This window comes from Adiantum capillus-veneris, chromosome 9 (genome assembly GCF_014529385.1).
Source record: "Adiantum capillus-veneris isolate H3 chromosome 9, ASM1452938v2, whole genome shotgun sequence".
Lineage (NCBI taxonomy): Eukaryota > Viridiplantae > Streptophyta > Polypodiopsida > Polypodiales > Pteridaceae > Adiantum > Adiantum capillus-veneris.
Window position 1 is genome coordinate 83,232,870 of NC_140939.1, and position 72,089 is coordinate 83,304,958.

Sequence of the window (72,089 nt, forward strand, 5' to 3'; positions counted from 1 at the left end):
TGTTTGGGAGGCACCCGCTGCTCAAATTAAGCGAGCTTATGCAATATGCCTAGCTAATATAGCTATGCAGGAGTCCCTTCCTCGCTCTAGTACTACCTCATGAATGCAATATTTCTTTAAGAATTAAAGAAGGAAACTTTAATTAATTTGCAAGTAACTTACAAGCATGTCCATGTAGCTGCCAAAGGAAGCCTCGTAGTCGAGTGCCTGGTTGCACTGGTAGCCCAAGAAGGTGGACTTTTGAGTGGCATGGTAGGCCTTGGCGATGGAAATGGCACGCCGCCGCCGATAAGCGGGGAGGCCACCTCGGTGGAGGTCGAAAATGTTGTAGGCGTTGGGCAGGCCAGGGACATCCGGATAAGGAGAGTCCTTACAGGGTTCAGGGATGGTGTGGGAGAGGGCCTTGTGATACTTGCGCACATATTCGTCCACGATGCGCTTGAGCTCAGCTTTGGGAATGATAGTATATTTGGAGGAGGCCTCGGCTAGCTCCAGCTCCTCCTCCTCCTCCTCCTCCTCCTCGACCTCCAGCTCCCTTCTTCTCTTGGAGGGGAGGCGGCGCAGTGCATTATTGTACTGGGTGGTGGCCGGCGGTGGTGCCATTATTATATATATTGTGCAGGGCTTGATGCAATTCTAGGGTGTTGGATTAATAATTAGCAATTAGGGTGGCAATAAATTGCAAGATTTGTGCTGCATGCAAATGAGGAGAGGTGTAGCCCCTTTTAAATATGCACAGGTCGGGTCGATATTGCACCTTTTCTCTCTCTCTCTCTCTCTCTCTCTCTCTCTCTCTCTCTCTCTCACACACACACACACACACACACACACACACACACACACACACACAAGGGCAGCTTGCTCTTTCAACAACATGAGATCAATCAGTGGCTGCAGGACCACAAGGATTTTGGAGGTCGGCATCAATCCACAGCTTGCTTACATTGCACCCTAAACCTCAAATTTACTTCATTCCCAATAATATGCGAGGCATAAGAGCAAACGGGCAAACCATAAGAGCAAGCGAAAGGGACTTAAAAGTAACTTCCAAAATCCGTTTGTTGGAGGTTTGTAGTAAATTTTTATATCATCAAAATATTGTAGCTCTAGATTGCCTTGATTCATTCTTGCAAGGATTAATATCATGGTATATAGTAAGCCTTATTACAAGTTATACAGATTTTCCTCTTTCTTACTTCCTATATAAAGGGAGATAGCGATTCTTGTGTACTACACTGCTTGCAAAAATGGTAAGGGATCTCTTCTCTTTCCCGACTAATTATACCACGCCTCGCCACGCCACCCCACAGGTGTTGCTGTTGTTGCGCAACTTTTCAATCATCGATCAATCATGTGTCCGAAAGAGCAACTTCGAGGCTACTTCAATCAATCGTATTATTGGGATGTAGAGAGGCCGTTGCTTTCGAAAAAGTTATTCAATATTGAAAAAGTATACTAGGCTAACCGTAAATTGTAGAGATCCCTCTTTCACGAAAGGCCGTCGAGATGAAAGGGAGATTTGTGTATATATTGCTTGCAAAAATGACCTAATTAATTTCTCAAACTTTGTTGGTGATGCAAACCAATCGTGTGTGTGTGTGTGTGTGTGTGTGTGTACGAAAAACGGTTGACGTCGACACTCTGTCTCTTCTCTTACATTGCTCGCGCTTTTAGAAACCCCAAAAATGCACGTGCGGTTGAGAGCCTGCAAGCGAGAATTGACTGAAAGACTCCATTTTTGAAACTGGAAGAAGGCCTCATAAAAAAATCATAACTATAAAGCCCGGACATTCCTCTTTCGTTTAAGGGAAAGTGGAAATAACTTTTGTCTTCACTTTTATTCAAAATTAACTACTTAAATAAGTGTAAATTGATAAAAACTATAACATGCATTGTAGAGATTAAAGGGAGGATTGGAATTGTGTATGCCCCATGGTCATGGAATGGTTCCCTAGGCTCTTGTGCACTCACGACTTCCATCCAGGCTCAACAGCAGTTTGAAACCGTGAACCAAGCCTCATTGAAGCTTTCGTCATTTTATCTTTCTGGTGGACAAATATTGCTAGAGTGATCAATTCTAGGAATATTTGTCCCTGTTAAAGCTAAGCATTTCATCGAGATACAATTTTGATGACATTTCCTCCGTCTTAAAATCATAGTTGTCCTCAACTATGTGTCTATAAATGTCATCAAAATTGTATTTTGATGAAATACTTAGCTTTATAGGAACCAAATATTCCTGGGATTGATTGCTCTAGTCATATTTGGTCACAAGAAAGCTAAAAAGACGGAAGCATCAATGAGGCTTGATTCACGGTTTCAAGGTGCTGTTGAGCCAGGATGGAAGCCGAGAAGTCTACAAGAGCCTAGGAAATTACTCAGGGACCTAGGGGCAATTTACGAAATCTCAATCGGAGTTTATATGAATCCGTAATGGCTAGACTAAGGTCAAAAAGCACCAAAAAGAAACCAAGGTGCAAGTCTGTCGAGCGCTCTATAGAGGCTGATTCATCCATCTACATACATCTAGAAACATCCAAAATCATCCCTGAAGGTTGACGACGTCCCCTCAGCCGAGGTCCTCTTCAAAACAGTCAAAGCCTTCTTTTCAGCGAGTAAACTGTTTTATTTTATTTATCATTGAGGGTGCATGCTTGCATAAGCATCAAGTATCTAGTTGTACATTCATTGTTTATGCAATCTATATCTTGATGGTTGCTGTATTATGTATATACATTAGACTTTAGAACTAGAATTGTCTCTATATAGAATAATGCAAAACTAGGATATGGTATAAGGTTGAACTTTTATATATATCGGGGTTTTTCCTACTATATGTTTTAAAATGAATATTACGCACGTAAAAATTTCTAGTGCACAAATACACAAACAACACGTACTGAATACTTGCATATGGTACGTACTAAACCACCTTGGTGAATTCTCAATCACTAACCATTTTTATCTTGTTTTGACAGGTTGAGTTGTATAAAAGATTTTTGCAGCAATATCCAAACCTCAAGATTTCCTTGAGGTCCTACGAAATGATGAAGCCGTTCTTTGTTCGTAAATTGAAGGATAGGTATACATATTGCTGCATCGAACATGTGTAGATTCTTTTCTTCAAAGATGCATTAAATCAAATGAGGCAGAGTAAATCTAGCATGCACCTATCCTGTAATTGCAGATGTGGTATTTGTCTCCTCTAACCATGTCATGCTCATTGTGTTGCTAGCCATGCTTCATACAGTAGTGTTTCAGAGATATGGGAGTCCTTCTTATGTAAGAAGGAAGAGTCATCAATGTTCCATGACTTATCATGTTTGTTGGGAGGGTGTATCACCTATATGTCAAGAGGAGCACGTACATGTGCAAACGAGATTTCTGACAACAATGTGATCCTCTTTGTGAAGCTTTTTGATGTAGAAACTGGCTATATTGATGATGCAGGTGGCAAGCAGAAAAGGAAGGATGTGATCATCAAGCATCTCCATTCCAAGCAATTCTACCCATGTTCTAGCAACGTGTTTGAAGATTCATAAAGCACAACTTTATTGCACGGTGGCAAGCTCTACAGTTCAAGGAATGCTTGACAAAGTTTCCATCTGATGTGGTGGTTTCAGTAATAGACTTTGCTGAAAACTATTCGTTTAAGGAGCATAATGAGATTCAATCAATGCATTGATATTCAGCACAAGTCACAATACTAGTTCAGATTACATACATGCGAACACCAACACAAGATATACTGAACGTGATACACTTTTACATATCGGATGACAAAATGCATGATACACTTTTCGTGCAGCATTGCATGCAACTTCACTACAAATGGATTAAGGAGAACTCACTTAGTGAATCAAAGAGACATTGGGTTTGGTCTGACGGTTGTGCTGCTCAGTTCAAATCGAAAAGGTCTTTTTATTTCATCGACAGGTAATTTGCATCATTTGAACTTTCACTGTCCTTGAGTCATCTAGCAATTTAGTTGAACTGCCTAATGTGCTAGCTTTGACAGTTTTCAGAACCACTTAATGCTGCATAACAACTTTTTTTATTTACAGGGTATGGTCACCTAACTGATCTTCAAATGACATGGAACTTCTTTGCATCTGGGCATGGAAAGGGTGAGCACAATGGGGTTGGAGCTATAATCAAAAGGACCCTGACACACGAGCAGCTGAAACTTGATGTGTGGCCAATGAAGTGTGCTTCTGATGTGGTTTCATTCTTGAAACAGAGGTTCGAGGGAGCATTATTTAGGACAGGTAGGAGTGAATAGAGTATTTTGGGAGATCAAAACTGATGAGGTACAATGAGGAACTCAGTGTAATTGCAAACAAGTGCCTGGTTCAAGGTCTCTACATTGTGTGAATGCGTATTCTTCCTTTTCAAAAGATGAACTTAGGGTGAAAGCACTTTCATGCTATTGTGAAGTCTTCATGCATGAGCAATGGAGGAGATTTAACAATGCAGGTCATGTACAGGACTCACAGTACATAACTTTAGATCCTATTGTAGATAATGAAGCAGGGCGTGATGAGCCAGATGAAGAGGATGAAGTAGACATGCCTCTATATGCCGGGCACCATGATGCCTTGAGTGATGCGCTATGCGTTGGCGACAACTTTTCCACCAATGCTTCTGAAATGGAGTATGATTTTTACATACTGAGATGCCACAAACCCAAGTACTTAGCAACAAAAGCAATGAATGATTCTTGGGGAAATTGTATAATTGCTAATACATATGTCGTTGAGGGTCACTACTCACGTCTACTACATTCCTCACAATCATCCCAAGGTGCTTCGGCCTTCCCATCTTGTACGATCTATAAAGTTCCCCATGCCTCCATTGCCTACAAACAGAAACAAGTAGTACATATTGTCGTCCGAAATTTATGAGTTGGTTTATAACAGTATGCCACTGAATATGTAATAGTATTCCAAATTGACCGGGCGACTGAGTAGCATAAACCATTTTGGCCTTTTGATGACGTTAATATATCATTTCATTTCACTTCATATCTAACAAGTTCCAACATGTCTCCAATGCATCAGCTAGTCCTATGCATACCTCAAACAGAGCTCCAATAAAGAAACACACTCTCTTCAAAATACACAAATGAAATAGACACAAGTCCAGAGCAATACTTGGGTGTTCAAAAATTTCACTTTAATATATTTGTGATTATGATTACATCTCCAATACAAACAGCTACAACAATTGAAATTTGACAAGTACATGTAGCATAATGAGCAGCAGCAGTGGCTGTGTATCGAAAAAGCCATTCTTTATATTTACCGTTTTGCACATGCTATAAACTGCAGATCAAGAATGTACATTAGACAAACATACAATGTCGCAATAGACTTTAGTGGGGAGACCGTTGCCTCCTTTGCCATGTATTGTATTTCATCCTCCATCCACCTTCCGTGTTTTTTGTGACAAAAGAGTCGTCCTGATTTCAGCTTGGCTCTTCCCAAGACATCACAAATCTAGGTCGGTCCTCAGCAGCCACCCATTGTTCCAGCCACAGAAGCAATCTGTCTACCATATGATCAGCCTTCTTCTCTTTTGGCAATATGACATATGTACTTGTCCTATTGTGCATATGCTTGTACCAAGAATCATCAATGGCCAAAGTATTGCCTTCATGATATTGACCCCTATATCTTTCAAAAAACACAGGTAATGCCTTGAAAAAAACTGGCTTCCCTCCAGGAAATTTAAAGCTTGCAAACTCACAACATTCTTGGCCAAGTCAACCACTAAGACATTTAATTGCAACATGAAAACAACTCTTTAACTTCTCTTCCAGGTTGCAAAGCTTCATCGAACTCCAAATATAGACATTAGCTATTTGGCTAGCCCAAGCAAGGAATCTTGCTGCATCCTTACGCACATAGTTTGTTCTGTATTACTCTTGTACTACGTAGTGGTCATTTGAGTCCAGATCAGGGGGTTTCTCTTTCAAATGAGGGCGAAAAGTGTGCATAAGCACATCATTCAAATCAACTAGTAATGCAGGCCTGCTTGGAGTCTAGTTTGTTTGAACCGTGCTTGGAAGCACTTTGGGTAATTCCCTGATTATAACTTCTTCTAGATGTGCACATGGTTTTCTTTTATCTAGACAAAGACACAAGGGAAAACAATCATGGAAAATCATTGACCATACCTTGTAAAACCAGTGACAACTCATACAAATGAAACCGTATAAACTTAATTAGCATAACTTTAAAATGGTTACTCCAATAAGGCAAAAAGGCAAAAATATTAAAATCTTATTTCTAGAGGCTAATTTGACAATAATTAGGGAAACGGTCAAGTATTGCAAGCACATGGATGTTTACAAAAGGAATGATGTAAACCAAGGGCAGAAATACAAGCACACATCCAAGAAGTTACAACTTCTTGCAAGCACGTGGTTTTGGATGGGCATCGTTCGAGTCAAATGAAGGCACAATACAACTGTCAGTTTGTAGATAAATACCAGCATCATTTTGTGTAGCAGATCTTGTTTTCTTTGATGGGCCTGCATTTTCATTGCAAACGAGTTGAATTTAGATGACTCACAAGTTTCCAATAATGCCAAATTAGCTAATTGGTAACATATCTTACCTTCTCTAGGTGCAGTAGTTGTCGTTGTGCGCTTGTTTGTTTTGAAACTCTTCAAAAACTCCACCAAAAACACAGACTCTGCATCCATGTCGCCACCCAATACGGCTTCTACGCCCACCTCAAATGTTGCACCAAGTGCGATTGATTTAGGGGGGACAATATCATGCTCATCATTCTTTATTGCTTTGCAATCACTCCATGACTTCTCTGCTCCACCTGAGCTAGCTATTCCAAGATCAGAAACATTCCCTTCTTCAACACCAACAGCATTCTCATTGTAACCACGACTAGTTTCAAAGCTCATATGATGTGTAGCCTCTACATCATACCATCCTGCAAAATGGTGAAAAGCATAGCTCACAACAGTCAACACATAACATAAACTTGAAGAAAGATTTAACTATCCCAAGCCTCAGTCCCAAGACCTCAAACACCTGCGAAGGTGGAGAGAGCTAGCAGGGAATGACGGTAGGGAAGAGGAAGAAGAAACATTTCGTAGGAGGAAGAATTAGTTCCTCACTTATCATAACTCTTGTTGCTAGCATACATAATAGCATAGTAATGAAGAAGAAGGAGATGGCAAGCTTAACACTAGGTTGGTAATGGGACACTTTTATGTCCTGTTAAGTGACCATTTTCCTTGAATTATGTCAAGCGTTTCAAAATGGATTTTGAGGTGCTATCTGTCTAGAAAGTTGTCTCATGAGCTGAAAAACACTTGACATTTTTTTGGAATATCAATTCCATCTTTAACCTTGTCCTTGCACAACATTTCACAACCTAAACTGTGTGAAAAAACGGGTCCTGTTTTTGGCTTTTTTCAACTTTTTGCAACTATACCACTCTAGAATGCATGTTTGTGAGGTCTATAATGCTAGATAACTATCTTTAGTAGTCCTCAACATGTCCTGATGCTTCTAGGGAGAAATAAATATTAAAGTTGTAAGTTATGACCAAATTACAAAAAATGTCAAATCCTGTTTTTTAGCCAATTTTAGCTCTTCTATGATTTTTTTGGTGGCTTTCATGGTATCCAAATGCAGTTTTGATTTTCTATGTCGCATATTGTAACATAAGCTATTATTCCTTGAGTTTTGGGGCACCTAATACCCTATTTTTCATAGTAGACAATGATGGTTGATTTTTTCTATTATAGAAGAAAACGAAACATTCTAGTATATCAAGTATAGCTTTTTCAATATTGTTAGTTTCTTGTGACAACTACATGCATTTTGTAGGTAGTAACCATATCTAGTCATAAGGATCAAATTTGGCTAGATATTGAATACTTTATATGGAAGTCTACAACTCATAATGTTGAACCCAATTTTTTCATGTTTGCTGTATTTAGCACTTCATCTTTGTCCCCAAGATTCCCCTTGGTAAGAGATGTATTATTCTTTTGGCGTGCTCCATGGCTCCTTATGAACCTAAAGGAAAATAGGGAACTAAGAAAACATGCATATATTATTTGTATTGAGCATGGCTATAGAAACTTTGATGATAGGTTTGCAGAATAGTAAAAATTCAACTTTTTTGTACCTATTTCTTTTGGCAAAACAAACAATAGTGAGTGAGAAGCAATCATATGTTCTGATCACCAATCCATTGAAGTTAACTAGGGAATTTATCTCAAGTCCTACAAAAATCCCTAATCTTATTTTTATGCAACAAAACGTAAGAAATGACTGTTTTGATGAAAATGTACTGGTCCATCAACTTTGGAGGCTTGGTGTGACCAAAAGATGATAAATTTTACAAGTTTCTTATTTTTTCCATGTGTAGTAGGCCTTGAACTATAACCTCAAGAAAGGATTTTACAAAATGAGTGGATCTACTATGGTTTTGGAGGTTTTTTTCAAAACCCTGAAAGGACACTTTTATGTCCTGTTAGGTTACCAACCTAGTGTTAAGCATTGAAGCATGGCTCTTGGTTGGATTTGCACTCCATATCCAAGAGTGTTGGTGTAGGCTCTCAACCTCTACTTGCTTGGAGAAGGAGAGGGAGCTCTTGCACTTTGCATAGCACACAATGAGAGTGTTTGTGAGTGTGTGTGGGTGAGTATACCCCCTAAGCAACCCCCTAGCTTTCTTGGGTCGACCCCCCCTTGTAGCTCATGCTTGAAGCTCATTGGACTCCTCCAGGCATAGCCAGTCACAAGCAAGAGGCATTACAAGCAGCAAGGGTAGGCCTTGAGACAAGTGTCCCCCTTTCCCCTTTGAGAGAGAGGGCTAGATAAATGCTAAATCAATAAATTAAATATCCTAAATTATTATTGGACCCCTTGGGTGTCCAACCAATAGGCTTCAGGTACACCATGAGGGCAACATGAGGAGGAACTTGACAAGTGTCCCTTTTGCTTTCTTTGTACCATGCATGCCTTGTGTGAGTGTGTGTGTGTGTTCTCTCTCATCCCCCCTCATGTAGGGCTCGCCCCCTCCTTGTAGGGATTGAATCTTTGACTTTTTGACACCTCAAGCCCCTCATGCATAGGCCCAATTCCCACCACAATCTTGGCTCATAAGCACTTGAAGCTTGGGATGGGTTCTCACCTCAAGTGCAACCCTAGCATCTCAAGCACCTCAAGTATCTCAATAATTAAGCACCTCAAGCACCTTAGTCATCAAGCATGACAAGTAGGACAAGCACCTCGAGCTGGGTCAGGTTCCCACGCCTCAAGCTCAGCCCTAGCTTACCTAAGGTCAAAGGCCTTTTACACACATTATTGGAGGTCTTCAATGAAGCTAACCCTAAGGTCTTATGCTCCATTTGTTACACTTGCTCTTTGATAGACCATCTCTCATTTGGGCCCCTTTACCATTGGCCCCGTGTTGAGATAGATCTATAAGCACATGTCTATATCTTAACACTTGTTCCCGTTTATTCTCCCACATTAAGTGATCAATTTAATATGAGAAAATCATTTTGGTTGGTTAGATATTAAATATTAGATGTTATGACACTTAACAGTCTCAATAATTCTTTCATTGCAACCCAGCTGCACACAAACTTTCTTAGAAACTAGTGTGGTATTTATGGCCACATGGCAACATGTACACAAAGCGGTTCACCACAGGCAACACAGTTTGAATAAAAATCTTCCCTATTTGTATGACCCTCCTCAAGGGCATAGAAGGCAGGACTCAAAAGCAAAGTACAACCATTGGCCTTCATCATATTCTCAAAGAATGACATATAATGCAAGGAACATGATAATTTTCTTTCCAAGAGGTTGACGTCTCTCTGCAAGACCACAAGATTTAGTCAGATATGAGGTAAACTACAACACATAGTAATAACTTCAGAAAACAATTTATGAGCTCACCATAAGAAAATTTACCTGATCATGGGAAAAGTTTAACCAAATAGATGAAAGTTCACCAAACAGGTCAAATTCTACTTATAGGTGGAATTTCACTTTATAGGTGAAGTTTGACCTAATAGGTGAAATTTAACATATTAGGTAAAGCCACACATGATAGGTTGAACTATAGAATGGTGAGTATTTCACCTAGTCTTAAATAAAAGCACCAAATAGGTGAAATTTCATTAGGTGGTACACCTAGACTTTTATAAAAGCACGTAAATTGTTACCCTTGAATAGTTTCTCAATAGCACCTAGAATAGTTTATAACAACACCTAGAATAGCTTTTAACAACTAGAGAACACCTACAGATTATGTTATAGGTAAAAATTCCACCTATTAGGTAGTTTTCAAAACTATGGTAGGCTCTTACAAAGCACCTAGTGTTAGATGCCTTTCTAGGTGAAATTTCTTCTTTTAGGTGGTACTATAGAATATTTAGTATTTCACCTATAACTTTATGAAAGCACCTACTAGGTGAAATTTCACCTATTCGGTTGGTGAGAATTTCACCTAGTCTTTTATTAAAACACCTAGAACTATTTTTCAATAGTACCTAGAACAATTTATTGCACCACCTAGATATATTTAGAACACCTAGAGATTATATTTTAGGTATAAACTGTACTTATCAGGTAGCTATTTTTAAAACCTTGGTAGGCTCTTAGAGAGAACCTAGTGTTTGTGGCCTTGGTAAAATATCACCTATTAGGGGTTACTATAGATTGGTGAGTGTTTCACCTAGAGCTTTATAAAAGAACCTATAAGTTGAAATTCCATCTATTAGGTGGTACTATAGAATGGTAGATATTTCATGTAGACCTTTATAAAATCACCTAATAGGTGAATTTTGGCCTATTTGGCGGTACTATCAATTGGTTAGTATTTCTTTTATAATAGCATCTATATTGTTAACCTGGAACAATATTTAAAGAGCACCTAGAACAATTTATAACAGCACCTTGAATAGTTTATAACAAGAGCACTTACCTCTATGCTTTCCACAACAATCTTCATGTCAGCTATTTGTCAACTCCTTCTATTAGCTTTACCGCATTGGAAATGGTAGTAATTTGCACTTCCACAGCTGCAAGTTGATCAGCAGAGGCATTAGCACCTTTTAGAGTCCCATATCTAGTTTGCAGGGACGTAATTTTTGTTTGGATCGTGGAGACAACAGATGCTGTGGCCTCCCTACGAATCAACCCATCCCTCTTGTTGAGAAATTTAGCCTTTTTCTCCTTCAGCTCATTCTTCAAAACTTTGGCTTTATTGTTTGATTGGATATCCAAAATCTTGGCGCGAAACTTTTCGATCACAAATGACTTAAAGCACGGCTCTAGCCTTCCCTTTACAGGCTTGCATAGAGGGTCCACGCATGGAATCATCTGTGGTAATAACATTGATGGGCCCATGCATGTCTCTAAAGGATTCTACCTTCCTCTTCCATGCAACAGGGTTACAACTTCAAGCTTAGTATTACATTCTCTGCAATATAAGGCCCATGCAATATTATGGGCCTTCGGATCAGCTTTAGCAGCAGAGCACCTCTCGTAAGCGAAGCATGTGGCAAACTTCAAGTAAATTTCATTATTTCTGGGAGGCTCTTGGTTAACCCTATAGAACAGTAGCCTACATTCATCAGCAAATTGAGGCTTCACTATATTGAGAAAAATCTTTGAGCCTTTATATTTTGGGGTATCAAACACAGTCAGCCACTCTGATTCTGGCAAGTCACCAGCTGGCAAGTGATTCCACAACTTCCCACTCTGGATCAAACCCTAAACCTTTGCAAACTCCTTTTCCTGGCATAATCTTGCCAGTTTTGGGTACTCAAACCTCGACAAATTCCCTACATGTAGCAAAAGAAAAAAGATATACAACAAACAATTACTTTTGCATCATGGCATTGATGGTTATGGCACTTGTATGAGTTTGAATACCATGCACAATAATCATGAACATAAACATGCATTAATGACCAACACTCTTTTGCATTTGAAAGTAAAACAAACTAACCTTTGCTGAGATTTCCAGCAACTGGCTGCTCATTTTTTTTAGCAGTGGCGGTAGTAGAAGACTGAGTGTCCATAGGAGAAGCCTTTCAATTGCACTAGTGGTCAGGCATTTTCATTTTGCTTGAAAGCAAGAGAATCAACACTGGACTTCCCAAAAAGTCACGTAAGAGGACAATGTGCACTATCTGCGAGTGTAGATCATGCAAAAGGACACGACATGAAGGTCTGCTTCAATCGAAGAGCACCGGATGAGCTACACCAGTGCAACACACTTCTCCCGGGCCTGAAATAGTTTACGTACGTTACTTAAGAAAAATACAGAAGTATGTGGACCTTTCCTGCTTGTGGTTGTAAATGCCGTGCATCTGCAATTGCCCTCCCTTGTCCCCTGACTCCGCCTTTTAATTTACAATCTAAGAACATGCACTCACCATACGGATCTTCACTCGATTCTCTCTAAGAATGAATAAAACCCAGCCATACGTACCTTTCCACTTGCACTAGTGAAATAATTTTATGACTCGAATGCTCAAAAATTGGGCTCACACAAGCAAAAGGCTTCGATAAGGGATCCTCACACACTTGAAAGTTGAATCTACCTAAAGATTTGGAGCCAAAATTTTACCTAAATAGGGGTTAAAAGTGTATCACCTAATCATGCTTTCACCCCGTTATGATCACAGCCATAGTACAGTTTGTAAAGCCTGCAAAAAATAGTGCCATGATTATTTATGATAGCCATGCATGGCATCAGTTTGTTTGGAAATCTTGGCAAGTACAAGGCCAATATCAACAAAGCAAAGCTGAAGCTCGATCCAAAACCTAGATTTGCCACATTGGACAGGCAATTGTTCTTCGAGTTTGGAATACCGATCGGCTCGAGGATCAAGGGATATGCATATATCCATGGATGTTGACGCCCATGACTAGGGTCCATCAAGAGGTGAAATTCTTCGTCTAATTCTAGCATGGTTAATGGAAAGGACCATGAGGAGTATCTACATCTATAGAGACGTGAACAGCATGTCATGCAAGGCATGTAAGGTTGCCAACAAGTTCAAGGATGCTCGAAAACACAGGCAATGTGGCCGACATGACAAATTTATCGAGGGCATTTAGCAGGTAAACAATAGGAGGTAAACAATAGATTTCAATACCGTTTTGCTTTCCTCAAGAACATGTTGCATCAAGACACCAGAAAGAATTGTGTGAATTGTGTTGTTATCAAATTGGCTTGCACTCATGGCTTATCTAACACATAAAAACCCCGCACGTTTGGATCATGCCGAGGGTTTTGTTTAGCAAAATTTGGTTCTCCAAAGACCAATGATTGGTTTGACGACCAAAATCAAGCAACGCTTGAGTGAGAAATGGTTTCGTTTAAAAGCAAGGCTTCTTTCCATGCCTAGCCAAGGTCAAGACATGGTAGTGTTTGAAAATCTCATAGAGATCAGCACGACCTATTGCTAGCCATGATGAAGGCATCACAGGTACTCTGTATGGACAACCATTAACTACAATTTCAAGTAGCTGTTTCGCAAGCCAAGATGTGTGCAGGCTTTTACATCCCATGAGGGTGTATTTGATACGTACGCTAGCTTCACTCAAGTATTAATATGGCTATACACTAGATTCGAGGAATTGTCAAAAACTTGGCCACAAGTGGACGACAAGGTTAGTCAATTTCAAGTTATGTTTGTTTTTGTCTATGTTTTACTTTTCCTTTTGAACAAGATCTCTCTGATGTGCCAAGTACAGTGCTTGGGTAGACTCCATACAAAGCAAAGTGCTTTGCCTGTCTTCATGTGAAGCATGGATTCTCTTATGTGCCATAGTATTATTGACTTACTTCGGATCAATGATAATGGCACACATCTTTGACACTATGTGGATATAAGCTCATAGTTTTTGCAACGACGCACTGTGATGTATCCATGCCAGTGTAATCGTGCAAGGCATGTATACTAGCGTCTCACATGGTTGAGACTGTCATTGCAAGGAAGGGCTTATCTCTCCATTTTTTTATATGTATGTATGGCATACTAGTATGATGGACGTACACCACCCATCATTGCATACGATTCCGCTATAGCACTAGCTACTCTGTCAAGGAAGAGCTCAGTTGTTTTTGTTTTTAGATATTTTATTTTTATATTTATTCATAGGCAACATGCCATACATATGCACCCTGATACAATCACGCTCACATACACGGTAAGTGGGACAATATGTGACTTTTGATACCTCTCTCTACGAGGGCATGGTACAATTACACTGATGTACGCTTATAGGTTAAGCTATGACACAGGCACAGTCTGCACTCAAGCATTGAAAAGGGCATACAACACATTGGATAAGGGAATTTCCTCAGCCCAGCATTCTCGCTTTCTCTCTCTTTCCAGCTTCTATGCGGGAAAGGTGAAACTAGACATGATTTTATTAAACTCTTTCTATGATAATAGGGTAACAGGAAGGGCTATGAGCCAACAAGAAGGGATAACAGCCATCACCTACCACCTCTTTCGGCATGGCTAAGAGCCATCTCTTTGTAAATGGACAAGCAAGAGTCTTGCCATTAGTGATTTTTTGGACATTATTCTGGCACTCCACACTTTAAGTGTGCAAGTCAAGTTGAGTTTTTGCACGTCTTAAACTCGTTCGGGCTTATCTCTACCAAGGTGAAAGGATGAAGCCAACATTTTAGATCGTACGACTGCTCACAAAAACCCCACATTATGGATTCTTGGGTGTGACAAAGATCTAGTTGTGCATACGACTCCAATTTCAGTGGAACTCCTATTAGCACTAAGAGTGCTTATATGAGTACAATTTGGGGTGAGACCCATCACGTGATTACTAAATCACTTAGTAAGGGTTGATAGTCCATTCGTGGAACCCTCACACTTGCAGTTTCAAGGAAAGAAGTCCCCAAAATGCCAAAGGGTAGTGGAAATCTTTCAAGTTCAAAAGTAATAAAATGCCAGGGGCAAACCAAGGACAAGGGCCAGCTGCTCGTTGAGCAGTTTTCATGCCACATTTCACCACGGGGTTTGACAATGTTGCTCTAACCAAGGGGTTTGGATTGCAAAGGCAACACCCAAGGCTACATGTGCAATCATATGCAATACTACTTACACTTTCCTAATTTTAAATTAGTGTTCCTAGGCCTTTGCAAGCGCGAAATTTGGACAGATACCTACAAATAAGTGAACACTATGTTCACCCTCCAAGTACGCATCTGATTTGGTTTTATGTTTTCTGGTTTCCTTTTTCTACGTAGGATGCCTAAACTATGTTGTCATTCATTTTTTCTCTTCAGAGAGATGACAAGGTCATGTAAGAGCCAAGATTTTGGGGCCGTAGAGTCCAAAATAAGTTTTTGCATTCTATAGTTATAGACCCATTTGTAGGGTTTATTTGGAACATGTTGTCACATGGGATGCAACATGGTCTAGGAACTCAAGGAGTTTGGTTTAGCTAGTGTGGAGCAAGGCTAATGAGGGTTCCTCTCACTCCCGTCATAGAGTGTTTGCAATTACCTCCACTCACAAGTACATCTTGTACTTGAAGGATATTCTTTTCTCAGACATTCTTACATGAGACATATTCCACGTGTGGACAATATGAGTCTCTGGGACTGGCATTGGCGCCCCCTATTTCAAGTAGGTGTCACGACAAAGTCCCTAGGTGCTGGTCGAATATGTTTTCTAGACCATTTTCAGCACGACGTATTACGAACAATTTTGGTGGCCAAAAATTGTCGGATACTTAGAATGACTTGTTTACATTGGTTTAAACGTTTCATCAAGGCTTGCAAATGATTGCAGTAGACAATATTTAATTTCTTTTCAGAACTATATACATTCCTCTTAAATGTGTGCTACGAGCATCACATTTTCCATAAGTGTTGGCAAAGATAACCATGGATATACAGGTTCGGATCTGCTTTTTGCTAAATGCATGCACACTAGGTGTTATGTGCCCTAGTGTTTAACAAAAGGATGATTTGGAGAGGCATGCATATTTATCACTCCAGTTGCTTATAAAGCATTTTGCACTCTATGTGCAATATCTCTATGAGATTACTTTTGGGTCTACCAATCACCAATAGAGGTCATGGCTCGGTTTGGGTGCTGGTGGATATTCCAAGATAACCAAGATGGGTATTCAGGAACTTGTTGACTCTTCAACAAGGTTGTACGATTTGGTGAACCCCGTATACCAGTCATCTGGGAAGACTCTCTGTAATTGGTTGGGGGAAAGTACTTCACTCTTACTGCCGCTATTAATCCCAGGATGGATGGGCAGCTTACACGTATTCTTTGCTAAAGGATTTGCTAAGCACATACATTAGCACAATGCATTCTGAATGGGCGATTTTCTCCCTATTCTAGAATTTTCTTAGGTTAGGTTTTCAACTTTGAACACCTGTTGTGGTGGGGTTGGATACTGTTTCAATAGTTTCATAAGTGAAGGACTTAGTAGGTTGCTGACAAAGTATGTTGGCATTTAACCTACATTAGGGGTGAACATGTAGTTTTGTGTGCTCCAAAATTTTCATAAGTCTAACATGAGGACACTCCCTATTCTATCGCTTAGTAGCTATGAGCTTTTCAAGATACTCACGCGAGTTGAAAATCTGGCATTAAGAAAGAAATGGGCTCATTTTGAGGCCTTTTAGCTCTAGTGAGAGAATGCTCCTTAGCCAAGAGGAAGAAGTCTGAAGTTACGTTGAAAAAACCTTTTTTCTCATTTTGAAAATGTCCATGAAAACCATTTTGAAGAAATTGTCACTATCATCAGAAAACTAAGGGGCTTGATAATGACACCTTGCACAAGCACGAACGCCTTTTTATGACCCGCTGTTGCTATCCTATAAAGTGAAGTACTTCTACTTGTGCATCTCGCACAAGTATCAATCACATTTTTATGAAGTACTCGCAATTTAAATTCGAACAGATCGTACTTGATACTCATTGATAGCCATGAGTGCAAGGCGCGATACGGACCCTGACGGCCTCGAAATGCCAGGAGCCGATGCACGCTACGAGCCAGCCACACTGAAGCGAACAGGGGGCACCACCTAGCTTTGAGGGGCTAGGGTGCGGACAACGGTGATTGGAGATATTACAAACTCTACACATCGAGAGAGAGAGAGAGAGAGAGAGAGAGAGAGAGACACAGAGAGAGAGAGAGAGAATGACGCAGGTGATGAAAAACCTTGGGGTGTGAGGGAAAACTATTTTCTTGCAATATTTACAACAATCCTTATTTTCGGCGAGGCGGCAATCATGGTGATAGAGATATAGAGGGAGAGATAGTGAGCCTAATAGTGCGTTCTCTAGAGATGACTCATAGACATGGGGACTTTGATAGCAACCGTGTGTGTGTGGTGACCATTAGATTCAAGATGTAGACATAGCTTTTTAACATAGTGAAAGTTCCCAAAACTTCTACACCAAATTACTCTCACGTGATGCAAGTGATGCCAATCCCTCCCACCAAAATACTACCAAGTGCTCACCTCTGATGAAATTTACGCCCCCCCAATCTCCCTAATCTCTTGTCAATCTTCCCTGATAGTGACCTCTCAGTGCCTTTTTATAGGTGTTGGCTGCTTTAGGTTAGGGTATCTGATTAGATTAAGGGTTTGAACCAGGTGATACAAAGCAAGGCGGTGGGTCCTGGATGGTTGAACCTTGCTTTGTCTTGGGGAATATTATAAAGGAAAACTCCTAGCTGGCCATCACCTAGAGAGAGAGGTGAAATTTACAAATTGGGATTTTTACAAGATTTGGCTTGAAAATTGGGAAAAATGATAACAACCTATGGATTTCACTGAAGAGGGCGTTGTGGATGCGATGCCGATGAACGGCGGCCTTAGCTGGTGTGCCTTTATCATTTTTGGGGTCGGTCGGGGCATGCCTTTGGCGTCTTTGCTTGTTTCGGTGTCGTCGGCGCGCGACTTGACCATCCTTTCTATTTGTTAATGATGTTGATTCCGTGGTGTTTTTTTTCTTGATATGTGCGTATATGCGTGTGTGTTGTTTGATTGTGTGGGTGTGCGTGCCGTGTACTTGTGTATGTATGTGTATGTGCTTGTGATTGCGTATATGTATGGGTGTATGTATGTGGGGTTAAGTGAGTGTGTGTGGGTGTGTGTATATGAAAGTGAGCGCGTGGGAACAAGGGAAAGGGTGTAATTTTATTACATATATAATAGATATATGTTTTTATTTTATTTTATTTATTTTTAACGCTCTGGTGATGGTCGTCACAAACGCGAGTGGGGAGGGAAGAGTGTGTGTGAGAGGGTATGAGAGGGGTGGAGATGGTGTGTGTGTGTGTGTATGAGAGAGAGACATTTTCCTGCGATGGCGGTGCCTCCACAGGCTGAGAGCGTGAGAGAGAGAGTGTGAGATGGGTTGTGCCTTAGGGCTAACGCAGAGAGCGCGAGAGACAAAGCGGGCGGGTGAGATGGCGAGGGACTGGGGAGTGGTGAGGGAGTGTGGTGTGTGTGGGTGTGGATAAAAGAGAGAGAGAGAGAGAGAGAGAGAGAGAGAGAGAGAGAGAGAGAGAGAGAGAGAGTGAGAGAGAGAGAGAGAGTTCTTGGTGCCATGCGTGGCCCGCAGGTTGACGAGAGTGCGAGAGAGAGAGATAGAGGGTATGACATGGCCTGGGGTGGCCCGCCCGTGGAATTGAGGGGGGGGGGGTGTGAGGTCAACTATTTCAAGTAAGGGTGGTGGCCCGCGAGAGGGGGGGTGAGGGTGGTGTATGGGTGTGCGTGTGTATAGAGAGTGAGAGCGAGAGGATTATGCTGCATGGCGGGTTCCTACACCGAGGGGAAGAGAGAAAGAGAGTGTGTGAGTGAGAGGGGGGGGAACACGAGAGGGTATGTGTGGGTGAACTAAGAGAGAGAAAGGGATATTATACTCCATGCATTGTGGGTTCCTACACACACACACACACACACACACACACACAGAGGGTGAGCAAATCGAGGGAGGGAAAGATAGTGAGAGAGAGAGAGCGGCGGCCCGCCGGTGGGAAGAAAACAAGAGGGGAGAGAGGGAGGGGAGAGTGAGGCAGAGGGAGTGTGGACAAGAGGGAAGAGGGAGGGGTGAGGTATGGTGGCCCGCCGCCGGTGGACGAACGAGAGGTAAGAGAGAGAGGATAAAAAAATGTGAAAGTGTGTGTATAAATAATGCAAGAGAGAGAGAGAGAGAATGATTTTCCATGCATGGCGACCTGCCAGTGGAATATGATAGTGGTGGTGTGTCTTTAAGCGGCCATTAGGCCAAGCGATGCAGAATTAGGATAAGCGAGAGAGAGAGAGTGAGTTGGCGGAGCCGAGCAAGAGAGAGAGAGAGACCTCTATCTTCTGGTGATAGTGGAGAGAGGTATTGGCAAATTGGTGGCGGTGTGTCGGTGGTTAAGCATAGAGGGGGTGGTGAATGTTAAAAAAACAACTTCTTATCGTTTTTTTCTTGGTGATGTGCTCTCCCCTACTTGGGGTTGGTTCTTGCGGCCGCGGTTTCAAAAACCGGGGCTAATGATGGATAGAGACGTGCTATGGCTAGGGGTGTCGTGGCGGGAGCAGGGAAAAGAGAGAGAGAATTTGTGGCTCACCAATTGGCCGGGGAATTTTCTAGCCCTCTGGTGGTGTTGTGTGCTTCGGGTAGAGGAAAGATAAACCCTTTTTCCTTTTTTTCTTGATTTTCAAAAATGGCTATCATTAGGCCCCCCCTTTTGGCTAGAGGCATTCATGTCTCTAGCCCTGACTTTGATTCTTCTTCAGTTGATGTGTAGGAGCCAATATCGAGTTGCCTTCTGAACTAGCCATTCCATTTGGCAATTGGTGAGATTTATGGGATATCCGTGAATGTGCGACCGGTTCGGGTGAGAGCCTGTTCCTTGGAATAGTGCAGGCTGATTAAATGGGAAGCCCATGGCTTCCAGATATTTATGCCAGTGTCCTCCTGGATCCCAAGTGAAGAATAGGATCATTATCTGAAGTGTCTAAACAATAAGATCTACATGCCAAATAGGACCAAATTTGTAACCACTAGTAGCAAGAGAAAAAATGAGCATCTTGACTCCTGCAAAGATAGAACTGAAGATTATGATTCCCAAGTGTGTGCCAAGAATCCACCATATATGGCCGCCTTGTTGGTGTGGTGAGATCCAGTTGTCTTGAGAACCTTTCTTACTGCCACGACTAGAAAATCCATCAAGCATGTCATGCTTCCCTTGGGTGTGTTCTGACATGTCAGCCGTCTTTTCTGATGTTGATGGTAAGCCACATACCTTGCGGCTTAAATACAAGCGTAATCTACTTACCTCTCTCCAAAGAGAGGATGCACTATTTGAAAAAAATTGCACCAAATTGGGGATGAGGCCTTCATTAATGCACCCTATCAGCCTTTTGTCATGCTCCCCTTGGGTGTGCTCAAACATGTCAACCGTCTTTTCTGATGTTCATGGTAAGACACATACCTTGCGGCTTAAATACAAGCGTAATCCACTTGCCTCTCTCCAAAGAGAGGATGCACTATTTGAAAGAATTGCACCAAATTGGGAATGAGGCCTTCATTCTTGCACCCTATCAGCCTTTTGTCTATCCATGGATCCTTAACTTTTATCTCCATGATGATCTTACCTTTATATGTTCTAGTGGTTAACCATAACCATAGGTCTGATGCATCCCATGCAAACACAATGCTTCATTGTGGAGGAGTCCGGAACATCCTTAAAAGGTTGGCAACATGTTGATCATCAAACTTACTCTGAACATCCTCACATAAACTGGAGGCATTACCCATGTCCAAGTTTATAACACCTTTCAGTAGACTAGAGGCATTACCTATCTCTAAGTCTACGACACTACACAATAAAGTCTTGCTCGGCTCCCAAGCCTCTGGAACAATATCCAGCTCCAAACCTTCATTCATACTTACCTATTCGTCATGGTCCTCTGGTGAAACTTCCTTGATGCGGGATGACTTCAACTTGCTACACTGTTCTTGGTCCATGCTGGTAAACATGCTTCTGTTTTCAAAGCCCTCCCCTTTGCTTGATATGTTGTCCATCTTCTGCAATGCCTTGCTAGCATACTAGTTTTCCTCTTCTCTTCTATCTTCCATGCTCTTTGCATTCTTCTTACTCTGACGAGGCTTGATAAACACTTTACACCTTCTTACCCTTACTGCCCAATGTTGGCGATTGATCGCTTTGGTGTCTACTTCACCCAAGGTTAGAGATGTACTAGCATTTGTAGCACGATTTTCTTCACTTACCTCCCTTATTAGGGTAGCATCTTTTGATTCTTTAATCTCTTGCTCCACTGCATTAGTCCCTTGAACAAACTTCTCACTTGATCCTTCTTTTTCTATCTTCATCTTGACCTCTTTTGCAAGACCAATGAAACTTGGAGTGCGGGTACCAATTGGTGGTGGGCATAGGATGAGTGTAAGTGGTTATTGTGGCGGTGGTTACATCGGTGGCTGTAGGAATTGAACTGGAGGGGCTAGCTATGGTTGCACGGCTGGTGGTGGGATTTGAACAAGTGAGATTGGTTGCTTGGGTGGCAGTGGTCTCGCCCTTGGTGGAGAGATCTGATTCTCTCTTCCTCCTCTATTGAAGTTCTGCCTTCTCGGATGTGGGCAATAATACATGCCATGGCCGTCTTCCCCACAATTGTAGCAGTGGTACTCTTGGTTTTTCCTTCGTTGTCCTCTTCCTTGCTCTAAATTTTTGACAGGTGCATGCCCTTGCTGCACCAGATGCACGGATAAACTTTCTAGCTGAGCAGTGATGCGACTCAAAAAGTCTTGTTGCTCTTTTGATGCCTCTTGTGGTTGGGTTCTATGAACGGCTATTGCAGTCACTATGGTTAGTCGGACTAAGCTCAATTCCTCTGACTCGTTGACTCTTGCTTGCATTCACAGCTTCTTGTCTTTAAGGCGGGCTACTTCCACTGCCAACTCATACATTGTAGGGAATCTCCCCTTCACCTTTTCCTTAAGCGAAAATGGCAGGCCAGCAATGAAATGGTCCTTCTTCAGGAAATTAGGCGCTCCTTCACATTCCTCCAGTGATCGAGGCAACCCATCGCTCCTACAAATCCACAAACTTGGATTCGTAAGTGGCATTCTCTAGCAAACCTCCCTGCTTTAATTCCGTCAGCAGGCTGCCATACATTTTCTGAGGTTGTGCCTCCACCAAACCTCTTCACAAAGGCAGCACGTAGTACATCCCATGCATTTTTGGTAGCTTGGGGCAAAGCATTGTACCAAGACTTGGCCTCTACTTTCATCAGTAGAGGAAAAATTCGTAGCCGTGAGGCGTCGTCATCCTTGTTGGAAACCACACAAGTGATGTCGAAGTCATCCAGAAAGTCGGTTGTGATGTCTTCTCCCTTCTTTCCATTGAACATGGGAAAAGAGACACTTGCCATGGTAGTAACTCAGGAAATGACAAACTCTATTTTGAAAAAAAAAACATTAATGACATTAGCGGCTCATAGGGGCTTTTTACAGAGTTGGGTGGATAGATTAAAACAGGATAAAAATGGAAAGCTAGAATAGAATAAAGATTCTTACATCAAAAGAGTGGTAGTAATCTAGGAGGGGTTAGATGATGGGACATGGAGATCTCAGAATTTCATCAAGCATTTCTGCTTTGAACAGGAAAACAATCTTTTGCTAAGAGAATATCTTCCTATCAATATACACATTTGAGTGCATGTGTTGCAAGAAACGAAAAGGAAAGACTTCTAGCCTATTGTTATTATCCATGTCGGGTGTAGGGAACTGATTACTTAGAGTTGCGTACCTCAGGTGTTGACTAGGTGACACCTTCACCACATGCCTCTACCTCTTGTAGAAGTCCGCACAATCCTCCACATTAGGTCCAAAACAGACTGGGTGAGAAGAGTCTACCTCAATTTGCTTTTCATTCTGCATGCGTCGGTAGCGTTTGTGTGGTCTCTAGGCCTAGAGAGAGAGTAGGCCCACTTGCGTCCACCAAATGCTTTGGTCTTTCTGGCTTAGACTTTGTGGTTAATGTAGTTGACGACTCCTCTCAGACCATTAGAGAGAAAACACTTGGTGCTACAGAAAATCTGACTGTCGTGAGAGTGCTGCAGTTTTCAAAAGAAAAACTCACTGTTCTTTCTTCACTTCCTCTGTTGGCACTCATTGACAGAATGCTTTGGTTGATAGCAGTGATGGCACTTCATGGCCTTCCCACCTGATGCTTTCAATTTGTGGTTAGAACGAGCAACACAAGATGGAGAGCTTACCTCTTGAATACTGACGACACTAGAGCTTGGCAGTAGTACTTCAATGAAGGCGGTCAATGCCTCTTTATTCTCCTCCTCCTTTGTTCTCCAGTTGGAGAATTCTTTCAGCCATTCCTCCATGATTGATGATGTGCGTTGTCTTCAGCATTGTAAACTGAAGGTTTCCAAGAAGCCCTCCTCAGTGGGGGCACCAAATGACGAGCGCAAGGCGTGGCACAGACCTCGACGGCCTCAAAACGCCAGGAGCCGATGCACGCCGCAAGCCAGACACTGTGAAGCAAATAAGGGGCACCACCTAGCTTTGAGCTGCTAGGACACGAACAACAGTGATTGGAGATATCACAAACTCTACACACACACACACACACACACACACACACACACACACACACACACACACACACACACACACACAGAATGACGCAGGTGATGAAAACCCTCGGGGTGTGAGGGAAAACCATTTTCTTGCAATATTTACAGCAATCCTTATTTTTGGTGAGGTGGCAATCATGGTGATAGAGAGATAGAGGGAGAGATAGTGAGCCTAATAGTGCATTCTCTAGAGATGACTCACGGGGACTTTGCTAGCATGAGTGTATGTGTGGTGACCATTGGATTCAAGATGTAGACATAGCTTCTTTACATAGTGCAAATTCCCAAAACTGCTACACCAAATTCCTCTCACGTGATGCAAGTGTTTCCAATCCGTCCCACAAAAATACTACCAAGTGTTCAGCTTTGATGAAATTGCTGCCCCCTCAATCTCCCTAATCTCTTGTCAATCTCCCTTGATAATGACCTCTGAGTACCTTTTTATAGGTGTTGGCTGCTTTAGGTTAGGGTAATCTGATTAGATTAAGGGTTCTAATCAGGGGAGACAAAGCAAGGTGGTGAGTCCTGAATGGTTGACCCTTGCTTTGTCTTGGGGAATATTATAAAGGAAAACTCCGAGGTGGGCCTTTGTGGCCATCACCTAGAGAGAGGTGATAATTTACAAATTGGGGGGATTTTTACAAGATTTGGTTTGAAAACTGGGAAAAATGATGACAACCTATGGATTTCATTGAAGAGGGCGTCATGGATGCAATGCCATGAACGATGGCCTTAGTTGGTGCGTCGATGTAGCGTCTTCGTCATTTTCGGGGTCGATCGAGGCATGCCTTTGGCGTCTTTGCTTGTTTTGGTGTTGGCGGCGTAGCGACTTGGCCATCCTTTCTTTTTGTTGATGACGTCAATTCCTTGGTTTTTTTAATTTTTTTCCAGTGTGTGCGTATATACGTGGGTTCTGTTTGATTGTGTGGGTGCGCGTACCGTGTACTTGTGTATGTATGTGTATGTGCTTGTGATTGCGTATATGTATGGGTGCATGTATGTGGGGTTAAGTGTGTGTGTGTGTGTATGAAAGTGAGTGCGTGGAAACCAGGGAAAGGGTGTAATTTTATTACATATATAATATATATATTTTTTAATTTAATTTTTCCTATAGTGGAATATGATAGTGGCGGTGTGTTTTTATGCACCCATTGGGCCAGGCAATGCAGAAGCAGGGTAAGTGAGAGAGAGAGTTGGCAGAGCCGAGCAGGAGAGAGAGAGACCTCTGTCTTCTGGTGATAATGGAGAGAGATGTGGGCAAATTGGTGGTGGTCCACCGGTGGTTAAGCATAGAGGGGGTGGTGAATGTTAAAAAAACTACTTTTTATCGTTTTTATCTTGGTAATGTGCTCTCCCCTACTTGGGGTTGGTTCTTGCAGCCGCGGTTTTGAAAATCGGGACTAATGATGGATAGTGACGCGCTATAGCTAGGGGTGCCGCCAGAGCTGGGCCGCATGGACCGTGGCGAGAGCAGGGAAAAGAGAGAGAGAATTTGTGGCTCACCAATTGGCCGGGGAATTGTCGAGCCCTCAGGTGGTGTTGTCGTTCTTTGGACAGAGGGAATATAAAACATTTTTTCCCTTTTTTTTAAATTTCCAAAAATAGGCTATCAATAGGTGCTATTTAACACTATGAAGGAGTCTAAACCAAGCAAATAGAGGCGCTTGAGGAGTCCATATGACCTCTATTCACTTGGTTCTGACCTCATGAGGCCCTAGGGTTAAGATATAGCATTTTTAAAGCCCACGGAAGCATCTGGAACGTCCAAAAACCTTAGGATAGCTCTTTAAAACACTGAAATCTGACATCTCTAGCTCAAGTATAGCATTTTTAAGCCTAGGGCCTCATGAGGTCAATACCAAGGGAATAGAGGCCCTTGAGGCTGAAATCTGACGTCTCTAGCTCAAGATATAGCATTTTTAAGCCTAGGGCCTCATGAGATCAATACCAAGGGAATAGAGGCCCTTGAGACCCCTCAAGGGCCTCTATTCCCTTGGTACTGACCTCATGAGGCCCTAGGCTTAAAAATGCTATATCTTGAGCTAGAGACGTCAGATTTCAGCGTTTTGAAGAGCTATCTTAAGGTTTTTGGATGTTCCAAATGCATACGCGTGACATAATTTTTGTATTTTGAAAACAACTAATATGTGTTTTCTCTCATCGCACATCAAATCACTCATTAAGATTCACAGACATGGATTTTTGTGTATACTTAAGTTGGACTCTTGAAAACATTTTGTACGAGCATGCATTTAAGTGATTGAGCAAACTTTTACGTATGTACTATGAGAAATAGAATAATAAAAAAAAACTTTTACATTTTTCATAATTGCCTCTCTCTATGCTGAGTTGGCATTTCTTACAGGGCCCAAAATTGAGTCCAAGTTTCTCCTAATGCTCACAACTTCGTGGAAAGTTGCGCCAAGGTTTTCTTGCATTATTCCAGTACCTTCATAAAGTCTGAAAACGAAGGATCCCTAACTCCGAGCAATTTTTTTCGATCAATCTCTAAACCGAGCAAAAGAGCAAGCTACAATAACAAAAAAGAAATGAGCTCTCTTAATTTTTAGCACACAAACCAAGGGAGTGGGTAGAGGTGTTATTTTTCACGTGATTTCAATATTTTGTTGTAGCTTATATATACACAATCACTAATAAGTAGACACTAAGCTAGCAATGCCCAAAATTAAAATTTTGTAACATATGAATAGAAATATATATAGTGCTATTACAATGTATGCAACTTAAGGACGATTGTCGATGAGTTGCAAGTTCCCTAATATGCAAGTCTAATGAGCTAGTGATGGCTGTAAAATATAAATATTTTCTATGGACTATAATAGCATAAGGACTAAAATAAACAATTATAAAGATACTAGCAATTTTTCACAAGCATGAGTCTTACAAACACTTTTGATTGTGTCCGTTCCAGAAGCCTTTTTCTCAATTTTAAACCAATTTGAATTGTGTAAAGCTAGAAACCTCTTTCTTAGAGTAGTGGTAGAACGCTCCCATAAAAAAAGAATAACTTTTCCTATTTTAGGCGTAGTTACAAATGTAGGGCCCATGGAAAATAGCTATAAATAAAAAAATTTAGCATTAGAACACAAGGCTAGATCCACATTAACAAAAACAAAACTGTTTTGACAAATTCTCCTATAAAAAAGAGCTTCTCATTCTCTTAGGTTTTTTATTTTTTTCAACGTCATAACTTTCTATTGGAATTACACAACTAGATTTGGTATGGATGCAAGATTGTTGTTTCTACTAATAGGGTGAGTAATTTTGTCACAAGAAGCCATCATTCCTCCCCCTATTATTCCCACATTGTGAAGAATGGCAACATCATGTGCTTCTATTGTCTTGTCTTTTCTTAGCTAGCTAGGTTTGACATTGGAGGTAGGGGGAATATTGGCCTTTGTAGCCCTCGTACACAAATGCCAGTTGTTTGAAAACTTATCTAGGTGCATTTGTGTGCGAGAGCTGCAAATACCTATAGTCCTCCTACCTCCAATGTCACGGCTCTATTGGATCCATGTTTGAGAAAGGTCTGCCTCAACTTAACCTTGAGCTGATTGAAAATCAAGATTACTGGACTACAAACATTTGAAAAGGGAATAAATATCGATAAACTATAAAAAAAATAGTTCAAAAATCGTACAAATTTATAAATTTTTATGTGTACTTCTGGTTTGCATGTGTACAAGGAGGAAGCTCAATGGTTTAACCGAAAGAGAATAACCGACTTTCTTGAACATGACTAGGCTCTCAAATAGAATCGCATGGACACATACCAATAATAGTGTTTTCAGATGGTGTCCCAGCCCAGGGCTTGCCAAAAACACACTTTTGTAATTGAAGAAAATAAGGGTATACTAAAAACTAGTCGATTGTTAGGTCAAAATTGAAGCATTTCCTAGTTTTCTTATTGTTCAAAACATGCTCAAAATCTAGCTGGAATTTTGTAATTCCAACTCGTAGATATCTTCATTTGGTTGAACTTTCCTCCAATTTGGAGACTGATCAAGGGCTCAAGATGCACAACTTGAAGATGCATGTAGAGTAGGTAAACAATCTTTGATTTGCATAGAGCTTTCGTTTGATGCTTTCGTTATATTTGCAGGAGTAGGTCATTTGTAGGCTGGTTGCAAAGAGAGGGGACCATGACAGTGATTGTGGGGCACCCCCTTATTTGTTGTGATGTAGCCATGCACGTAGTGCTTTCCCATCTGTTAACACTAGCAAGAGACACCATCTGCTAGGAGATATAGCTATGGACTTAATTTATATACTCTAGAATCTTCCCTCTCTTATGAAATGTGCCCCGTAGGATTCTTCAACCTTTGTGCCAATTGTGCACCTTTGGATTGTTTATTCTTTGCCCTGTGCCCCTTAGGATTCACCACTTGCACCGCCTTCATGAAGCTAGTGCATATTCTTCATGAAGACTAATATCATTCCAAAACCGTAAGATCTTCTACCTTCAAAGCTCACTGTGTTGAGATTGTGTTATCACGATCACTATGGGAATGAATAATTTGCATGATAGTGTAAATCTTTCAAAATATTCTTGGTGGATCCGCATACGGTATGAATCCTGGCAAGTCACCGGCCTACTGTTGCGCTTCCTTGAGTGTCATGTTGGAGTCTCTCTCTCTCTCTCTCTCTCTCTCTCTCTCTCTCTCTCTCTCTCTCTCTCTCTCTCTCTCTCGCACCACGTGTCGGTGTATGCCCTTAAAGTAGATTCAAGGCACATGAGAAAACACACGCACACACATACACACACTCAATTTCTCCCTCTCTCTCTCTCTCTCTCTCTCTCTCTCTCTCTCTCTCTCTCTCTCTCTCTCTAAAACGAATCGCACCAATACTTATATAAGCAAGACAAAAAGTTCCTGAAGTACAAAGTCACCCATGATTCCAATTTCCAACACCAACAAAGAGGTGGAGGTCATGATCTGTCAAAGGAAGCTTCCTCAACTTAGGAATGTCTGATGTCAGTAGTAGCTGGTTGCGGCAACAAAGGCCCTCGGGGGGTGCACTATGTAATCATGTTAATGTATAACATGAGTTCGAAAGGAAGGGTTTTGAAATACAAAAATTTTAGGCAATTTAACAGAGATACATTAAAATAAGGGGTTTTTATATCCAATTTTGAAAAAAAATCCTAAAATAAGGGGTCATTTTATTCATTCAGACATGTTAAAAGAGGGATTTTTTTAATAACCCATGAACGCACGTTATATAGGGGAGTATTGAATGGTGAACCCCCCGAGCAAAGGCCACAGAATTCGGACGTTTTGGGCCTGCTAAAGAATTGTGGACCCCCCGTGAATGAAGAACAACATTGATTTATTGCACTAGGCTCAATAAGCAGGATCGTCATCGGCGGGTGCAGCCTTCTTGGATTTTGGGTTGCCCTCATTAGGTTGAGGATGCATAGGGGAGGTGGAATTGTTGTTGTTGTCAAGCTCGTCATCCACATTGTAGTCGGGATCAAGAGACTTCTTGATCCCTACCCTGCCTGCTTCAGCCATGGCTTGAAGGCCAGCTCATCTACGGCGCCCTGCCCATGCACAAACCAAACCTCCCACCCATAGCAGTGTCGACCCAAGTCCACCACCTTCCCCATCCTTCTCCTTCCTGTCCTTGCCTTTTTTTTCGGATAATAGGCATATTCTCTCTCTCTCTCTCTCTCGCTAATCTCTCTCCCTCTCTCTCTCGCTCGCTCGTGCGCTCGCTCCGACGCTCAATCCACTGTCGTGCTAGCATTGCAGGGCACACATGGGGGATCAAGAAGGTTGCGCGATGTGGCAGGGGAGGGGGGGGGGGGGGGGGCAGAATCCCTCCTCCTTGCTTCGGAATGACCTCACTTCAATAGAGATATAGACTTTGTTTTCACTCAACAATAGCGCACGACCTTCAAGTCCCTCCCACCTTGGTGAGCTCGCCACTTAGAACACCCTCGTCATGTGCCTACCTCTGGGCAAGTTCCACGACTACCGAAACTGCATAAAATACACCTTTCACTTGCAGGTTGAGGGAGCCAAGCAAGTAGCTACTTGTGCATAAAATCCTGCAAGGTAATTATGGTTTTTTGCTTTTTGGTCATTTGGACCTTTCCCCTGCGCCGCACCCATGCTAGCATTGATGGGCATACCTGTGTGTGTCGCGCACAAACCTCCATCAAATTCATCATGGTATAATTGTTTGGTCTCATAGGTCAGTTTAGCGTTTGGAAGGTATTCATACAACATTTCATTCCAAATTTCAAGAACGTCTCTCTCTCGCTCTCTCCCCCTCTCTCTCGACACATGTGATGGCCATCTTCACTCTGTTTACAAACTACATATCAGGTTCACCATGATGTAACTCTCTAATCTCATAGGGCATTTTGGCCTTTAGAAGATAATATAATATTTAATTTCATTTCTCTCTCTCTCTCTCTCTCTCTCTCTCTCTCTCTCTCTAAGTCAAATACTTTCCTTGAAATGCAAATGGAAAGAAAGAATCATTTGTCTTCGTTGGCAGATAATTCCTTGCCATTTTATCCTTTCAAGTAATTTTCCTACACATGCAATAAACTTAGAACACTGAAAGAAGCTTTCTAACAGAACATTTCCACATCATCTGCGACTTTGAAGTTTGGATTTTTGGACGCTATTACTTTTGCTAAAATTGCACTTGAACGGGGTTGGATGATTTGGAAGGTGCTGAAAACCAAATCAAAACCTTGGGTATGATCTGCACAAACTCAAAACCAAATCAAAACCTTGTTGCATACGATGTTTGCACAAACTCAAAACCAAATCAAAACCTTGTTGCATACACTAACATCGTGGGAAAATGTCCCGGAGTTTTTAAGTGTTAGTAGATAGACAATATTTTTAACGTCGCAGGGTACATACGGCGCATCGACCTGGCATGAGGAGGGAGTAGACTACAGACTTGTCGACTACCTGAATTGGATGCATCATTTGGACTGAGCACTTGAGAAGAGCACAATGCAAACTGCAACCTTTAAATCGATAGTAAGGGTCTTCTTGTGTGAAACCTAATCTCAGACGCTTAGGTAGTATTCACCAGTGCTATTGATGGGGTCGTCCAGGGTAGCCAAGGAGCGTAGATGCAGCTTCAAGAATTCTTCTCGTGATCGGTCACCCCACACTCTCTCTCTGTTCCGCACGTCCTTTCCCAGCTCCCCCTATCAACACAAATCTCCCGGCCCCTCACACTTTTCCCACGCGGGGTTGCTGCCCGCCACCTCTCTCTCCGTCTAGCGCTGCGCTCTCTCTCCTCATTCTTCTCCGACACAGTTGCACTCTCCCTACACCGCCCCATTTTCCATTGCATATATTGAACGCCCTTATTTTAGAATCTCCATGCCACTCTCCTGGTCTCATCTGCCCTTCTTGATTCCTATATGGGCGAGAGAAAGAGAGTAGAGAGGGAGAGGGAGCGAGTAGAGAGGAGGGATTTGTAGGTGAGCATTCCATTGAAGCTGTGAACAAGGGGGCTGAAAATGCAGAATGAAAATGGTGGCATGAGCAGACATTACGGCACTCTCTCAACAATCAACCAAACATGTGCATTGCTACGCTGTTATAGCCTGTCAAATCTCTTGGGGGTGATGTAGCTAGGCACTGATACATTGAGGTTTATATAAACCCCGATCCTGCACTTCAAGGGTGGCAATGAAACAGGGAAATCTTGCAGCTCAAGGCACCGCAGTATGCAGTTCGAGTGTGCCAGTTGGTGCCCACTATTCGAGACTTGAAGAGGTTTGTGTGCTATGCTGGCAGCCCACAAGGAAGTGACCATTTGCAATAGCCTAGACCTTCCTTGGATAGTGCTTTCAACTTCTTGCATTCGAGGGACCATGGTGGGGCAGGGTGCGGGTGCGAGCAGGGCACCTTCCCGGCTGCCTGCCTTTTCGTCCCCTCCTCTCGAGACTGATGACTAAAAAGGTTTGAGATCAAGACCTGCAGCATGCATGCAATCCCACCCGCGACCCAAGAAATCGAAGTTGGAGCGAGAGAGAGAGAGAGAGAGAGAGAGAGAGAGAGAGGATGGGAGGGGGCAAAAATGCAGCCATGTGGACTGTCGGAATACAGTATAAGAAGGGAGAACTCAAAAGGATAGTGGATTTATCACCACGTGTCAAGCCAGACCTGTCTTTTTAATAGATAGTATATAGATGATAACGAGCCCTTCTTCAAGGGCTTCATTTGCGGTACATGTGATTGGTGTCCCAATGCGTGCCTGCTTTTAAAGAAGGAAAAGGCCTTTTGAGCATGCTTTCCATGAATATTCATACTGATCGTGCCTTGGCATGACCACATAGAGCATCCTCCCATAGGGCGGCCTCTTAGCCGAGAAATGCATGCCCATAATCTCATTGCTGCGTATCATCTAAATGCTACAGACCAACAAGAGCACCTAAAACGGAAGCCTTGAGCCGGTTGAAGAGTCCTTTGGACTGGCTGTGATAGGTCTGGAGCTTGGAGGCACCTCAGGAGACTCTTCTGTCATGGAGCTGCAAAACCAACCTATGGTAAGTCATGCTTTAACTCCTTAATAATTGCTTCTGACGGGTCTATTCTCTCTCTCTCCCTCTCTCTCTCTCTCTCTCTCCCTCTCTAAAGGGTCGCACATTGATGTGGTTGTCTCTCGCTTGCACATCAACAACAGTGCGGAGACTCTCTCTCTCTCTCTCTCTCTCTCTCTCTCTCGCACTCTGAAGGGTCGCACATTGATGTGGCTGTCTCTCTCTTGCACAGAAACAACAGTGCGGAGACTCACTCTCTCTCTCTCTCTCTCTCTCTCTCTCTCTCACCGCGCACCGGCGCGCGCACTCTACAGCAATTCAAAGCAATGCTCGAAAAACCTTTTTTCCAAAAACTAGGCAGACCTACGTATGTGAAACAACAGATGTAAAATTTAAATTGATAAAATTTGAAGGTTTTACACCGAATTACACTATTTTTCTCAAAATTTTGTAGGTTTTCTCATCTTCAATTTAGAGGTAAATTTCAAAATTTCTAGGTGGGATTATACTAAACCTAGGTTTTCTCGAGCACTGGTTCAAGGAAGGTTTTCTCTCTCTCTCTCTCTCTCTCTCTCTCTCTCTTTTGCATTTTAGGGTAGTTCAAGGGCAGGGTTACCTCTCCTCGTTGGATAGATCTTTAAGGTCTCTTGGGATAGTTTCCTACGACGTTAAATTCTCTTCTCTTGGGGTGGGGGGGTGGTGGTCGTGGGTGTGTGTGCGCTAATAAAAAGAGGAAAATGGTATAGCCTATCAATCGCTCAAGTGTGGTAGATTGGTAATGCCATTTTCCACTTGAATAAGAGGTATTGAGTTCACCTCTCCTCATCCGATAGATATTTAAGGTCCCTTTGGATAGTTTCCTAAGATGTTAAAATTCTCATCTTCTTCTTCTCTCTCCTTTTAGGCAAAACCATCTCCATTCAAATTCGAGGAGAAATTTCGCAAGTAACCTTTGCCTCTCAAAACTGACAAAGTTAGAATCTCCATAGAGAAACTAGTAAAATTTTTTTGATTTGCATGAGGAGCAATGTTTTGGAAAAATGTGTCTCAGCTTAATATCGTGTTGTTTTCAATTTCAAAAATGCCGGTTGAGAGCAAGAGGAAAAGGAGAAATTCCGCCCCAAAATAGAGAAAAATAGTGCAAGAAATAAAAAGATACCCTAATTTGCTTAAATTTCCTCTTGGCAAATTCAAGGAAAGGAACTTTGTATGTTTGGAAAAATGATATTTCCTGAACATTTATGAGCGGCTATAAACCTAAATATGGTGCCTATGGCCATTAAGTCCCTAATTATAGCTTTGTGAGAAAGTGACCCATTCATCCTTAATCGATCTGACAGGATGGATGGGGTAATAAGTTTGTACTTTGGAACCTTGAGAGAAGCATTTCATAAGGAACCTAATCAAGAAAAACCATAATATTGTGGAGCTTCTCCTTCTGCTTTTCCTTGCTCCATTTCTTCTTCTTCTGCTTGCCCAATGCCGCCTCCTTCGTTCTTTCTCTCTCTCTACACACTGCACATCGGTGTGCACCCTTGAAGGTACTTTAGATGGTGCAATTTAGATGGCAGGCATGAGTTGTGGCAAAGACAATTCCGAATACAAACCGCCACGAGAGCCTCTCTCTCTCTCTCTCTCTCTCTCTCTCTCTCTCTCTAGCACCACACACCGACGTGCACCCTTGAAGGCAATTAGATGGCAGGTAGGTGTTACAATAGAAACTTTGCAGAATACAAACCGCCGGGGAAGAGTGTCTCTCTCTCTCTCTCTCTCTATCTATCTATCTATCTATCTAACTAACTAACTATTTATCTCTCCACACGTGGACGTGCACCCTTGAAGGAAATTTAGATGGAAGACATGTGTCGCGACAGAAATGATGCAGAATACAAACCGCTGGGGAAGATGAGTTGCAACACGGGTGTGTTGGGAAGTTGGCAACGCATGTGGAGGCGGCCAACACTGAGTGCAAGGAGAGTCAATTTCAGACGAGGTCCCTTATCCTTGCATTCCACCAGTGTTCCAGTAAATCTATTGAGGAAATTTAACCTACATTTTTTGCAGCTTAAATACATTTTCTTAAACTTTTCAGGTGAATTTTTCAGGCTAAGTTGAGACACACTTTTCTCGAGCACTACATTCCACCCTCCTGTTCAAACTAGTCACTCGGACTATAGGTTGCTCGGAAAACTTTGCTCGATGTTTGGTAAAACTCTCTGAAAACTGGTTATGCCTTTAGACACCTCTTAGTTGTGGTTACTCCTTTAAAGTACTCAAGTGACTTATAAATTGAGTTACCATTTAGATACAAGTGGTTGCAAAAGGACAACAATGCTGAAAATCAAGATGTTGCTCTTGGTTTCCTTGAACCTCCTCACTACAGTAAGTATCAGTTGGCCCGTGTATGGGATGCCAACAAGGAAAATATCAGTGTTCTTACGAAGATACTACCACTTGTGTTTTCAAGGATGAAAATGATTCTCCAAGGAGGGAGAAATGTCAGGCCAAGGGCTAGAGGGAAGGGCGCGACCTAGGGGAGTCAAGGACTTAGGCCAAGGACCGGAATGAAGGTTGGATAGGGGATCCGTTTAGGACAAAGGGTCATGGACTCTCCTATATTAGGTTGGTTGAAAGGAGGATTTGGTATTCAGTCTCCCCTCAGCCTTTCACTCTACGCATTGATATTGTTGGACGCATTTCTGACACCCCGTTTTTTGTAGATTTGTACATACGGACATGACACCCGATGTCAAAAGTGTGTGTGTGATTTATTTTTGTGGACTTTTTAACTTTCTTTAGCAAGCACATGTACATGCACTGCAAGTCGCTAGTCTAGTGACAGCTGCCGGGTTGCTGTAAGTGCCCGTGAGTGAGTTTTTTGAAGGGAGACTTGTATATAGCTTAAACTCATGTACAAACTTAAAAAAGTTCATCCAAAGTCCAGAATTAAGAAAGTTTGAGCTTGTTGTGTCTCCTTGATAGTTTCTGTTGTTGCAGCTTTTGCCCTCCTTGCGCGTAGTCATACCGGTACATCGCCCTGTTCACATCAATTTTTCATGTAGTGGTGTGTAGGTTCAAATTTGGTCATCTTCCGATTTCTCGCCAGTCAATTTTCAAGATTTCTCTGAAGCTTTAAAGTGCCCCAATTGGAGTTGTTCTCTTCAGGTTACGACTAGTTCTCTACAGGGTTATGGCTATGGCAGCCTAGTGGCAAATTGTTTGCAGGCAGATTGGGGGGGCATTTATCTAGGAATTGTGGAATTGATGTTGAAGTTGTGGGTTTGTGATGTTCAATGGTGAAAAGGGAGGCCCTTGTCTTCATATGCATTGGTCGGCGTCTGTTGTAAATCCATGCTTTGAGGGTAGGGTTTTGCTCCTATGTGACATAGTCTCTTGGGTGGGCGACGACCAGTAAATTCCCAAGGGGACTACTCTTACTGGACTTGTGGTGTTTCAAAGGGATTTTTCAAATCTTTTGGTGTCTTGTAGTTCTCTTTCAACGCTCTTGGGTGACATCACTATAGAGGTGTTCCGGTTTGGTTGTTTCCCAATAGTGTTTTGGTGCCCACCACCGAGGATCTTCTTTGAGTGACCTTTAGTTGACAGATTTGATGGCTATGATGACAGAGTTTCCAAGGTTCTATGGATATGTAGGTGAGGATGCTGATGCATTCATTGAAAAGACGGAGTTTTCTTGTTTGATGGAAAATAAGGAAGATCCAATGATTATGCTCAAGATTTTGTTTTTTTGCTTGAAAGACGATGCAAGGACATGGTATGATGAGTATGAGTCTTGGTGGAAATCATCTCAAACTTCACAAGTGATGACTTATCATGATGTCAAGAAGGTTTTCCTTGAGAGGTTTAGTAAGGTAGAGGACCCAACGGATGTATGGCACTCTATTGAAGAACTTGTGCAATGTGATGGTCAAAGTGTAGATGCCTTTGTCAAGGAGTTCAATGCTTTGTGGAGAAGATGGTGTGTTTCTTTGGGAAGTGATGTTCCTCATCTTATGCTTAAGAAGTGTATGTTTATGAAAATTTTGAGGGCTGATTTGAAGTTTAAGGTGGAGCTTAAAAGGCCACTTACATTTGATGATGTAGTAAGGATTGCAAAGCATAAGGAATGTAAGCTAGAGAGATTAAAAGAGCTTGGATTGCAGGGTGATTAGCAGCCAACGCTTTCTCTATGCATTGATGTGGGTAAAAAGAGTGCCTCTACTATAATATTGTATCATGATGGTTATGTTGGGAAAGAGCAGAAATCATATAATGAGAAGAAATATTCTAAGATGAATGTACCCACCATGCCATCCTGGTTGTTTATGACACTCATGAATGGTGTTTCACATACAAAAGATGATGTTTCTACCAATGTGAAAGTTAATGAGAAGGAAAAGGATTCAATTATTGATATATTAAATAATGATCATGATGAGAATAAAGTTGTGGATTCCATTGTTAATGTGTCCATATGTGAAAGGTCCGCATGTGGGTGATGTGAAAGTGGATGTTGAGTATCCCTCTGCTTTATGTGAAGTAGTGGAGAATGATTTGCAAATCAATGAGGATACTTATATAGAAGTGAATGAAGAGATCTCTCAAATGCATGCTATTATTGAGTCTTTTCCACTAAATGATGATTTCATTGAGCATGTTGTTGACCTTGCTAATGAGGAGATTTTCCATGAGGACTCTTGTGCTTGTATCTATGATGATGTATGCAGCCATGCCTTGATCAAGAAGGAGAATCTGGAGGTGTTTGAGGATGTGGAAGTCCATGAAAATGTAATATGGATGCCTAAAGATGAGATGGTTGATGATTCCTTGATTGATCCTTATGCTAAGGATAGGAAGCTATGTGTAGAAGATGTCTTACATATCAAACATGGTATGGTTGAATTGGATGGATGCTTAATGAAGAGTGGGGGTAATGATTTGAATATGCATGAGGATATGAAAATAGCTGAGTTAAAGGTTGAAGACCTTTTGGAGGATATGTTAAAGGCTTATTTGGATGTTGTTGTTGTGAAAGGCTTTCTCTGTGTGGTATCTGTTGAGAGTACTTTATGCCTAAACAGGATTTGGACTTTACACATGGCTTGTGCTTTCATATTAGGAGTGAGAAGATTGATATGTCTGGTGTTTCTTCATGAATTTTGTGCTTATGTTGTATGGCCCTTTGATCCAGGTGGACAATATGCTTATGCTATTGCTGAGGATGAATGCTCTAGTAGGCTGAGGGGTTGGCAAACTATGTTGGATGCATTTCCGACACCCCGTTTTTTGTAAATTTGTACATATGTACATGACACCCGATGTAAAAATTGTGTGTGGGATTTATTTTTGTGGACTTTTTAGCTTGATTTAGCAAGCACATGTACATGCACTGCAAGTCGCTAGTCTAGTGACAGCTGTCGGGTTGTTGTAAGTACCGGTGAGTGAGTTTTTTGAAGGGAGACTTGTATATAACTTAAACTCATGTACAAACTTAAAAAAGTTCAAACAAAGTCCAGAATTTTTTAGGTTTGAGCTCGTTGTGCCTCCTTGATGGTTTCTGTTGCAGTTTTTGCCCCCGCCTTGCCTACTCTATGTGTAGTCGTGTTGGGAAAGCTCCCTGTTCGCATCAATTTTGCATGTTGCGGCATGTAGATTCAAATTTTGTCATCTTCAGATTTCTCGCCAGTCATTTTTCAAGCCTTCTCTCAAGCTTTAAAGTGCCCCAATTGGAGTTGTGCTCTTCTGATTATGACTAGTTCTCTACAGGGTTATGGCTATGGCAGCCTAGTGACAAATTGTTTGCAGGCAGATTGGAAGGGCATTTATCTAGGAATTGTGGAATTGATGTTGAAGTTGTGGGTTTGTGATGTTCAATGGTGAAAGGGGAGGCCCTTGTCTTCACATGCATTGGTCGGCATGTGCTATAAATCCATGCTTTGGTAGGGTTTTGCTCCTATGTGACATAGTCTCTTGGGTGGGCGACGGCCAGTAAATTCCCAAGGGGACTACTCTTGTTGGACTTGTGGTGTTTCAAAGGGATTTTCCAAAGATTCTGGTGACGCTCTTGTAGTTTTATTTCAACGCTCTTGGGTGACATCGCTATAGAGGTGCTCCGGTTTGCTTGTTTCCCAACAACGTAAGCATTTTATGGTAATCCGTAGCTTTTGGGATCACCGACTTGCGGCTTAATTTCATCATAAGTAGGAATTTAAGCTTCAAAACCATAAACTAATTATAGGAGGGGTATTGGGGCACCATTGCTATGCATTTAGATGCATTCTGGGTAGAAAATGACTAGGTCAAAAACTCGCTGGTGTTAATAATCACGATTTTTACAGTTGACCTAAAGTGAGATCTGAGACCATAAGCATGTGTGCTTAGGTCTTATAAACATATCCTAGAAGTTTCATAACGTTTGGATGTCATTTGATGCTGTAACGATTGTGATTTGTTTGCCGATGAGCGATTAACTTTTGATGATTTCTGTCATTTGAGTGTAGCTTGAGTTAGATGCGAATTGTTTGTTGTTTTCCACGAGATTGACAACATCTTGTAGCCTCTATGCACTAGTCAATTCAACTTCGTCCCATGGATTGACAATTATATTTGTGGTTCTCGCTATGTCTGCAATAAGGTAGGAGTGAGGTTAGACACCCGTCCACATTTGGCACCACTGCCTGGTATCGAAGAGACCTAAACTAGGAAAAAACACAAGCGTCTTGTGAAGCTATCCTTTAACTTCCTCTAGGATCACCTAGAGTCAAAACTTTCTTTTTAAAATCGCATAGCTTAAGATTGTCGTCTTTGCTGTGTAGAGGTAACTTGGAAGTAGGTTGTACTTGCTAAGTAGCTTGTAGGACTATAGGCTTGTAGGATCAGATTAGGATTTTGAGAATGATTGATGGATGAGACAAGTCTTAAGATCAAGGCTCAAAAAACCAAAAAAAACAAAAAAACGAGTGTTTGTGGACACTTTCCACAACCCCATTGCAGTAGAAATTTCAGGTCTATGGCTAGAAATAGCACCAGAAGACTGCCCACCATTGAATCCGACTGAAGAGTATGCTTTAAAAGTTGTATGAACCAGTGGGTAAGCTTAAGGACGTATTTGAGGTAAAATTTCAAGAGTTTGCAAAAACTTAGATTATTTACTTTTTCTTGACATTTTAAGCCAAATTAACTTTTAACTTGAGTGAGAGGCTTAAAGTAGTGCATAAAAACATTGTCCACTGAAAAAGTTGAAAAAAGTGCTCATTTTAGGCCTAAAGTAAATAATCACAATTACTTACTTTTAGCTTAAAAGTGACCAAGGTTGATACCAGGGACTCTATGCATGTGTACAAACATCTTTTGTAAAGGCCCATAGAATTTGGATCACCAAACTGACCAAAACAGTGGTAAAAACTAAAATCTGTACTGATTGTCGAGAACTTGAGTGTAAATTGGGAAAATTTTGTTCAAACTCAGTGAAAATTGACTCAAAGGCTTATATTGATGTGATAAACAAGTGTACATGCTCAATTGACCAAAAAGATGTAAAAATTTACCAAAAGTAAATAATTGCAATTATTAATTTTTTTCACATTTTTTAACTCTTTTGACCAACCTAGCATATTACCACTAGTTTTAACATGTTATATTAAGCCCACAAACCAAATTTGGTAAGAATCGGATCATTGGAGTGAAAATTGTGGCCAAATTTGCAAAGTCAGTGTGCAGAGACAAAACTGTTAACCATTTGAACAAGAATTATCCAAACTTGATGCAACTTGGCTAGGGAGCTTAAGTTGAGCTGCTTAACCAATCTGTGTCAAGATTGTGCCAAAACATGACATAAAAGTAGCAGGAGTAAATAATCGCGATTATTTATATTTACTACAAAATTGGATATTTTTGCACACTTGAATATACCACAAGGTCAAACATATCAGGTAGACCAAACAAATAAAATTTGGTGAAATTTGGATCACAAAGGTAAGACTTAAGCCAGATTCTTGAAAACTGAGTCTGCGGACACAAAACAGTTGATAACTTGAACAAATTTTGTTCAAACTTAGTGAAACTTGTCGAGAGACCTTAACAAGTTGAGTACTTGGCAAAACAAGCCAAAAAGGATAGAAATTTGAGAAAAGTAAATAATCACAATTATTTACTTCTGATAGACAGAGACACCATTTTGGATGTTTGAGTTTGTACAATGTTAGACCAACATAATACTAGGCCATCGGGAAATTTTGGGTTTAATCGGATCCAAACTAGTATATGTTCATTCAGTTTCCAGATTGCAGAGATTAGTTCTTTGGCTGTTTGCAAAAGTAGAATTTGAAAGTCTCAATTGCTGACTCACTTAGATCAAATTGAAGTGATACACATAGACCAGTCACAATAGTTAGTAAAAATTGTACAGTCTTTGTGAAAGAATAGCTAACTTGATTAAAACCGATACAAGAATAAGGTTGAATACAAGGAATTGAAATCTTGACAAAAGTTGCAATCAAGTCAAGTGGAAGAAGCTAATACCAAGTCAATCCGACGGTAAGTACTCTATCCAGGGCTTCACAAGTCTATATGAACCTTACATCTGGTCATATACTAGCAAATAAAATCATATTTGGAGAGACCGCTAGTAGAGTATCCACCGAAGAGAGTGTGAATCAAGGAGATCACTTGGACACTATCTTTGAAGAAGTCTCAGACACTTTTTCAAAATTGACATCTGAAATGTATTCCTATTTGAATCATTCAGAAACCGGAACGACAGTGCTTTATAAGCACATACTCACCTTTTATAAGACTAATCGCCATGGAGCTCAGGTTTACCTGGATCCTAATGAAGAGTATGCTATTCACATTGATGACCATGACATAGAGTTTGAAGAGGAAATCAGGGCGAACAAACAAGGAAAAATGTTTATGAATAAAAACGTAACTCAGTATTTACAAGTTGAAAACTGTGACGTGATAGATAAATGGGGGTTAGTAAATACCATAATTCCAGATATGGCAGCAAAAGAAGGACCACCAACTTTAGAATTCAAGAGATACGATGAAGTTGATTTGAAGCCTTTGAAATGGCTTAGTATGGATAATCCTAGGATCGGAGTCTACTGTTGGGAGGATAGAAACGTCAAAGATCTTCTATGGACTTCTCATGCCAAATCAGGACAGTTAACACCCATGAAGATCATCTATATCTTAAAAATCAAAGACAAGTGTTGAACAGATCTATCAACCTACCTATTTAGGGATTGTTATATCAATAACTTTGTTATTATGAGTCCTGAGGAGGTGGAACAAACCAAATACCAAGGATACTCCATAAGGGATTGGATATTGTGCCAAGGACCAGAAACTACTCCAAGAGATGAACTCCACGAGAGATTTTTTTGAGATTAATGTTAAAAAACCAAAAACTACGTCATCAGAAAGAAAACTGGGTGATACTAAAGCCAGTCCAGGGATACATGAGTCACTATTTCCAACAGACTGGTTTGAAGGACTCAAAACAAGACCAACTGCCAAGAGACCGGGAGTTGAACCAAATAGACATGTCAGACCAGCTGATTTTCAAAAATGGGCCGGGTCAGAAAATATAGTGGATGTGGGGATCCATAGGACCACTTAGCAAGATTTAAATAAGTGCTAAGATTTGAACGCATATTTGACTTCCATACTCAATTCGAGGGATTTGGAATGACATTAGAAGGAAAAGCACTAACAAAACATTCCACCAAGGTCAATCATGGACTTAAATACATAAGCTCAAGGATTTGTAGTTGCATGTGCCAAAATGGAGATCAAACATAATACGGTAACTCAAATCTATAGCTTCAAACAGAAACAAGGCGAGTCTGTTAGGGATTGTGCAACTAGAATTAAACAATACATTACAAGATGCCCAGAACTAGAGATACATGTAGAAGAAAGATTAGTATCATTGTGTCTAGAGGGACTGCTAAACAAAGAATTTCATGTTGTACTGTATAGCAAGAAGCATATGACCCTAGAAGAATGTGTTTCAGATGCTATTGACTTAGGAGACAATTGTGATATTTTTAATGAAGAAGATGTCCCTAAGGATAACCAAAGTGAGAAAACAGCATCCACCAAACTAGCACAAGTGGGAACGGCTACTACAGCACCGCTTACAGCCATAGAAGACATGCTCAAAAGGATGAATGACATGGTGAATAATAACAAAAAGAACCTATGAGGGGACCAGGGCAAGGGATACCTCAACAGGGACAACAAGCTAGGCCACAGAATTGGTGTGCAATCAAGGGTAAATGGACCAACCATGAGACCAATGAGTGCTATTACCGATCAAAGTATAATGGGAATGTTCAATACGTGCCTATGAGGCCACAAGGACAACCCATGTACAGATATTAGCCTAATATGGCCCCCGCTCAAAGACCACCAATGGGTATGGAAAGACCTCAACCCATGTTGGGTCAACAACCTCCATATCTTCGACATAATGCAATCTTGTAAAGTACATGCATTCAGAGGGAGTCATTATGAACAAGCACTAGTTCCTGCTACACCCTATACTGAGCCTAGTCCATCTACAATAATGGTAGAAGGAGATTGGTATGATTCACATGCACCACCAATGGAAGAACCTGTGACTTATACTACACCAGAGCTTGCACCGATGTCTTGTGTAGCTAATCAAGGTGTTAGACCTCCGATGGTAGGACCCATGATTAAGCCAAGAACTGGGAACTGTCATAACTATGGTGCAGATGATCACTGGAAAAATGAATGCCCAGAGCTTGACAGGAACATTGGGCCAGTTGAAGCTTTTTGTATACAATGTTGCAAAAAGGGAGGACATTTCCCCAAGGATTGTCCAAAAAATCCTTTAAACAAGGGTAAAACAGTAGTGAATGTAGTCCAAGTGATACCTAGTAGCTCATCTGAGAGTGAACCTATTGTTCCGATCAAGGTAATACCATAGCCCAGGCTAAGAAAAAGAAACATAACTCCTCTGATGATTCAGATAATACTAAAATTTTCTCTCAAAAGACTAAGAGAAGGAGAAGCAAAAAGTATGAGATGAGAAAACAAAAACAAAGGGCTGAAATCGAGGAGAAAGCAAAGAAACTACTACAAGAAAAAGTGAAAGAAACTGGAAGTGAAATCACGGAAACCTCTGTGAAATCTGGAGGATCAATTTTGGTAGACAAAATTTTTGAGCCAATCAATGCAGCCTTGGAAGCTTACCAAGTGGTACTTAAACTAGGCCAAAACATCGAAAACAAATGGAAAAACTATCCTTCTCCAGATATGGAAGCAGCTAGGCTTGAAGCTTATCAAAAACAAAACTCAAGAGATGCTGCAAAAACAAAAACCCAAGCTCGAGACTATGGAAAAACCAGAGGTGCTTGTGGTAGGAACTAGTAAAGAGAAATCCAAAGTGGTGGTAGAACCCCACCTTGAAACTAAAGAGCCAAAACTCATAGTGCCTGACAGTGAAGATGCCTTAGATGGAATTCCGTTCGTAGAAGAAGACTGGCCAGGACACTTATGGGAAAAAGTTAGAGATAGAAATGATGGGAGCCTAACTCTGAGGTCGGCTCCTATAAAGAAAGTCTGGTTAGACAATCTATCTCCTGATATGGGCATCGATGTACAATCCTTGTATGGGGATTGCGGATCTGAAGCTTTAGGAATGTCTAAACCAATGACTCTGAAAACACTACCCTCTTACTTGGGAGATAACGAAGATGAATCCATAGTGTGTAAAACCACTCATGTAAAAAGATCAAAACAGACCCTAGAGGTAGACAACATCCATTCAATCATGTCTACAACCATTCAATGCACTCCTACTTTAGGAGAACGGTTAAAAATTAGACCATATCTATGGAATGATCTATAGAAAACTCTAGAGAAGGTGGGGATAACAGGGCTAATAGTGAAAATTTTGGAAAAGTTGAAACACAAAATGGATAACAAAGAGATTCGATCTATTCCAATGAACAAAGTTGAAGAATACTACGAAGGGGAAGAAGGAAACACAGGAAGAAGGAAACACAACCCTTCTAGTGAAATATAATGATATAGAAACCATGGCAATAATGTATAGTGGGGCAGGCATAGCCATAGCGATGAAAGCAGTATGGGAATCATGGGGAACACCAGCCATTAGACAAACTCGAATGAAATTGCACTTGGTTGATGGACACATCAAAAAACCTTAGGACTGCTTAAAAAAGTGATAGTTAGTACTTGTGGAATTGATTATCAACACACTTTTGCAATAGTAGACTTTGGAAAGAAACTCAATTATGAAAACATCTTGTGAAGACTTTCATGCGACAAGGACAACTTATCCAGGATTGGGGAAACAATTACCTATACTTGAAGCAAGTGGTATCAATAACAAGGGTTAATCTAAAAGATCACACTTATAGAGATGTCATGAAAACGCCCATACAAGAATTTGACTAACTTCTTTGACTGAAACTAAGCTTCCATCTTGGTTGAACAAAGAAACACCTATTTGGATGTGCGGAGTCTCAGAAAATGGGAGCTTAAAACGAGAAGAATGTATCTTAGAAAGGGATTTCACAAATGAATCCTATGTACCTGAACTCTTTCCAGATCATCTGTTTGAGCCATTTGAGTGGACTCAAATTTTAGCTACATTGGATGTATGTGTAAATACGTTTATGCCTACTCAATTTTGCAATGAGGACGGCTATGACATAATTACCATACAAATGATCTCAGCCCTTCACATTGAAGATGAAATTCAAGAATCCAAGGACTTAATAAAGACAAGTCTTTTTAGACCTCTCCTATGATGCAACAGACGAGTTAGAAGAACATTCAGCTACCTCGGATGATTAGGGGTTAGAAAAAGAACATGTGAGAGCTAAACTACTCATGAAAGGAGGGGAGGAAAAGTTTTTTGACTTTCCAAACCAGAAACCAAGAAGACAGAAATGGTATAAAAGAAAAAGAGACACATGAAACTTGAAAGCTAGACCTATGCCATCAGTCTCTAGTAGAACACATTTTCTAATGCAGATAGATGCACACGATTGTATCAAATACAAAATCACTAGTAGATATCCTTTAAATGAAAATCAATAAATATAAAAAACATTGAGAAAAATGAGAAAGAAAACTCAAGCAAAGCCTAATACCAGGGCAAGAGTTCAACCATGACACGAGTTGAATGGAGAAAGAAGTATCTAGAGTTAAAGAAAGCTCTAAAGGAGATATATACAATAGAAATGGAAACCACTGAGGAGGAAGGTAAAGATGTAATGAGTGTTACATCCCATTTCAAGAAATATACATATACTCTCCAAGACCGAAAGATCATAGCTGAACAACATGTCAGGGAACTACAAAAACAGGGCGAGTTCTACAAAGGACTTGAAAATGCAAAAAAGATAGATCTGGCCGAACCAGGAGAAGAAGCTAGACCTGCCTACATTGCAAACAACCTGATGGTACATTGCAAATGACCTGATGGAAGAAGAAGAAGAAATTTTGTTAAGCTTACTAAAGGAATACCGGGATATCTTTGATTGGTCTTATAAGGATCTCAAGGGTGTTGATTCAAAAATCTTTCAACATACCATACCTATGAGAGATGATGCAAAACCAAGCAGACAAAGGCCATACACTTTAATGAGACATTTGCCAAGAAGATCAAATAAGAGATACAAAAGCCAAAGGAGACCGAATTCGTTTATGAAATTGAACACACAGATTGGGTGTCTCCAACTGTGGTAGTACCCAAGAAAAATGGAAAATTAAGGGTGTGTGTCAATCTCAAGAAAGTGAATGTAGCTACCATTAGAGACAAATTTCCTCTTCCAATCACTGAGAATGTTTTAGTATGAGTTGTAGGAAAAGAAGCTTACAGCTTTTTAGATGGCGTTTTGGGATACAATCAACTTTTGGTTGACCCCAAAGATCAGCATAAAACTACCTTTGCAACTGAATGGGGTATTTTTCCCTATCGGGTTATGCCTTTTGGGTTAACTAATGCTCTTGCCACCTTTCAAAGATTGATGAGCCATGTTTTTAAAGACTATCTTCGGAATTTCTTGGAAGTATACATGGATGATCTATGTGTACATTCATCAATCCGGGCTGATCATTTTGAACACCTAAAAGAGGTATTCAAAAAATTTAGACTTTATAGGATTTGCTTAAATCCTAAAAAGTGCACATTTATGGGTAGACAAGGAAAAATTCTTAGACATATAGTGTCTAAAAATGGCATAGTTACTGATATGGATAAAATTCATGTTATTGCTGATTTGCCTAGATCGACAACAATCAAAGGGGTTCAAGCTTTCATGGGACATTGCGGATATTATAGATGATTCATTTACATGTATGCTATGATTGCAAAACCCATGTAGAGTTTGATTACACTCTTTGAATGGACTGATGAGTGTGAGGAATCCTTCATGAAGCTTAAGCAAGCTCTTGCTTCAGCTCCAATATAGATTGGAATAAGGTATTCCACATACATGTAGATGCTTGCAATTTTGCCATTGGGTGTATCCTAGCTCAACCAAGAGACGGTAAAATTTATTTTCCTATTTCTTATGCTAGTAGACAATTGAATATGGCAGAGAAAAAATATACAACCACCAAAAGGGAAGGATTAGGAATGATCTATTGCGTTAAAAAGTTTAGACATTACCTATTAGCTAACAAATTTTTGTTCTTTTTGGACCACCAAGACTTATTGTACTTGGTCAACAAGCCATGCAACACATGAAGAATAGTGAGATGGTTCATTATTCTTTTGGAATTTTATTTCACTATAGTTGTAAAAAAGGGCACGACTCATCAAAGAGCAGATCATTTACCAAGGATTGTTTCAGGAGAACCACCGAAGTGAGTAAACTATGATCTATCGAATGCATATCTGTTCTTCGTGGAAATGATACCTTGATGGCCGAAAAATATGGTATCATTGATGACCATAGCTCAAGTGGTTCGCAAATACCACTTCCCTATTACAACCGGATTAATTGAGCAATCAGCTATGTATCAATTACTAGCTAGAAGTCTATAGAAAATAAATCTAGATGGGATAGTACTTTTATGCATTAATCTTGAGGACTCAAGATTAAACCCAATACCTAAGTCAAGCACATATTACCATAGTAGGACTTCACTTTCCGGAAGACCAAACTATGCAACAGATCTTGAGACTTGGAGTATTTTGGCTAAGTATGAGGAGTGATGTTCACTCATTTGTAAAAAATTGTTCTCAATACCAGAAACAAGCACCCATACCTCATGTGAAATTGTTGCAAATATCACTCGTTCCTAAGTGGAGTAACTATCTAGTTACTTACTTATCACGCCGAACATTTCTTGAGGATATGAGTAAACGCCACCATAGAGCAATTGAAATTGAAGCAAGAGACTATGCTCTTATTGGAAACCAATTATAGGAAAAGATCAACATTTGCGTCTTTGTGCTAATGAAGACAAATATATTCCCATTATAGAACAAACACATGCTGGATTAGCTGGAGGTCACTTTTCTAGTGAAACAACGGCAAGAGAAATTTTAATGGCAAGCATACGGTGGCCAACACTTTTTGTAGATGCCAAGGAACATGTTCGAAGGTGTGATGCATGTCAATGAGAAAAAATGCCAACTGGTGTAGATAGCATGCCTTTACGACCAATGATGGGGTCTAGAGCTTTTGCAAAATGGGGTATAGACTTGGTTGGGTCAATATAGCCACCTTCTTATAGAACCCAAGATCAATATATCATTGTAGCTACAAACTATTTGACCAAGTGGGAAGAGGCTAAAGCAACTCAAAAGAATGATGCCAAAACCACAACTACATTCTTGTATGAGAATGTATTCACAAGATATGGACTGCCAATAGAAATTTTCAATGATAGGGAAACTCATTTCCTCAATGAGGTAATTGAGTTTTTGCTTAATGAATTTATGGTCATTCATAACAAATTGGCTCCCTATCACCCACAAGAAAATGTACAAGCTGAGCATACGAATAAAATTCTTAGCTCGGTATTGACTAAAGTGGTTAGTTCAAGACAGACAGATTGGAAAATGAATCTCCATGCCACCCTATGGGCTTATAGAGTTTCTTCCAAGACAGCTTTAAATGCTACACACTTTAACCTTGTTTATGGTCTTGATGCCATAGTGCCGATAGAATTTCTATTGCCGACACTAAGGGTAGCTAAGGATCTTGAGTGGACTCGACATGAATTGTCAAAGAGACTTGAAGATTTAGAAAAGTTTGATGAGCAAAGGCTGACTATTGTAGCTCATATCTATGCACAAAAGGAGAAACAAAAACAGTTTCTTGATTCCCATCTAGTTACAAAAATCTTCAGAAAAGGGGACTTAGTTTTAGTCTATTCCCTTAAGCAACACATTCCCAGGTTTAAGAAAAAGAGAAACGAACCGTTTATCATTGAAGAGGTATCTCCAAGTGGAGTAGTTAAGTTGTCCACCTTAGATGGTGAACCAATGGATAATTGGATTAGTGGATGACGTTTAAGATAAAACAACAGCAGGTTATTGATGAAGTCCAAGAGGAAGCTCAGCTTTGAGTACTCAAAAAGGAAAGCTGCTCTCAAAAATCAACAAATACCTATTCTCATCAATAGTCTGGAACTAGATGACCAAAAAGATGCAGTGTCAACAGATAGATGAATGGTTAGATGGAATGGACTTTCGATTTAAAGTACATCTAAACAATCATATCACAAATGCATTGGTCAATACAGGAGATTGAGTAAATACAGTCAGTTATTCCATATACAAGAAAGAAACCAGTCAGTCTTTGACATCGAGAACATTGACTATTAAAAGATGCAATAAGAGCCCAACATCGACATTGGGAGTAGTAAACTTAAATGTGATAGTACATGGATGTTCATGCCCTCATCAATTTGTATGCTTACCAAATGAACACATGAATGAAACAATGATTCTTGGAATCTCATGGATGCGGACGTACAAGGCAGTACCAAATTGGAAATATCAATTAGCTCAAGCTATCACCTAAAGGCGGACAACTCATTGTTCGAATTGCACCAAGCAAAGAGGAATGGAAAGGAGGATACTAGAAGAGCAAACCACGAAGCAATCAATATTCTCCATCCTATAGACAGGCAAATGCTACAAGTAGCATGCGAGGAGTCAGGCATATCTAGGTACCAAAAGCACAGTTTAAAGGCAAGCCGATTCAAATATGGGTGCCCAAAATATCATCTATTGTACCAAAGACGGTTCCAAGGTTCAAAACACAAAGAGGATCATCTTCAAGTAGGGAACCTAAAACAAGATGGATTTGGAGAAAAAAAGGAAAACTTATCTTCTCCGCAAACTGTAAAACCGATGAAGCAGTGGAGAGTTACGTCTCAAAACACTCGACCACAACATTTCATTGAGTCTAACATAGATTTCACGGCTTAGTAGGACTAACATGGAAATTTAGGAAAAAATAATTTGGGAAGTCCAAGTATAGATATCCAAGGTAGACCAAAATCACCTCATTTCCACTAGGTCACTCTTGGAGGAGAGAGCTCTCTACCTTCTTCGCGTGCGATTTCCAGAATCCACAGTCGCCCTTTTACAGCGCCGTCTCACACGAGACATGAGAGGTAAGTTCTAAGCTTATCAATGATCAATTCTATATGGCCGAGTAGCAAGTCTAGGCTCAAGAACAAACCCTAGAAACCAAGCAGTGCACGAAGTCCTACGACCAAAAATTGACCATAGCGGCCTGTCAGTTCAACCAAATTCAACGAGACTTGAACTGTAGCATGCCCTTATATAGTAGAACACTTCTATATCACTAAATGACCATTCGACAGGGGTCGTGGGAGGTCCCAAGTAGAAAATCTAGGTTTTTGCCAGATGCCAAAATTGGATTCTGACTCCACAAACAGCTTATAGACTGGGTCTATACACAATGTACATGGATGATTTCATGACACAGTCAAGGCAAGCTCTCAAAAAGTAGAAAACAGCTCGAAGGCTACAAAGTGTCAAATTTGACAAATGAAGTCAAACTGACTCCAAATGGGCCAAAACTGGATGGGTAGCATCAAGACTATGTATCAGACAAGTGCATATCTTCAAAAGTTACTAACCCACTCCACAGGCCATTTAGCCACAAAAATCGATGATTTCAGAGTCGACAAAGCACGAAGTGATGCCAACACGACAAAACCTTATCAAATTCATTTTAGGACTTGTTTTAGATGTATGGAATATATCTAGGTCATCAAATTGTCAAATCTTGCAAAAAAATTGACTGCTGTAAATAATCACGATTATTTACTTTTGTACTTTTTTGGCTTAAAAATGATATCTTCACTTTACGTATCACTTGTACACATCTATTACATGCCACATTTCAAGTATGAGCCAAAATGATCAAGAAAAAACTTGCAAATTATCAAAAAACACACCAAAGTCTTTCTAATCCAAAATTTGAGTTATTTGTCACATTTTTTGATCCAAACCACTCCATATCTCATAGACAAAGTTTACATCAACCTAGAACCAAGTTTATACAAAAAATGTGCATCTTGATGAAAAAGTTAATAATTGTGATTATTTACTTTCTTACCAAAATGGGTGAAATCTGCAAATTTGACCTTATGGGACCAAAGTACATAATGTCCCAAGTTCACTGATCAAGTTTGGATCTCAAAAACTCAAAATATCAGTATATATACTGTTTCAGAGACTGAAAGCCTAAATTTGACACCATTTCCACCTATTGCACTCAAATGAGCCCACACTTCACTCAGAGCACCTAAATGCCAAAAAGTTCAAGCTTATCATGTCAAAAATGCAAAAAGTTGGAAAAAATCCCCAGCTCTATAAATAAGCACGATTATTTACTTTTGTTGCAATTTTTTTCCTGAAATGTATGATTTTGATCCTTACATGTTTTTATGCATCTATGCATGCTCCAGAAATGATTTGAAGCAAAATGGACATAATTTGTCAGCAATTCATACTGAAGGAATTTCAGAGCAGAATCTGCAAAATTTTCTAACTTTAGCACAGTATTCACTTAGCAGGAGCAATGCAAGTTGCTGAGAAGGAAAATAAAAGGGTTTCTCAGAAAGAAAAGTTGCAAGAGCTGCCACCCTACCAACTGGACCCAAGTTGAGTAAAGACGGCCAAGGCAACATACTTGTCAAAGAACAGCTCGAAGAAAACAACACCACGATTTTCACTGGAAGGTTCAAGAGCAAAGAAGGACACCAAGTGGAACTGCAAATGCTTCCAAAAGAGATAAATGATGTAGCTACCAAGCGAGACACCAAAGAAGCCAACAGAAGGCTAGGCTTAGGGGATTTCTACGACCATGAAACATGCGGCGTAGATTTCCAAAAAGCCTATGAACTACTGTCCACAATCAAAGAAGATGGGTGAGCCCAAATCACCAACCAACAGGGGCAGAAGGTAGAAGTAGTAATCACCAAAGAGATTGTGGCCGAGGCATTGAAGCGACCTACTGAAGGTTTGATGATGGGAGCCCAAGATAGAAAGACAGCAAGAACATTTTCCAAAGAGACTGCTGCTTCCACATTTTTTGACCTCATCCAAAGGGAAGTGGAAGAACCATCTCGCCTATACCATCAACACTTCCACTTCTTATCAAAAAGACTTCCATGGTACACCACCCCAAATCATGCGGTTGCGATCACCTTCACCCAAGTGTTGAAGTCGACAACCAGGCAAGCAGTTGATCATCCGTAGTATGTGCTGACAACGTTGAAAGGCACAAAGAAAGAAGGTAAAGTCACTTATCTAGGCGTCCCCGGTCATTTGATGCTGTAATGGTTGTGATTTGTTTGCCGATGACCGATTAGCTTTTGATGATTTCTGTCATTTGAGTGTAGCTTGAGTTAGATGCGAGTTGTTTGTTGTTTTCTAAGAGATTGACAACCACTTGTAGCCTCTATGCACTAGTGGAGCTACCTTCGTCCCATGGATTGACAATTATATTTGTGGTTCTTGCTATATTTGTAATAAGATAGCAGTGAAGTTAGACACCCATCCCACATCAACTCCCTACCTCCCTCCCCTCCCACATGCCCCCTATCCGCCCTCTCTCTCTCTCTCTCTCTCTCTCTCTCTCTCTCTCTCTCTCTCTCTCTCTCTCTCTCTCTCTCTCTCTCTCTCTCTCTCTCTCTCTCTAAGATGAAGTAGGGATGCACGGGAAGCTAGCACATGGAGCATGGCAAGCGGGGGTGCATTGTGCCAGGATGCAGATCATGTAATATAGCTTAACAACGTGAAAATGCACCAAATTTTCCTCAGGTAGGCTTTGTGATCACGGGCATCATCCATTTTTTGCAGCCTCCTCTAGTAGATGATGCATGAAGGGATCTGTTGGCCTTGAAACTTTTAGTCTCTTTAATACATTTACCTTTTTTGAGGGCTCAAGAGCCTCTCTCTCTCTCTCTCTCTCTCTCTCTCTCTCTCTCTCTCTCTCTCTCGTGACGAGAGTAGTGCTTGAGTTTTTTCCCCAAAAACTTGGCAAATCTACAGATGATAAATTTTAGAGGTAAATTGACTAAATTTGAATTCTTCCACAAAAACTTTCTCTGAATTTGGTAGGCTTTCTCCCCTTCAAATTGAAAAGTTGGAGGTAAATTTGCAAATTTGTAGATTACAATAAACCTATTTTTTTCAAGCACAAGGCAAGAGGCCTCTCACTGTCTCTCTCCCTCTCTCTCTCTCTCTCTCTCTCTCTCACACACACACACACACACACACACAACCCTAACATCATAAAAAGGAACCCGATTCAAAAAATAGTAATTAGGTAATCTCCGATAAAAGCATGAGAGTACGTAAAAACTTTAGATGGATTTAGAGAAAAGGGTCTATATCTTGTAATGTCAAAGAATAACTTTCAATTGACATATAGATATTATAAATATTGTGCTAACAATGTTTGCATATGATGTATTCATTGATATATGTTCTTCATAAACTTTATAAAAGCATGTATGTTCCTCTCCTTCCAATATGACTCTTTCTATTATCCTTCCCCCTTCCACTGCCCCCTTCATTGAGACTTATATCCTACCCCCCTTCCACTGCCCCCTTCATTGAGACTTATATCCTACCCCCCTTGTAAGTTTAGAAGCGGAAATTATTGGCGTCTTATCCCTAACTTATACATTTATCCAACTTTTCAAAATAACCCCCTCGCTTGCACTTACGTGTTACTGTAAGTTTTCCGTGGTCGATCCCCTGAGGTGTGAGGATTAACCCCTCACTACTACTTATTGTTCTATATTATCAAAGAATGGATAATGTTATTATGGACAATGTAATGTATGTCCATACAGTTGGTCTGGACCCTAACAATATCCCACTTGAAGGCCAACATGGCCCAAGTGGCTATATCTGAAAGTATGTACATGTGTGAAGCAATGGATTCACCCTACACTCATCACCTCCATGCAATGTGCAAACCATTGTGAGGGTAGGCTCTTAGTGAGAGCATCTGTAGAGTTTTCATCTGTATGAACCTTGACTAGCTCAATGCACTTTCTAGTGAATATGTCACATATCACATGATAATGGACTTCTATGTGTTTTGAATTGGAATGAAAGATAACGTTTTTTGCTAACACAATAGCATTCTGACTATCACAATGCAACACTGGAGTTTGAAAAATATCAAGGTCTCCCACTATATGAGCTAACCATAAAACTTCCTTGCTAGCACTAGAAACTACAACATACTCTACCTCCATGGTGGAAGATGAAGTAAAATCTTGGAGACATGATCTCCATGACATGGCTACTCTAGCAAATAGGAATACATAACCAAACGTAGATCTTCGACTATCCACACAATCCACATAGTCTACATCAGTGTAACCCAGAATGGATTCATCACTATTCCCAAAGCATCTAAGCAATTACATGTCGCACCATTCATATATCTCAAGGTGTGCTACACTGCTTCCTAATGATTTTTGCTAGGATTTCCTATAAATCTACTAACCACTCCAATCACAAAATCTATGCTCAGTCTCGTACCTACCATGGCGTACATAAGACTACCAACTCCTCAAGAATATGGCACCTTGGCCATTTTTGCTTTCTCAACATCAGATTTGGAAGAATCATTCTTGCTAAGTTTTTCATATGCCTACATTAAGGTTACTCAATGAAGCTTTCATCCCTAGCATATTAAAACGTTGCAAGACCTTGTCGATATACATTTCCGTAGATAACTCCATTATTCCATGGCAAGAGAGAAGGGGTGAGAAGAGAGTGTAGCAACCCTTGGAAGGGAAAGGGAGGTGAGGTCAACCTCGTCACTTCATGTCAGGGCGTACAGGTCACGAGCAATGGAGAGACCTCTCTCTCTCTCTCTCTCTCTCTCTCTCTCTCTCTCTCTCTCTCTCTCTCTCTCTCTCTCTCTCTCTCTCTCTCTCTCTGTTGCCACACCACTACCATAGCTCCTTGGAGCTTCTATTCATACTCAAGCGCCCAAGGCATGAGGCCTTAGGTAAAATTAATTGAATCAAGGGAGGATGCCCACTGGCCAAGCCCCCTCTTCACCCCTTCAACTTCTCTCCTCGTGACCAAGGCAAGCAGCCATACCAGGATGAGCAAAACAATTTATTCAAAGTTGATGAATTTATGTACATTCTAGAAATTCACAAGATTTTTAAAATAAGTGAGTATGTAAGAGGCTTCAAGTTCACAAACCTTGCCATAGCCAACAATTTTGAGCAAGCTTTACACGATGGGCAGGCTTCCAACAAAACTTCAAGCAATAACACCCGCTTCATCGGCAACAATATAAAAGAGGGGTTTGTCGGCAATAAAAACTCACAAAATTTCTCGGTTTTTGCTCTACATCAATACGGTTTTTTAAAAAAAACTGTTGATGACTTGATGAAGTTACTAGCAAGGCTAACTACGATGATTTTTGTGGATACGATCGGCTTTCATCAAGTATCTTGAGCCAAGGTACTCTTTCTTTTCTTGCTACCAATACACATAGTCACCATGGATTTTGACATCAACATGACTTTTGGTTTTGAGCATATCATGCATCCAACCCTCCCAATGATGGTCCGCAGTCGGATACTCTCATGGAGGGCACCCACGGGGCAATGGGAGGGGATGGTAGTTTTCAATTTCTTTTCATATTCAGTAGTTTTGAGCACTTCAAGAATGCATGTTTGTGATGGAGAAAAAAACACACTAACCACTTTTTCAAACAAGCTCAAATGATGGAACTTAAAAGATACAAGTCCCCTTGCATTCACCAAACCATGCGGCACAAGTGAAGGACGACGATTATACAACCAAGACACGCCTTTGAAGCACCAAAACCTCAAATTTTTTAAATGGAAGATCATATACAATAATGGTTTTAGATAGGGCACTCACACTCTGTCACTTGCAATGTGTAGCATCAAAGCTTCTCTCACACCAAGTGCGAAACTCAGAAAGTGGTTGCTACACCTAAGTCTCTCCTCATGCCTATAGTGTTGGGGTGCTATGTGAAGGCTTGGAGATCATTTACAAGAAGGAGACGGGCCTATTTATAGGTTGAAGACCTCTCATTAAGATTATTGGAAATTCTAATTTACAAGCTAACAAATCAGGATTATGATTTTTTCTGACTATCAAAACATTGGGGGCCTTCTTTGTCTGCTTGAGTCATGGATGTGGGCTCAAAAGAGAGAATTATTGATAATAGATAAGGTGAAAGTAGAGTTTTAAGGGAGGGGAGGGAGAGAGAGAGAGAGAGAGAGAGAGATACTATGTAGATGTAGGTTTGAGGTGAGGTGTCTTTTATCGTTAGGTCAATGGGTATTTTGTGTTAGTATGTTAGTGGTTAGTAGGATGGGGTAAAATTACATGGCATATGCACTCAAGGTGCATTATATGATTTATACAATGATAAAAAGTAAGAGAAGGATTAGAATATACACAATTTGATAGAAACCACAAGATGGAAAGGGAATTTTCCACGCGAATGAGCGGTTGTATAACTCTGTCGGTGTAGTTCTTGTGACCATGGAAAAGTTGAATTTTCTATGATCAAACTCCTCCTTCTGTAAATGTTGAACTTGGTTATTTGTTGATTTTTTCTCTTTTTGTGAAAGGATGAAGAGGTTATGGTAATATGAGTTAGATTCTAGAGAGAGAAATTGAGCTATATGTGTGTAGGGATGATAATTTTGAGCTATGGAGTAAGGGAGAGATAGGAATGGTGAATAAGATGAAAGAAGCCATGAAAGTTGTAGGTTTGAGTGAGGGATGGAGAGGAATGAGTATGTGTGTGTGTGTGGAAGTAGGAAAGGAGGTGAGAGAAGACTATGGGTTACTTTGAGAAAAGTGGGCAGACTGGGGTCCACACAAAAAATCCTATATCACCGGTGGTAGCTCCAAAATTATCAAAATTTTTGAGGTGATTATTCAGCTCTTGGTCCACATTTTGTCTTCTAACTACCACTTCAAATTCAAAGTAAAGGTGGATGTAGAAAATCCTACCAAAAAGTCTATTTTTCTTCACAAAAAAAGTCTTCAGTAGCCCCCTTTTTGTTGAATTTGCATAAGACTCCAAAGGTGAGCCCCTCCTTGAATTAGTGCATGACCTAATAGATTCTTAGATATTTCAGAATATGCATGGTTGCGGACTATGCATAAATATAATATATGGATATGATGAAAGAAAACAGGCTAGTATATATAAACAATACATGGAATCTAGAATAGTGTTCGCTTTATATATAAAAATATAGGTAACCAAATGAGGAGGGTCCTTGTTTTTTTTTATTGATGTATATTTATTTACAAGAGGTAAGAAAGAATACCTGTAATAAATAAGAATTTAGTGACCACTGATGGTGATTTTGTTTTTTGAGGTTTTTTCTTGGAGTGGATTCACACCAAAAATAAGAGAAACTTGCATGAAAATATTTCTATATGGAATAAAGAGTATGCAAAATGCTAAGAAAATTTGTGGTAAAGGTGAGTCAATGTACATAGCATACATAGGCAAATAACGCACACCTAGGTAGAATATTTAAATAAATACCAAAACAAATATAATAAAAAATCCCTATATACAATGAAATATCTACACAAAAGAGGCCATGATATAATTTTCTTTTTTATTTTATTTTTTTATTTAGGCTCAACTAGCCCAGTGACTAGCTAATTGAGGGTTTTTAAGGAGATATGCGGAAAGTCCCCAACTCACGCACGCCTATGTATTGTGAAAGGGTGAGGATAACCACAATGTTTACAGTGATTGATAGGGTGAGGTAGCTCACTATGGAAATTTTGGATAGCCAAAAGATGGCCATCACTACCGTGTAATGGGGGGAACTCAAGTTCTGGGCCAATTTGAACTGTTTCACTAACTCGTAGTGAATGAAATTGTGTGAGGGCACCGTCATCTACCATGATACCCACCTTATGCCCTTGAATAGACCCGTGTATATGCACTAGCTCATGTGTATCAAAGATATGTTGCCACATGGAATCCATTCTACGGCATTCATGCACTACCTCAATGTGTGTTACCTCCACATGGAAGCCATTTAAAACATAATTTTTCTTTTTTTACCTTCTCTAACTCTTCTGTAGAGAGAAGCCCTCTAGACCCCTTGGGTTTCTTGGACACCTCTGAACTGGCTACCATAAACTTCTTTTTTATTGTGCCCATGTTGTGTACGTGTATTACCATGTATAGTGTCATGCACGTGAGTAATGTGCTATGTTTTATGATCAAGATCATTGTGGATATGAGCTTGCACTATGCGCTCCTCAAGTGTTTTGGGATCCTGAGTCTTGACATGCTTCTTAAGTGTCAAACCATGGATAAACCCATGCACTTGTTGAAAGGTATCTAAACCTTCCAACTTGAGAATGAAATCCTGATAGCGCGAGAGTTATTCAAACAATGTTTTATGATGTCACATCATGGAACACTTATCCCATGCTGACCATTTTTTCCCCGCTTCATTTGTGGGCCAATATTCCTTTATAAAAACAGGCTCAAAATCTTCCCAAGTCTGTGGTATGATGCCCTTATCCTTGAGAGACATCCACCATTTATAGGCCTTGCCTTCTAATGTCATACTTGTCTACAGTGCCCTCACTGCATTTGAAGCATGTCATAGATCGTGAATCCCATCCCACTTACTAAGAAAGATATTTATCGCATCTTTGTCACTATTTTTTTCCTCTTAAAGTCAACGACTTTTTATTTTTCAACAAGTCATCCACCTCCTTTTGGGTGAGAGAGTGCATAGAATCTGGAGGGAGACCATGTCCCTACTTGGAGCCTTCCTCTTGCATATGTGTATCAACAGGACCCTTGCCCTACTATTGCATATATTGCACTACTAAGGTGGATACTTTAGTAACATTATTATTCAAATATGAAAAATATTTCTCCATCAAAGACATGCATGCTTGAAGTGCTTGAAACTCTTGAATAGATCAAGGAATTCATAACTATCATCCCCTCCCATAGCCCCGCGAGTACCCTTCATGACAATATTCGCTTGTGGACCATCATTGGGAGGGTTGGGTGCATGATGCTCAAAATCAAGCGTCATGTTGATGTCAGAATCCATAGAGACAATGTGTAGTGGTAGCAAGAAAAGGAAGAGTACCTTGGCTCAAGATGCCCAATGAAGGCCGATCGTATCCGCAAAAATCATGGTAGTTGCTAGTAATTAGCCTTGCTAATTACTCCATTGAGATATAAACGAATAAAAATTGTATCAATACCAAGAAAAAACCAAGAAATTTTGTTAAGTTTTGTTGCCGATGAGCCTCCCTTTGAGATTATTGCCAATGAAGTGGGTGCTATTGCTAGAATTTTTGTTGGAAGCCTGCACGTCGTGTAGAGCTCGCTCAAAATCGTTGGCTAAGGCATGGTCTGTGAAATTAAAGCCTATTGATTACGTGCTTAGTAAATTTTTTGGGTAAATTTTTGAAATGTACGTACAAAACTTCATCAACTTTGAAGAACTTCTTCTACTCCATCGTCTGCTCACTCCAATACAGTTGCTTGCTTTGGTCACAAGGAGAGAAATTGAAGGGGTGAAGGGGGGGCTTGCCCGTGGGCACCCTCCCTTGATTCAATTAATTTTCCCTAAAACATCTGGCCTTGGGTGCTTGAGTATAAACACAAGCTCCAAGGAGATTCAAAAAACTTTCCTATTCTAGGAACCACGTCCTAGAAAATTGGATATGCAGAATGATAGACATAGATGCGACCTTGTCGATTAACATTGCGATACAAGTCACAAGCCATGCGTGACTCGTCGTTACTACTAAGAAACCTTGCCTACGTGCATCTGCTATGATTTATCAACTAAAAGACTTTTTTTTTTTTTGGAAAGAAGTCACCTTGTTCATGATCGAGGAGCATCATCCTCTTTAGCATAGCCTTGCTAATAATTCAATTATCCTTGGCATTAATGGAAAAGTTGCCAAACCTACTGATGCTTGTCTATAATTGTTGTTCACCGGACTTATACCTTGATAGTTGTCCTTGACAAACATCTATTGGAACAAGCTTCCTCTCTTCCATAAGCAATGACCTCAAAGATGGCCATTAAAAAATCTTTATATCAAAAACTCCATCAGATGTGAAAGAGTTGTCTTGAAGGTCATGGCTTCATATGGTCAACGATGGTAGATAACCGTAAACCCTTTGTTTTCTTTGGTAAATTTCTATGTTAGTGTTGCTAGTTATCGATTGACATCATTGCTTCAAGTTCTGCCCTCCTTGAGATCTCAACCACACATACCGATGCCTTCTGAACACGGTTGCAAGCCGTTGTCATCGTAAGTGAAGCCCAGACCAAGGTCTTGTCATCTCATGGTCTCAAAGTTATGTAAATCATGTTGAAGCTCTACATTTTTTGAGATTGCAGACTTTCTTTTAGAAAATCTGCACTGCACTACTTGCCTTACATTTTCTCCCTTGCTTCATAGGAAAAAGGTGTGTGTGGGGGGAGGGGGGGAGGTCACCTGGACACCCTCACTACTGCAATTTTTTATAAATTATACCCTTAGGGAGGGCACCCAAGATGGGAAAGCATGGAAAGTATGCACAACTGAAGCGATGGCAGGAAACATAGGAAACAAGCATGACTCACTACGCATACTACCAAGCTCAAACGCCTGTGGAGAAGAAGTGTGAACCCACCCACTCTGCAGTGAGACCTCACCAAGGCCACCACCTCATGGTTTGGTGATAGTCGCCCCACAACCTTCATCCTTGGTAAGGGATCCTACACATGTCGTTGCCCTTATACCTCTTGCTTAGCAACCCTGCACGTGGTTTTCCTCGACCCCCTTCTCCACTGCTTGCATGCTCATGCATTTCATGCATAAGCCAAGAGACTACATACCTCTTTCCCCTTTCCAACCCTATGCTCTGATACCAATCTAAGAACCCAAGGAACTACCCTGGAAGATTCTCCTTCGAAAGGTGCTTTTCCCGTGGAAGTATGTACAGTGTTATTGTAAGCATACTCCACTAAGGGTAAGTACTTCTCCCATTGGGATCTTTGATCTACTTCCGTTACATAGGCTTTTAGTAGATCGAGAATTGTTAGGTTAGCTATTTCACTTTGGCCATCCGTTTGTGGATGATAGGCCGAAGAGAAGTTTAGCCTTGTTCCTAAATTCTCAAAGAGACCCTTCCAGAAATTACTGGTCATTCTAGGATCTCTATCCGACACTATGGACATTGGCAATCCATGGTACTTGAAAATTTGTGAAATGAAGAGGGTTGCCATTTGATGGGCTTTGATAGTCTTTTTGACAGGTATAAAATGAGCTTGTTTACTAAACCTGTCTACTATCGTCCATATTCCCGTATTCCCATGGATAGACTTAGGCAATCAAAAGATAAAATCCATGGATATGCTGTCCCATGGTGAATTAGGGATTGGCAAGGGTTGAAGCAACCCAAGTTGCTTCCCTCTATCAAATTTTGTCTTTTGGCATACTACATAGTTAGAAACATACTCTTGTATGTTCACTTTCATGGTAGGCCAATAGAAATATGTTTCAATTCCCTTTAAGGTAGACTGAATCCCTCTATGCCCCGCAAAAGGTGGAGCATGAGATTCATACATTACTTTCTCACGTAGTGAGTTAGTAACGCATAGTCTATTTCCATAGAGAAGATAACCATCTTGTAAAGTAAATGGTTCTTCTTTCTTCCCCAATGCAAGGGATGAAATCACATCTCTAAAATCGGGATCAATAGCGTACTCATCTATCATTGAAGATAGATCATTGTGAGTTGCTATGGAAATGGCATTCACTCTCGGCCGTCTTGAGAGTGCATCAGCTACTTGATTATGCTTGCCAACAATGTAAGCAATGTGAAAATGAAATTGCAAAAGGTAATTTGCCCACCTCATTTGTTTGTCGGAGAGCTTGGTCTGCGTCATGAAGTACTTAAGACTTTGGTGATCCGTTCGCAGAATGAAAGGAGTCCCCAATAAATAGTGCTTCCATGAGTCTAAGGCATGTAGAACTGCAAGGAGTTCCTTTTCATATATGCCTAGAGCTTGCTCAACAGGGTCGAGCCTTCGACTCTCATAGCCTATGGCGTGCCCTTCTTGGAGCAAAACAGCTCCAAGGCAATCACCACAAGCATCACATTGGACCTCAAATTGTTTTGAGAGATCCGGTAGTGTAAGCACAGGTTGAGAGATAAGCTTTTCTTTAAGATTTTCGAAAGCATTCTTCTCCTTAGCAGACCATGTATACCTAACACTTTTCTTTGTTAGGTCATGTAATGGTCCCGCAATTTGTGATAACTTTTATGTGACGCGTCTAGAGTATGCACACATACCTATAAAGCTTCTTAGTTCATGAAGATTCCTTGGTTTAGGCCATCCTCTTATTACCTCTATCTTTGATGGATCCATTTGGATGCCATCTTGAATACTGAATCTCTTCCAAGAAAAATTCACTTTTCTTTCGATTAACATAAAGTTTATTCTCTCTCAAAACTTGAAATATTACCTGGAGGTGTTGCTTGTGTTCGTCTAATGAATTAGAGTAGATGATAATATCATCAAATAACACTGCAGTGAAGGTTCGATGAGGCCTGAATAGCTTCTCCATCAAGCGGTTGAATGTGGCTGCTGCATTGGTCAAGCCAAAAGGCATGACAATGTATTCGTAAAGACCAAATGTGGTGCGAAATGCGATCTTTACAATGTCTTGATCAACTATCCTTATTTGATGATAGCCACTTTTTAGGTCAATCCTACTGAAGTAGGTCGATCCTTGTAGCTTATCAAATAGGTCTTCTACCCGTGGAAGGGGAAACCTATTCTTGATAGTGATCCTATTTAGTGCTATATAGTCGACACACATACGATATGTGCCGTCTTTCTTTTGCACTAATAGCACAGGTGAGCAAAATGGAGATGAGCTAGGCCTAACCATGCCCTTCTCAACTAACTCATGCACTTTCCGCATAATCTCCTCTTTTTGAGCTTGAGAAACTCTATAAGGAGGTTTATTATGCGGTGAACTTCCTGGAAGAAGTTCAATTGCATGGTCATCATTACCTCGTTTAGGAGGTAGCTCACAAGGGATGTCGTCAATAAAAACATCTTGAAACCCCTTGAGAAAATTGGATAACTCTAATTCATTTTGGTTGCTTTTATTTTTGTTTGTTAAAGCATTAGGTTCATTTTGAGAATCTTTAACAAAAATCATGTACACGGAAATAGAGCTCTTTATTGACTTGTTGAAAGCTGTTGTATGTACAATGGGGACAGTGTTACCCATTTCCTTAACATCTATATGCATGTCTTTTTCCCTGAACTTAAAGGAGATTCTCCTTTCAGGAAATTTAACATCGGCAGCCAGGCGGTCAAACCATGGTGCCCCTAGGATTACATCCTCATGCTTGAGAGGAGAGATAAAGAAGTCGTCTTTGTCCACATAGCCTTGGACATGAAGCCTCAATCTCCTGATTAAGGGAGTGACTGAAGCTTCTTGCCCCTTGAAGCCACTGTCTGCGGGTAGGACATCTCCCATCTCGTAGGATTGTATGCCTAGCTTGGTGGCCAACTCTATAGATATAAAATTGTCAGTAGAACTAGGGTCAAAAGAGAATAAAAGCATCATGTTCTCTTACCTTTCCCCAAGCATGGCATAGAGGAGATCCTTTGTGATGAGTTTGGTGAGTCTCCTCCTCTTGGATTTCAACCAAGGAAGCTCTAGGAGGATCTTGGCGGTTGTTCTTTTGGGGACAAGCGCGGTACGGATGCCCTTGTTCACCGCACTTGAAACACCGGTTATCCTTGCGATATCTCTCAAGCTCTTCAGGAGAGAGTTTGTTCTTACCTTTGTAAACTCCCTTCTCTTTAGCTTTGTTGGAGTTGCCCTTAGGATACTTTTGGACATTGTCCTTCCCCTTAGGCTCATTACAACCCTTGTTTTCCGGAGGCTTTTTATTTCTTTCATCCCCCGTTTGGAAATTGATTCGTGAGGCCACCATAGTATGGTGTATTACCGCCGATATGGTACGTGGCCTTTGGGAGTTGACATACTCCGCCATTTCTTCGGTTAAGCCCGCACAAAATTGTTGCTTTTTCTCTCCAAAATCCAACTTTTTAAAGACAGTGGCTTTGAGTTGTAGGTCCCACAAATTTTCTACATATTTGTGGATGGATTCATTGGGAGAGAGCTTTAAGCTTCGCCATTTGGTGAGTACTTTGTCTTTGGCATCGGTGGCCAAAAACTGCTCCATAATGGAAGCTCTTAAAGCTTTCCATGTTCGTGGAGCTTGACCGTTGTCTCATAGGCTAGACCACCATTGCCTGGTGGACTTTTGAAAGTGCATAGCTACATGGTGTAGCTTAGAGGACTCCGTGAATCCCTCATCTCCAAACGCTGCTCTTCCCTCCCTCTTTGAATTTCTTCAACTTGGACGACCTCTTCCATGTGGCATAGGATTTCCTATGGCCTCTTCTTTTTGATGGTTCAAAGGTTGCACCATCACTTTCTTCAGAAGGTTAAGAATTTGAAGAAAGGTGGAGGAGAGGGTGACCTCTTTCTCGCCTTTTTCTTGTCTTGATCTTCGTCATCTTTACCATCACTTTCATAAGAGGAAGAGGATGAAGAAGATGGAGAAGAGGGTGTCCTCTTTCTCGCCTTTTTCTTCTCTTGCTTTTTATCATCCCTCTTTGAATTATGGCGTGGAGAAGAGTGTGATGGTCTTCTCCTCTTTGGTTGTGATGGAGAGCATTTAGCCCGCCATCTTCGTGGAGCCATCTCCGCCGAGGTGGAGGGAGACTCACTTCTTTCTCGTTCCTTTGGTGGAGGCTCTTGAGTTCTCCTTTGGGAAGGAGATGCATCATCAAGAAGGAAATTCTTGAGCCCTTCGTACGGATTCTCTTCTTCTTCCCGAATCGGAGAGAGACCTCTTTTGGGAGTCTCACAAGGAGGCTTCCTAGGTGTTCTCTCGTCATGGTGTTGAGCTTGGAGAATCCCGTGAGCACGGAGCTGCCGTTACACTTCGCTTTGGAGAGATGGATTGCCCATGGCTTGTTGAAGCCTAGAAACAAGATAGTTAACAAGTATCGGAGCATCATTAGTAGCTTGCTCATTAGGAAGATCAAAGTTATCAACATTAATGTCACTCTCTTTACTATTGTCAGCCATTCTAACAACTTTTAGGTGTACTTTGGCACTTCAAGACCTAGTTGCTACTCCTCTTTAGCCCTTTAGAAAAAGCACTCAAGCTACTATATCGGCGGCTCGAATACCATTAATTGCAAGGAATAGAAGAGAGGGTCTTTCAATAACCAAAACAACACCGGCTCCTGTCAAGCTTCCAATAGCTCAATAGTGGTTAAGCAAAAGGCAAGCCCCGTAGGACTCCACTATTAAGACCATAGCTGTCGACGGTGATGCCCCGTTAACTACACGAAGGCACGCGCACTGCAAGGCTGAAAAATCCCTATTCTACTTACTCACAGGCAATTAATAATACCAACCAATTATAGCTAGCTTGAGGACCTCCCTTCTTGAGCAAGAAAAGAGAAACCTTGTGCTCTGATACCAATGTAACATTTAATGGACTAAAAACTTATGTGTAGCAGAAATTAGCATGAACATAGTGGGCATTTCATTAGAATAGATTCCTAATGAGAATTACAAGAGTGCTTGGGTGGAGAGAGCAACAAAAAGCATAACACCTAGTTTGATAGCATCAACAATACTTTCAAAAGAGAGAGAAATTAAGCTATTGACAACAGTTGAGGACCAGATTTGCATGGAGCAGGTCCCCCCTCCAAAAAGGCTTTGTATTATGGTTTCTACCATTAAGAGAGACATTGTACAATACAATTCTTTGTGTTCCTTCAAGACTAGCTAGTGCAATAAAGATGAAAGCTTCATGCACTAAGCAAAACACTTAGTAAACAAAAATTTAATTATCCCCGTTCTCAGACCCAAGACCTCACACACCTTCAAAGATGGTGAGAGCTAGCAGGGTATGAGAGTAGATTGAGAGGAACAACGAGTATCTTACGATCGAGAAAGATGTACATCTCCTCACATAATCACTCATATTAGCATAGCTTTAGCTTAGTAATTAGCTTGGTAGAGGAGATGAGCATGCATTGAATCTTGGATCTTGGTTGGATTTGCATCCACAAGCCAAGAGTGTGTCGATGTAGGCTTCTATCTCACAAGCTTGGAGTAGGTGATGAGCTCTCCATTAAAGCTTGGGAAGAGATAGTCTTCTCTTTCTTCACACATGAGATTGTGTGAGTGTGTGTGTGATAATTCCTTGCAAAATTCAGCCCCCTCTCTCTCTTGGGCAAGCCCTCTTGGTAATTGCTCTTGCTCAACCCCCATTGGACCTCCCCAAGTCAAGCCAATGACAATTAAGCAGCATAAGTGATAGCCTTCTGACATGTGTTCCCCTTTCGCCTTTTGTGAGAGCTTTAGGTAATTTAATAATTAAACTAAACTCTCATTGGACCCCTTTGTCTCTTGGCCAATAGGAATCAGGCAAGCCATTGGGCTCATGAATGCTCATTGGACCCCTTGGGAGACTGTCCGGTAGTCTTCTAGGAGACTTAATTCTCATTGGTTCTTTTATTAAGTGTTTTTAAATTAATCAAACTAGATTTACTCTAGCCTAATTCTCATTGGTCCACCTCCAAGGCCATCCAATAGGAATTGGGCACACCTTGTGGGCATCTGGGCTAGGGAGCTGACATGTGTCTCTAATTCCCTTTGTGTAAAGGGAGTGTGTGTGTGTGTGTGAATTTCTCTCTCATCCCCTACTCCCAAGGCTCGCCCCCTTCTATGTAGGGATTTGAAAAGACTTTTTGGTCACACACATAGCATCCAATTTCCCCTAGGGTTGACATTTGGACACAACCTTTGAATTTTGGAACCTTAGCATTTTGGAAGTCTTAAAAGGTTGAACCTTAGGGTCTTTTTATCCCATTGTTGCACACGGCTCTTATGCAGATGGGTCCCCCTTTGGATCCCTATTTTCCCTCCTTTGGATCCCTACTGTGGCTGGTCTGCTAGCTTAACCAATATTCTAGCTTTTTCTCCCCTAACACTTCCCCATATTAAATGATCAGTTTAACATGAAAACATCATTTAGGAGAATTAGATATTGATTATTATGACATTACCTCTCTCTTGAAATCATAGTCGTCCTTGTTGGGGACGGATACGCCGCGACGAACGTCAGCGCAACGAGAACTCACCTAACATGTAATGTCAGCTAAGGACGAAGATCGACCCGCAGGCGCGTGGAAGCAAGCATAAGGTATCAACCTACAATCGACCGACTCCTAACTAATTCCTACAGAGGTCTCCACCAATTGTCTAAGTCACAGCCTTCAAGACTACAAAAGAGAAAACTTCCTAGAATGCTTGCTAGAGCCGAACACCCATCAAACAATCTCGAAACACCATAGAACTTGAAGGAGACCCTACTAATACCAATAGGTTGCTCTCCCTAAGGTCTGTGAACCAAAATCCCGACCCAAAACACCTGGTGCAGAAACATGTAGGATGTCTGGCCGAAACCTGTAGGTCTTCGTTTCCGAAATCTAAAGTGCATAATGTGTAGTTCTACTCAATGTAAACGCGTGGATATGCTGCAATGCAAAATTGGACAACGTATGCTCACCCAAACAACCGATGAAGCTCGTAGAAGGAGCTCACAAAGCCGGAACGTACGCGCGCAATGTTGGTATCGGCGCGTAGCTCTAGTCGGGGGCAACACGCTGCACTTCTCCGCAGTCGATTCCGACCTTCGGAGCACACGTAGCGTCAAGATGAAGCTCACACACTCTCTCTCGTACACAGTACGCTCACTCACAGACTTCAAACTTATTTAAAATGACAAAAGGTCCTTCATTAAGGTCAAAAAGTGGTATATATACCTTACAATTCCTCAAACCCTAAAGTTCCAAAATCAACCATCTACTCAATCTAACTATCAAAATTGGGATACAATCTGGAAACTTCTGTAAGTCCCAATAATTACAAGGTGAAAAATCAGGTTTTCCTCAATGAATGAATAATTACAAAAAATAATAGTCCTCCGAGTAGACTCAAGCAAACAAAGAAGGCCCGCAATGTTTTGATATTAAAAAAAATCATAATCCTGATTTGTTAGCTTGTAAATTAGGATTTCCAATAATCTTTATGAGGGGTCTCCAACCTATAAATAGACCCCTCTCCTTCTTGTAAAACAACCTCCAACATCTCACATAGCACCCCAACACTCTATGCGTAAGGAGAGACTTAGGTGTAGCAACAACTTGTGAGCTTCACTCTTGGTGTGAGAGAAGCCTTCAAGCTACACATTGCAAGTGAGAGAGCATGAGTTCCTCAAATTTCAAAACCACTATTGTATATGATCCTTCATCATCAATAAATTGAGGTTTGGTGCATCAAAGGTGTGATTCGACGTTCAAATCTTCGTCCTTCCATTTGTGCAATACGGTTTGGTGAATTCAAGGTGACTTGTGTATTTTGAGTTTCTATCGGTTGATCTTGATTTTAGAAAGTGTTTTTCATTGCCAATTTTGTGTCCATTGTAAGAGGGTATTGTGGTGAGAGGTCTCCCACACCCTAAGACAGTGTGTGTGTGTGTTTTGGCAATGATTAGCAATCACTAAGCATTGAGTGAGTTTTTGTACAAGCTCTACGATAGCAACCTAACGAACCATCTCCATTTGCAAGTCACAAATAAGGTATGCCGCAAGATCCATTCCTCTCTCTCTTTCCTTTTCTCTAGTTCTCTCTGGTCCATTTTGTGTGTGTCTTGGTGTGAGGTTTCTTGTGTGTGTTGTGTGGTGCATCTTCTTGGTTGTACCAAAATCTCTCTTGCGTCCTAGTTCGCATACCATAACTAGGTGGTGCCCCTATCTTGTTTGGGTTTGGCTGTGGGTTTGTTGTTTTGTTGTGCTTGTGGTTGCCCCAGCCCCAATTGAGCAGCACGGGATCCTTGAGGGGTGTTTAGAGGTTGCCTCTCTTGTTGCTTGCCCCGGACCGCCTCAATTTTGGTGCCCCCACGGAGGAGCGATTGTGTGCTTAGTGTTGTTGTATTGCATGAATGCTTGAATTTCAGCATAATCAAGTAGATTTTATGAATCATGAAAACAGTCCGAGTTTAATTTCAAGGAAACAAAAATTGATCTAGAATATGGTTCTGATTATGCATAACATAAGAAAGGAAAAACACATTTTCGCATAAAAGTCTAGAATTCATGTTGAAAGACCTTTCAAAACTTTGTGTAGTTAGTTGATGATTGTTTGGAACTAATCTTTGTGTGGTTCTAGCATTGAGAGACTATGACACGCTATACCTTTGATGATATCCCAATCTTCTTCGGAAATCCAGAAGAAGATGTTGATGAGTTTCTTGTTGATTTTAGAATGGTTCGTCATATCCTTGGTAAAAGGAATGACATTGAAAAAGGGGATTTTCTATTGCTATGCCTTAGAGGCAACGCTGAGCAATGGTTTTGGAGTATGTCTTCTCAGATTGAAGATGGATATACCCAAATTTCCAAAGCTTTGAAGGCCAGATTCTCTAAAGTTCCAACAACAGAGAAAGCATGGGCTTCACTACGGAGAATTCAACAACATGGTGAAGACTACTATGCTTATGAGGATATTTTTTCTCGTCAATGGGAAGGATGTGGATTTAGTTCTACATTTCCAAATTATGTAAAAATGGATCAATTTATTTCGGGTTTGTCTCCTTTCCTAAAGACTAAGGTTACTTGTAGTGGACCCTCTACCTTTGAAGAAGCGGTCACTATTGCCAGAAGGAAGTTTCACAAGTACTTCTACATCAAAAATGGTTTCCATCATGCTGGAAGAACCAACCATCATGAAAGTGTTTCTATCAAGGAGTCATCTCCTTTGCCATACTTGTCTTCTTCTACTCCGACAAATGTTGAAGAAGTTACTTACATGCTAGCTGATTATTCAAGTGCTAAAGTGTGTGGCCAAGATTCAAATGTGGAATCTCTTTCTTCTACCTTTATCACAATCATGCGAAAATCGACACAAGATATCTCAAATGGCATTGATGATTCAATAATGGATATATCCAACCCTTTGGTGGAGGATCAATTTCTAGTCCGAGCAGACGAAGCTTTTGTGCAACATGACTCTATGGAGAATGAAGACCTTGAAGGTAACCTTGATCTTATGGAATGTTCTGAAAGTGTATCTTGTCTAAAAGAAGAGAGTGAAGAAGAAGATGAAATCATAGGTGGAGAGATCATAGACCACATTGATCATACAGAGATGATTGTGTATATGGAAAGCCAACTCCAAAACAAAGTAGAAGAGTGTGAGTTGAATCCATGTGAGGATAATCTTGAAGAAGTGTTCGAGGATGTTGAAAAGCATTGGAATGACCCATGTATGTTAAGCATGGAGGAACCTATCATGCAAGAAGCCAAAGTTTTCACAAAATCAAACAGTAATCCATCAACCTTTGAGGTGGTACAAAGTGAGGAGTTACAACCTTGCCAAAGGGGGGGCTTAGAAGGGGATGAAGAACAAGGGAGAGTAGTAAAAAATAAAATCATAAAAGGAAACTGTCAGAAGGGTATCATTCTCTCCAATGGTGTTTTAGTGGGTGGCTCTTCATTCATGGGACAATATCTTAGCAAGAAAATCCAAACTTTGGAAGCCCCAATCATCTTCACATTGGGTTTCACCTCTTCAAAGTTAACTTCTCCTCTCTTCACATATACCTTTCATTGAGGGCACCATACCTTCTTAAGTGGAGGAGGACATGAATACTTGGTGATGAACGAAGGTTTCCAAACCTTCTTCATTTGGTTCTTTGGTGTATGGAGGTCGCACATTGTGATGCTTCTGGTCTTCATCATAGATGAAAAACTTGTTGATTGCTACATGTGGATATCTCATCAATCAGTACCAAAATCTATTCTCTTCCAATGTGTTGGAAGTAATAAAAACCTTCGTCTATTATCTACTTATGTGGTAAACTATTTGCAATACCTTCCAATAGCAGCTGGAAGCATGGATCAAGCTTTCCTAAATCATGAAGGCCATATAATTTTTGACTTGGTGAGCCTACCCAGGTTGAATGAATTTTATGAGCTACAGTTCAGGAATTCGCTCATACAAGCTCTTGAAGATCGTAGCAGATACATCAACTTTACACAGGAGGAAGAGCAACCAATATTTTATATCACATTCATAGTGATAGATGCAATGATGCACAACAGTAAAATCTACAAGTTTCTACAACCGAAATCAGTAAGTGATTCCATACCATACATCTCGCTTTGGGAAAGATATTTCAAGATCTTTGATCCTGGGGGGTGCTTATGGAAACTTTCTCAATGGAGGAGGTTTACTCCGTCACTTCATTTCATCTTGCTATTGGCTCGGAGAACCTTCCATATCACACAAGGTTTTCTAATCATACAACAAAGGTTCTTCAAAGATAAGAGCAGACAAGGACAGACGTTACATAATATACATGTTGTATGATCAGATAAATGGTACATGAATGTACCATTATCTAAGGGGGGGCTAATGATAGCCGTTTTTCGGCTCTCCATAATTGCCATAGTAAGCTACCTCACCCTACCAAAATCACCCAAACACTATGGCTATCCCTACCATTTCACTGTAAATAGGCGTGTGTGAGTTAGGGGGCTTTTCCCATATCTTCTTAAAAACCCTCAACTAGCTAGTCACTGGTCTAGTTGAGCCAAAAAAAAAAAAAGTATATTATGGCCTCTTTGTGTGTAAATATTTCATTGTATATATGGCCTAAATATAGGGATTTTTTATTATTATTTTGATATTTTATTTAAATATTTCTACTTAGGTGTGTGTTTTATTAAACCTATGTACACCTTCTTTCATCCTCTTACACCATAATTATATTTTTTGCCAATATGTACATACTCTAACCTCATATTTTTCCTTTATACAAATCACTCCCACATTTTCACCCTCACCCTCGTGAAAACAAAAAATTGATTTCTACTCATTGGTCACGTTTATTATATTATTTACTTGCATACCTTTTCCTCTTTCACCCAAAATAATTCAAAGAGGGACTATATCATATGATTCCAATATCTTTCCATATCCATAACTCCTCCATATTTTTATTATTATTTTTACTCATTATTCTAACACCATGTGCTCATTGAGCTAAAGTCCATGAATAGTCCATACACTAGTCCCACCATGTATATATTTCTTTATTCACCAATAATCCTCCTCCATGCATGGGTCAAGGGCAACTTG

The 72,089-nt window shown here is 40.7% G+C and overlaps 1 protein-coding gene across 1 annotated transcript in view; it reads right to left on the reverse strand.

The window, feature by feature from the left end:
* The window catches only part of LOC147450737 (uncharacterized), a 2,752-nt gene extending 1,947 nt beyond the window's left edge, over positions 1 to 805 (reverse strand). The window contains exon 1 of the mRNA XM_086519812.1: positions 163 to 805. Within this exon, the coding sequence (XP_086375938.1) occupies positions 163 to 603 (441 nt within the window). The 5' untranslated portion in view covers positions 604 to 805. The remainder of the gene's footprint in view (positions 1 to 162) is intronic.
* Positions 806 to 72,089: the final 71,284 nt, after the last annotated feature.